General features: G+C 38.8%; 1 protein-coding gene across 5 annotated transcripts; it reads left to right on the top strand.

The window, feature by feature from the left end:
* Nucleotides 1–16,671: 16,671 nt before the first annotated feature.
* CLCN3 (chloride voltage-gated channel 3) lies at nucleotides 16,672–71,300 on the top strand. 5 transcript variants are annotated; one of them, XM_059817423.1, is made up of 13 exons: nucleotides 16,672–16,831; nucleotides 45,621–45,778; nucleotides 48,150–48,249; nucleotides 50,530–50,717; nucleotides 51,398–51,520; nucleotides 52,868–53,074; nucleotides 55,431–55,511; nucleotides 57,314–57,859; nucleotides 62,013–62,199; nucleotides 63,566–63,964; nucleotides 65,678–65,894; nucleotides 68,209–68,284; nucleotides 69,976–71,300. In XM_059817423.1, the coding sequence occupies exons 1-13, from the start codon at nucleotides 16,672–16,674 to the stop codon at nucleotides 70,132–70,134; spliced, it is 2,601 nt and encodes an 866-aa protein (XP_059673406.1). In that variant the 3' UTR covers nucleotides 70,135–71,300. The 5 variants fall into 5 exon arrangements, with proteins under 5 accessions (XP_059673406.1, XP_059673407.1, XP_059673409.1 ...); XM_059817424.1 differs by lacking the exon at nucleotides 68,209–68,284 and having other exon boundaries at nucleotides 69,976–70,118; XM_059817425.1 differs by lacking the exons at nucleotides 16,672–16,831; nucleotides 68,209–68,284 and adding an exon at nucleotides 32,060–32,141 and having other exon boundaries at nucleotides 69,976–70,118.
* The last annotated feature ends 789 nt before the right edge of the window (nucleotides 71,301–72,089 follow it).

Here is a 72,089-nt window from a genome sequence, read left to right as displayed (position 1 = left end):
CAAATATAAAGGATCAATAATTAGCCTGTGGGCAAGAAGGTACAGTTCAGTCAAAGAGGGTATATAATTTTGTACGAGTTAGATGGCTTATTTTTACCCGTAGCATGGGAAATAGCAGCCTTGAGAAAGGACATCGGCGCTGACAGGGCGTTAGCTTTTCAAGCCCCGGGCAAGAAGTAATTTTAACCATCACGGACACGCACGAAAGCGGCTTGTGCGCCGGGGCACAAGTCACACCCCGAGACAGCCCGACCTACCGCTGGGCGCGGAGAAAGTGAGACGACAAACCCGAATCGCACGGCCAGGCCACGACCAGGCGGACGGAAAGCGACACGGCGCAGTGCCCGCCGGCCCCAGCCCGGCGGCAGGGGAGGCCCCCAGGCCAGGCCTGGCCGCGCTCCTCAGCCGGGCCCCACCAGGCCCGCACAGCTAGGGCAAGACCGGCGCCAGGGCGAGAAGCGCGGCCGGGGGCCGTCCGCCCCAGGACGACTGAGACAGGCAACCCGCCGGCGGCTACTGCCGCCGGCCCCGCAGAAGAACGGCCTCGCGCCCCTCCCGCCTCCTCCCCACCCCGACGTACCTCCCCGCCGCTTCCACGGCCGCTCAACAGAACCTCACGCCCGCCGTGGGCCCGCCCCCTCAACCCTTACTGGCGGGCCCGCCCAGCGGCTCGGCTCCCATTGGGCGCCATGTGTCAAGGCGGGGCAGCAGGCTCGCCTGACCGCCCTTCCCGCGTTAGCGGTGCTTCACCCCAGTAACGCACGGGCGGCGGTCCGGCGGGTCGCGGTGGTTATTTGCGTGTAGGGGAAAAAATACGGAACGGCTATATATCTTCCACGAACCACCCGTGATCCACAAGACCGCGCAGCCTGGCACCGGCAGTACGTGCCCTCCCAGGGACTAGCCCGGGGAGGGATTTGTGGGGGGAAGCGCGCCCCAGCGGGGCTGTGCCCAAAACTTGCTCGGGGGGTTCAGGCTGCCCACGGCTGCCGGCTCCGAGGTGGTACCTGCGGTTCCGCTACTCCCCAGTCAAAAGTGCGCGTTAATGGCATATACGAGTAAAGGCTTGCGAGTCACGCCGCTCTTTTTCAGTCTTACCCCAATTGTCTCAATCCATCATGCTGTGCGCACTCTACAAAGCACCGCTCAGTCCTGTTAGCCTTTCATACAAACGAACTTGCGGATATTTTATAATTTTTCCTTGAAAAAAACCCCACCTAACCTGCCACAATATTTTTCTGGAACCTCCATTCTGTCGATGCGTTAAGTAAAGTCTTTACCGGCCTCGGTATCTCGGCAGGCGCTGAAATGCCTCGTGCCTCCCTCAGGGTGGGAGTACACAGGAGTCACCCGCTCAGCCCGAGAACTGCGTTTCACTTGCAGGTAAGCAGCATTTTAAGCTCTTCGGGCCCTACACTCAGAGCGCGCAGTGCCCGTGAAATTTAGACGCCTCTTGGTTTAGCCAGAAGCCAAACGATGCTGCGAGGTACCGAGCCACCTCCTTTACCTGGGAAACCCGTTATTCCCCGTTCTGAAGCACGGGGATTTCCTGCCTCCCCGTTGCCGCCCGCTTTGCGCAGCGGCGAGCTGTAACTGGGCCCGTAACCCGCCCTCACAGAAAGGGCCGCCTCTCGCGTCGCGAAGCTACTCCGGCGCCAAAGGGAGCCCGACACCCGAGCGCGGTCACGGCCGTCAGCACCACGGCGCAGCGGCGGGGCGCCTGCAGCCCCGCCAGCTCCCCTCACCGGGCAGGCGCCTAGCGGCCGCTCCCCTCAGGCGCCGCCGCGAAGCCACGCCCCTCCGCGCGGCGGGCATTGGGGGGGACCCGTGTCGGCAGCGGACCGCCGGAACCGGAAGCGGCGGCGGGGACGCTAACTCCGGCGGCCCGGCATGCGCCGAGCGGCCGCTGTGGCGCGCGTGCGTGGCAGGAAGCCCCGCCCCCAGGCCGAGGGGGCGGGGCTGACTGGCGGAGCGACCGTTGGGCCGGGGGCCGAGCCGGTGTCCGCGGCGTCTCCGCGACCCCGCCCCGCCGCCGCAGGAGGATGAGCCAGCGCCTCCCCGAGGAGCAGCAGGCGGCGCCACCCGGACAGGTAGGGGCGGGGCGGGGCTCGGCTGGCTTCCCTCCCTCCGTCCCCTCGGCGGAGGGCCACGGCACCGGACGGTCGCCGCGGCACCGCGACGTGACAGCAGGGGCCGCGGGCGGGCCGCGCGGTCCCGCCTGCTGGCGTCGGAGCGAGCGATGCCGAGGTGGCGGCTCCGGCCTGACTGCGGGGGGAGGAGAGGAGAAGGCAGCCCCCGCCTCACGGCCCGCCCGCGGAGCGGCTGCTGCGCCCTCCTCAGCGAGACCGCTTCGTCCTGCGGCCGGCAGGCGGGAAGGGGCAGGACTGGTGGTTCCTCACGGACCCCTCGACTTATCTGTCCTCCTCCCCCGAAACGGGGAGGGCCGGGGTGAGGGGGAGTGCCCTGCGTGTTTGCAGAGCGTGTAACCTCGTCACCTGATTTCGGTGTTCTTCTGTGGCTGCTCTCGTTCGCGTACGGAAGGCTGAGGGGCTCTGCAACTTGGGAGATCCAGAGCCTCCTCCCCACTGCTGGAAGTATTCTGTTTGAGTTGCTCACTTCATGTTGGCCCACGAGTTTGGTTAGGAAGGCTGCTGTTACACAAGCGAGGGAGATAATGGGATCTTCTTGGAGCCTCTTAATTAAATGAGTAGGGTGCAGGTCGGCGAGGTTAAAACCGAAAATTGACTGCATTCTTTCATATTATTTTCCCTACTTATTCAAAATCCTTCCCTTCCCTCTCTAAAAACGTGGCGCTGACTGTAAAACAAGTATGTATCAATTCTCGCCTAAAATGAACAGCAGCAAGCGTGACAGTGGAAAATCGTGTGCTGATAGTGAAATATGTTCAGTGTTGAGTAGCATATTTGCTGTGTCACACTTTACTGAACTAGGTAAAACAAGGTCTTAAAAGCAAATTAAAGAAGTTTCTGGTGCTAAACTGTGTTAGAGTAGACACTTACAAATGTTTTTTGAAAGATGTCCCAAAATGGTAATCGTTTGGATTTTAGGACTTGCACCTGCTTTTTGAAGTTGTTGGGCCTCTGAAATTTATGGTGCAGAATTTGTGAAAGAAATTAAGTTGATGATGATTTAAGCGTCAGATGAATTGGTACTTTTTGTTTTCAGATGTTTTTCTTCTTGGTGGACCTGTGAAGGATTTTATGTTCTGTATCCCTTGGCAACATAGATGCTTCTTTGCAAAAACAGCTATTTGCATGAAGGACGTGTTCGCGTGACAGATTTGGAAGAAGATAGTTATCAATGCTGTTTCTCTGTTTAAGGAAACTTCAATATGCTGTAATGTAAAATTAAAAAATCATTCGTGCATTACAAGAAACATACCTTTGTGAAGTTAAATAAGCCCCTAGAGAACTCATCAACTGTCGCTGTCATTTTTTCTAAGATAAAAGTCTTACACTGGCTAACTGCTTTAAATTTGAAGTTTTGTCTCTTTGGTTGGCAAGCGGATGTAAACTTGATGCTCAGTACTCTGAGTTATCAAAGTGGGAAGCAGTTCTGCTGTGGGAAAACTGCAGCTAGCTTGAAACAACATGACTTTGCATCTGTCTGCAACACCGGTGAAAATAAAAGGTGTATAGTGCCCAGAAAAACAGAGCTTGTTTCTTGTTTGCTGCTGTTTAGTATCGGTATGTCAGTCCTAAAAAATCTTTGCCTGACAGCAGTAGATGTCATGCACAATGCGTATTGCAATATTTCTGGAAATATATTTTCCTTGTTCTATGATTCCCAAGGCTGTCTTTGCCCAAATCTTTATGGCATCCTATCTGTGGGTGGTTTACAATACCACTGTTCCTCCTGTGGTGCATACTTACAAGTTAAAGTAATCGTGGGGTATATCTCTCCTCTCTTGCTTAATATTGACGTGTAGTAAGAACAAGCCTATCCAAATCCTCAACTGGGAAAGCCACTTGAAGCTGTTGGTTTTTGCTCTTCATGACTGCATTGCTCTAAGTCACTTTATTTTATGAGTTTGCCTGCATTTTTCTCTCGCGACTATGTTTGTACTTCCTCTTGTGCTCTCTTCCACAGCAAATGTTTGTCACAAACTGATGTTTCAGTAACCTGCAAGTGAGAACCCCCTGTGCGTTGGTTATTTGATGAACAGCTGGATCTAGCTACATAATATATGTTCTCCCATTCACTGAATATACACTTTGGCTTTTTGTTTCCCTCACTTTGCTTTGGGACTTTGGGAGCTCTGTGTGTGTCTGTCTTACCTTGGTATTTGAACAGCAGAGTTGCATTCTTTGAGTGTAAGCACGGAAGCTGGGACAACTGTTCCAAGTTCACAACCATTGCCGAAAGGCATTCTAGGAACATTCAGAATTTTTTTTCTTCCCCTTATTTAAGTGACTTCGTATGCCTGTGGATAGGTGTTACTCTGCAGATCAAGTTTTCGGGATAAAGTCTTATAATAATTTGGCAGTAAGGATATTTTTAATTTAGTCGTAATAAAAGAGTGGAATAGGAGCTCTACTGTTGAAGAGATTTGTGCCAGAAACGATAATGGCAGTTCAAGTTGTTTGAAGGGTTAATTTCCTAATTCTCAGACTCTTGTTGCGTGTTCCTAAACTTCTTGCTTTGGCATCTCCTTGGCAGCAGCAGTAACCCAGTAATCTCTGAAGGGCGTCAGCAGTGGCAGTGATCATGTGCATGAAATTGTTTATACGCCCTCCCTCCTCCTTTTCCCCAAACTAAGATTTGAACTTTATACCTGTGTGCCCCGAGAGCAACTTCCTAATTCTGTGCTTCCTGTGGCAGTCTTTGCCTTATGGCATAACCTGAACGTTCATGTCCTGTGTTGGCTGACTTCCTAAAGCTTGTTCATGTGTCAGGCCATCTTTTTACCTGTGCTCATGAATGAGGTATGTAGCTCTGGGCTCCACTACGTAGTACTTTGTGCTTGTTTATATGCCAGGCTTTGGAAACTGAAGATGCTTGGAATATTAGAAAGTTGACAATTACAAATTTTTATAGCTGTTTAACTTGAAACTTGTTTTTAATTTTGGAAGCATTTATAAAATCACATGAGAGAAGAATGTTTAGACAAAACAATGCTCGTTTAAATTCATTCTGATAACAGGGTTGTAAACAGACTGTAAAAATAATGTTTGCTGGGACATCTGCTCTGCTTTAAAAAGATGGAAACTGAAAAATCAACATAAAATGTTGAGATGGTGGTGACACTTAATGAGCTGATAATACCTGTCATTATCAGAGAGAAGAGAGTTGACAAAGTAGTTCCTGGGCTTCTTGCATAATAGAAAGGATTCTAGACAAAGCTGTTAAAATAGTTGTAATTCTGTTTACATCTGGAGTATCCTTATTTGTTTGTATTATGTATGAAGTAATCTTGAATATGTACTCCTAGAAAGGAATGAAAAGAAGAGAATTTATAACTTCATAGTGGGTATCAGTGGTTATTTTTAATGACTTGCAGAGAGTCTAGTCTGTTATTTCCCCTTGAACTTTCTAGACATTCACTGTTGCTGTTTGTTAAGCATTTTGCTTAGCCCTTCTAGTTACAGGAGTAGACTCTGCGCTTACTTTGGGGAGGGTAAGGAGGAATAGTAAATGAAAATGTGAATTAAGTTCAGTCCTAAAGCACAGACCCTTTGATAAAAATAACCTTTGCTGTTACTTTTTTTCTTATTTTTGGTATATTTTGATAAAATTCTCTGAAAAGCTAATAAAAGAGGAAGTACTCAAATGTGCATTTTGAGTGTTCATACTGCAATACAGTATAATGAAGAAACGTTTCCTAATTGAAACAGTAAAAATGTAACGTCACTTCAATAGTATGTTTAAATTACAGGTAGAACTATTGAGGTGACTTAGTATTTTGACATCCTGCCAGTTAAAATTCAAGTACTCCTTTTCCTGAAAGGTAAGTTTGTGTTTGAGTTCCTTCCACTCTTATCTGCAAATTAATGTTCTCTGCCAGATTTGTTGGGTTTTGGTGTGTTATCTGCAGTTCGTGATCTACTACCGCTTTTCCCCTGAGGTTTCTGTTATTCATTTGTCTCTTCTGTATCTGTTGGGGGAAAAAAAATGCAGTTCTCCATATGCTTCCAAACATGCTAATTTTCTGATTCTGAAAAGTGAATCTAGAGATTTCCAAAAGAAAGAAAACTGAAGATTTTTTTAATTATTATTTGACATTTTGCTGGTTGTCTTGCAGAAAACTTTTATTCTCATATGGAACACTGCAAGAGTGAGTAAACACTTAAAATTATTATCAGTCTTATAGACTTACCAGTTTTCTTCTGTTTTGTGCTGAGACATGAATGTTCTTTTAACTTTTGCAACAAAGCTTCTAAGACTGCAGAACACTTGAGGAGACCTAACAACCTGTGCACTGAGTATTCATATTATCACCACAGTCACAAAAATCTGAATGTTTACTCCTCTCTGAAAAATTTTAAAAAAACTTTTCGTTCTTTGGATAGGCAGAGGATGGATTGTTTTTAATAAATTGGATCTGTGAACCCAGTGAACTGATCTCTGTGGTTATGTAACACATTTAAGATAACTGACCTTCTTGTGTTAACTCTGTTAACTAGAAGCCTTTTAGTAAAGTATTACTGAATCTTTTTTCTGTAATTTTCAAAATTAAAAATCTCCCACAAAGCCACTTTTCTTTTTTTCTCATGAAGTATCCACCTTGATTCTTGCTTTCAACTCGATACCGCTATTTAACAGTAATAATTTCCCTGCAGACTCTCCTGCCAGAAACTTGTCTACCATTTGTACACCCTGACAAAGTACACATGATTTTAGAAGTGGTACTTGCCAACCAGCCAACTAAGTTTTACAGCTGGAGAGAAGAATATTCAAGTGAGGGGAACTTGCTGTACGTTTGGAACTGCTAACATACTTGATTTAGTGAATACTTCACTTTTGGTGGTGTTTGTGCATCTAGGGCTTCACTACCTTTCGGGTTTTTTTTTAAATCTCCTTTGGTTAGCATATATGGTTTTATTAAAAAGCAGAAACAAGCTGTTAACAATCTTACTTATTAACATCGGAGGTTCACAGGTCTCTCTTAACAGATTTGTTTATGTATTTCATCCTTTGAAGACGACCAGAATGGCAATCTTTAATGGTTGAGTATGCTATATTTACAAAAATAAGGTGGTTTCTGTAGTATAGTCAAGAGGGTCAGCTATGAGCCAGATCCAGGTGTTGATTGCAGATCACTTCAGTCCTTCCTCACCTTGCTGCCTTAACACTGCTGCTTGAGAGGATCCAGAGCAAGAAAAAGAGCAAGCCTATTGTCAAGGGCTTCTAGCCTTGAAGTTTGAATAGCTCTACGTAGTGCATCTGTCAATTTATCTGTTTGTTACACATGCCAAGAAGAGCCCCCAGCCTTCTTTGGTTTTTGGTGACCAAAGACTGGTCATTTCTAACCAGAGTACAGTGAATGGGTTCCTCATTAGCTGGTATTTTCTCCACTACTTTGAAATTTGAAAGTCAGCAGCAGGGAGAGTAAGTAAACAGGAACCATCAGGGGTCCCCACAAGGTTTCATAAGCAGGGGTCGTATGCCTGTGTTGTATTTTGGAGAGCTCTATAGGAGTTTTTTCTTGATCTCAGGGGCTTTAGTGTGCTTATAAAAAAGTTGGAATCTTTCAGATCATTCAGATACAAATGTATTGAACTTGAATGAAATTATCTGAAAGATACCCAACTCAGGTGTGACCCTGAACTTAGGAATCTGTCCACGTAGCTAAGGACTGTTTGGTGCATTTATCTGAAAAGATAAAGGAAAGTAGTATGAATAACAAGACTTCTGGTCATTCTGGTGGTGTGTAAAAGCTCTGCTCCATTGTTTGTGTAACCCTCAGATGACTGCAATACAAGTCCACCTTAAAAAGGAGCAAAATCCTTTAAAAACTGTAAAGAGAAGGTTGCGCACTGTTGCTGTGTCTTTTCATCAAACAGAAAATGAGCATCATGGCCAAAGACTCAACAGACAGAAGTTACATTGTCTACAATGGAACCTACAGTCATAGTTTCTGCCCTTCAGAAGAGGAGTATGGTTTTTACCTTTCAGTTGTCTTAAAAAATTTCAGTGTTATTCTCATCTGAATATGATCACAGAAGGAACACCAGAGATTTTTTTGCTAAGGGGACTCTCCATCGTTTCTTTCCTGGACAGAATATTTGCAGCTATAGGTACTGACCCATTAGTTGAAAAACTAATACTATATCTTACGTGTATTTTAGGCTTGCTCTGAAGTGGCAGCCATGGACACAGTTGTTTACCATGACTTGGCCAGGGATCAGTACTTGCTTGTGAAGCTTAAGCTATTGTGTTATGTTTGCTTTTATATTTAGTTCAGGTTCGTGCTAAGGGACAATGTTCTTAGCTTTTTTTTTCTTTTTAAATTGTTAACTAAAAAACCCTTGAAGACCTTGCCACTCGTGTAGCTGCTTATTACTGTTCCTGTATGGGAGACTACTTTTCAACTCTGAGAGCAGAGTTTTTGTAGCAATAAATGAGGTTAGTTTAGGAAGTTTAAATCTGAGTTTTCAGCTAATCCAGCCAGTTTTGGTTGAAAACAATTAAAAAGTATTCACATCAGTAACTTGGTGAATGTGAAAGAAGTAATCCCTTCCATCAAGCAAGCTAATTAATATCTTTGTGCCAGGTGGTATAAGTCTTCAACTGCCACAACTATGGGTAGCCATAGCCTTAGCGGTTAAGGCATCTTAGAGAGTGGAGATGAAGTAGTTTTGAATACTTCATACAAACTGAAGTCAATGCCCTTGATGTTTGGAATCATATGATTAGAAGCATGAGTTCAGTATTCATCCTGTAATTAGGCTGGCAGTTTTTAGGTTGTGGGGTTGTTTTTTTAAGCTGAGAAGATAACAAGTGCTATAAAAATGAGTATTTATTATTGATTCTGCTTTTGTGAAGATCAGCTATAGTGGTGATATTTTGTATTGGTATGTATCATAAAAGTGAAAAAAACTTTTCAGGCTGTTATGTTATATTAAGCTTTTATAACTAATAGTGGTAAGATTCAGTAGAATCTAGAAAGTAGATATGAATACTGTTTTCTTGTTACAGTTTTAAAGCTAAGATTGTCTTCATGCTTTACAAGTATTATCTTTTCATGTAGTTTTTTCTGTGTTTCTGTTCCTGTCCATGCTTTCTTTCTTGTTTAAACAATATTTGAGAGTGTGTCTCTTTTCCTCCATGAACATTGATTTTATTTTGGAAGTAGCTGTGAATGGAACTAGACTAAGCTTTTTACCTACAGATATTTTTAGAAACTGACTTTTTATTTTCTATTCCAAGAGAACGTACTACAGAAACGCAAATCTTTTTTTTTTTTTTTTTTTTTTAACTCAGATAGCTTCAGTTAACTGGCAGTACTTCTTTGTGACTTTATTTTTCTAAATATGACCTAAAAATTGACCAAGATCTTTCTCACTAAATGACTGCGATAGGAGCAGTCCTGTTCCTGAGATCAGTTAAGTTAGTTTCAGGTGTGGGGTTTTTTTTGAATGCTACAGAGAATGGCCTTCTGTGTATTTATTTTTGTAAGGTTAGCATATCCATTCCCCAACTTTTAACAGTTTGGATTCTTGAGTATCCTTAAGAATTTTTGTGGTTTAAGCTGACTTGAGAAAGTTCAGGAAAGCTGCTATTCCGCTCATCTTCCCTTATGTATTTGATTTGAAGTGTAAGATTTTTTTGAGTCTTTTTATGAACAAATAGTCTGCTAGGAATCTAAAAATTACAGTGAGAAATTCCTCACAATTCATTCACCCATTTTCCAAACCTGAAGTTTGGGAGATAAACAGTGTTCTCATCTTGCTTAACTATCTTCATGTGACAGGCAAAATAAATAAACGGAGGCTAGATATGCTGGGTCTGCGATGAAAATGGGAATACAACTTTGATGCTGTGAGACTAAGGATGAAAGAGTGGCCACAACATGGCCTTTGTTTTAAAACTGTTGTAAAAGTCTCATAATTTCTGAGCTCAAAATGTCTTTCTGAAGGGCAGGCTTATATAAAAAATAAAGATGACGCTGCACTATTTTAGATTAGCATAATATGGGAGGTTTGGAATTAAGCATTCAAAGCTGTTCTTGACTGCTTCCATCTTTTGGGCAGTTGTTCTGACATATACCCCCATATATGGGATGTATGTTAAAATTTTAGTTTAAGTGTAGGTGTGGGGAATGTTTCTGCCATATTATTTACCTGTTATTAAAGTGTATAGTAGTTGGATACTTTTTTTGGTAAGATGATGTATATAGAATTCCTGAGTATTTTATAACGAATAATCACTTTTGAAGGTTCTTACCAGTTAAAACCTTGAAAATCCTATAATTTTTCGAAATTTTTCAACAAATTACTCTTCTATTGCTATCACTGCATTTCCTGTACTGTAGAACACATTCTTAAGTGTAAAGATTGTATTCTTAATTTTAATTTCATCTGCTTTTGATTGATGTCTGCAGAGCCTTTCTTACTAGGTGCTGTCCTTGTGTAGGGTTTGCAGGCAGGTATGTGTGAGTTAGGGGACAGATGACTGCCTTGTAGCTCTTAGCTGTTAGTACTGAACAGAAAAATTGAATATTACAGTGATTTTTGGGTTTATCAAGATTCTTCTCAATTTGGGAAAGAGCTCTTCCGTTAACAAGATCAATCATTGTAGTTTTCTGTTGGATTGGTTTTTGTCTTGTTTTTTTTTTTTTCTTTCAACTATTTAAAGCAGATTTGTAATCTGGAAGAGTACTTCTAAGTTTTAACTCCACCCCTCTCCCAGGGAAATAACAAACTTAACATGCCTTTGTTTCCTGCCACCCCTTTGAGATATAGAAAAGTGGTTTTATTTGTTTTTATGGGACAACAGAGCACATAGCAGAGATTTACAGATTACTTAGATCGCCTGACAACAAATGTCCTGTAAATCAGACTTCTTACTATCCTCCTCTGTCTTCTCCAGAGATACTTCTCTGCGCTAGAAGTGGTTCCCTCAGCTGACTCGCTTCTCTGCTTGACCTTTTATCTGTAGAGCTTGAAAGATAAGCAGGATGCCTGGCGTTTGAGAGCAGAAAAGTGCCTGAGGTACTAGACTGTGCAGAAAACTGCTATAGTCTTATATACTTTTTCTACTATTAATGTAGCTGTTTCTGTGCTGTTGTCATTTACTAATGTAGTTCCTGCCTGCACTGTATTTAATTAGATCTTTCACAATTTGATATACCTGTATGCTTACTACTTTCTTCCCTCTCCCTAGTCATAACAGGTAAGACATCCTGCTTTATCTGCCTGTTCTTTGGTTTTGTTTGGGTTTTCTGTTGTTTTGTTTTGTTGTTGTTGTTTAATTTTTTTAGTGTCAGAGGCTTCTCTGTTAACCTGCTTTGTAGAAGAATTTTGATGGATGAGGACATCCTGGAAATACCTTAGTAATGGAAGCATGACGAGTTAGTTGCACCTTTTTTGCTTTACAGTCTTTTTTCATAGAGTGAGTTGAGTCAAATGCCTTCCCTGTTCCAAGAGCTCCCTGAATATCGCTTACACTTTCTTTTTTTATCCTTACAGTGCATTACTTCACTATTTTTATTTTTTTCCCAAAGATAATCTGAAACATTTTTGAGTCTGCTTTCCAAGGTATCTGGACTAGACTCTGGATCAAAACTATGACGCTTCATAGAGATCAGTTAAATGTAATATATTTAATGTTCTCATTAATCCTTTGTAATGTCTTTTGTAGTCTAGGTTGAAAAAAAGGTTTATTACTTAAATATTTACTGTAACTAATGGTTGTCGGGAATCTGGTGTAGGATTTTTTGTTTGCTTTTTCAGGACATTGGGTTTGGCTAGCATTCAGCCAGTACCTTTTTTCCCTGTTTGCAATTTCTCTTGAGTAACTTCCGTCTTTCCCCACTTGCCTTTTAGTGCCCATTTGGATAGGGCAGGGACTCTGTGGAATGAATCTGACATTATAAAATGGCAAGTTGGCTGGTTAGTTCTCTTGTCACAACTCCATAAGCATTTGCGCAGGCTCTCTTGTATGAATGCCCTCTTCCAGTATCCACAAAGGGTAATCTGCACCAGGCTGGTTTAGTCACAATACTGGTTCTCTTCTGGCTGTTGTAGCCATAGAAAAAACATTTTCCTGGCATTTCCTTTTCTTTATTATTGCTGTTCCCAGCAATCTGTTTCCAAGGAGGGGTCTACTCTCTGTGACCACATCACTCAGTTTCCTTCACTCAATCGAGGCAGATCTTTTATCTGCTAACAGTATTTTAAGGTCACATGAGCATACGCTTTTAAGTTGTCTTGACCGTTTAACACAGCTCAAGATAGTGCAGACCTACCTTTGTATCCTAGTTTGTTAAACAAACCTTTTTCTTAAAGGCACACAAGGAAATTTGTTGTATGTTGACATAAGCTGTCCTCCCCCCCCATTAATTGCAGGTAGTGGTGGACAAATTAATAACTGAGATGCTCTCAAGAAGTAAAATTTTAGTCCTATGTGAAACTTATTGAACAGTTAACATTCTCATGGTCTTACGTTTCCTGCATTCCCACCATTGTTGCATGGCTACTATAAGGCAGTATCTGTAACATAGTGTCAGATACAAAGCAGTTGGGGTAGTTGACTCTTTGGGAACACGGAGAATTAATGCACAGTCCTTAAGAATCTTGGTTAGGGTCCTCAAAATGAATGGTTTTGGTGTTACGGCTTTTGCTTGGTTGTTGGAGAGGTCTGTCAAAAGCAATACTTCTGCAGCAGGAGACATGTTGTGTTTCAAAACAATAAGAGAAGGCCTGTAGTATCATGCCTATCATGTAACTGTAGGCATGTATGTGCCAGAGGAGTTGGCATGTGGAATCACGTTTGTGCAGAGATGATGCAGGGGTTCTTTGCAGTATGCTTGGGCTGGCTCTGGAGAGTCTGTTGGTTTTGTTTGTCAGTTACTGTCTGATCGATGAAACTTTCCCTTCCATTGTAGATGAGGCTGAAAGCATTTTCTCAGTTATTGGAAGATTTAATATCTGTAATCCACTGTTCTGACATTTCTCTAAAGTGATTAAAAAGATATCCAAAGGGAAAGTTATTTCTTTTATTCTGAATAGCAGGTTTGTAGTAAGATATAATCGAAGCTGTCAAATTTAATATAAAGAAAATGATCTCTTTTTTTTTAAAAAAGAGACATTTACAATGTTCCACCTTTATACTATAATAAATATTTCTGCTGAGACTATTACAGGAAAATGTCTTTATCAGATGAAAAATCTGCATGTGGCTTCCAAACTTGGTACAATAATTGAAAGACTAAGCAGGCTTTAGCCATGCCCTCAGTATGTGTAAAACGTAACAACAAAGTGTTAATAACAGAATTCACTACTCAGGCCTCCTTAATTTGCATCTATTAACACTATAGAATCAATTTCCTCTAAGCTCAAGTAATTGCTTATGCTGGTTATGTTTCTGCCTGTGGTTTACAAGAGAAATACACTCGGTTTTGCACACTAACAGTAAGGATCTTGAAGAGTTCTTGGAGCAGTTTGAATTTTGAGTTTGGAGGCCTGGGCTTTACACAGAATTAGTAGTACTTTGGGGGTCTAGCTTTCTACCTCTTTGTTGTTTTGATGCATTTACAAACAACTCTTTGTGATTGCTAACTGAACAGTGGTCTTTCTCTTGCTTCTTAATTGTTTTCTCCTTTGTAATAAAGATTGCTATATAAGTGAAAGAAAAAAAACTATTAAAAAAGCAAGATATACAACAGGAAGAGAACACAATAGACTAAAACTTAGAGTGTGCTGGAGGGAGGGAGGGAGGGGTTTGTGTCTTACGTTTTTCATCTTCTAGTGCTACTTTTACAGACAAGGCAGGAGAGTTTTCTGTCTTCTTGCAAACCCCATCAGAATGTAGGAAAAATCAGTTTAATGTAAAAGTAACAAAGATTTCACTCAAGCAGGAGGCCAATTGGCAGATGAGAGTCTAGAATATAATTTTTGGTGCATGGAGCAGGTGGAAGAAGGTGACGAACTATGCAGTGAGTGGAAACACTTCTAGGAAGTCCCAGCGTCTCATTTCAGCTGTGCTGTGTGGCTTCCATTTATGACAGTACCCAACTGGTACTGGCAGAGTAATATTAACAGGCCTTTCTGTGAGCATAATAATGAAACAGTCAGGCTGCTTGTGATCTGACTTTTTTGGGGGCATGTTCTTTGTAGGTACCATTTTATTGGGAATGCCAAAAATTACTGTGTGTGAAAAGTTAGTATCTGTTGAACAGTTTCAAGTACAGCTTTTGAATAAATTATAAATTGTGATCTGATGTATTTGGGGAAAAAATGGAGATGCTTCCATTGTTTCCAGATACAAGCAGCTGTATTTTCAAAGAGGATATGCTTCGTAATATGGCAGTGTGATTTCTTTTTTTTTGGCTGTCCATTAAGCAGCTTTTCTCAGTGGCTGTAAAATGGTAGAAGATCAAGAAGAATTTGCACATAAAGATGAATGGAAGAAATATATTTGAAGAGAGAGTATGTTTTAAATTGTAAACATTCTAAATAATTTTTATAAGGAAATGAGAATGAGTAAAGCCAAAGGGATCTGTCTTGCCCAATAGCAAATCTCTAAGGAAGAGTATAAAAAGAGAATAAGCATATACATTTCTCCAGAATGCTCTCCTAGCCGCCAGCATTTCCACCAGAGGTGTTGTCTTTAATAGCTTTTGATGGTTTTTTTTCTTCTGTGAATTTGTCACGCTGCTTTATGAACCATTTCATACTTCTGCAAAGTGGCACTTCTCTACATGCTGTGTGAAGAATCAGCCCTTTTTTCTCTGCTTGTCACCTCACCTTTCATTATGACATGTAGGGTCTACTGAAAAACAACGGATGCTCTTCACTTTCTTCATGCTGCTTGTGATTCTGCTGACATGTGTTGTGTCACCTTCTACATTACATCTTTTCCAGACTGAAGAGTCCTGATTCATTTTGTTGCCCTGTAGAAGGAAAGCTATTTTGTACTCCATCTTCATTGTGCTCTTTTGTAACCTGTTTCAGCTCCTCTATAATCCTTTTGGACTTTTGGCACTATGTAAAGTATTTAAGGTGTGGACAAGCTGTGGATTTATACAGTGGTTAAATGAAGTTCTCTCTCTTAACTGTTAATTCTTCTATCAGATTAATTTGGGGACTGCTAGTGCATACTGAGCTCTTTCTTGTCAGAGCCCATTGCTTTGTAAGGTAAGTTGGGGTTGGTTCTGCTGCCCCGTCACCCCGTGGTGTGATTCATATTCATCTGTACAGAATTTTACCTCATGTTATCACCTAGCTGCACAGTGCTGAGGGTTCAATCTACAGCTACCCAGCAAACCTTGTTGCTTTGTTTTTCACCCCTTCTTCTAGGTAACTTACTTAGAAGGCTGAGCTGTTTGCCAGTACAGGAAAGCCGTCTGTCTGACCTCCACTAGTGACTCGTGATACTGGCCAACCAGTTTGGCTATACTTCTTCACAAGGCTCAACAGCTGGGTAGAGGAGAGACATCTGAATTGGAAGTCATTACCTGTTTTTGTTGCTGCCAGCTAGCTGGGTGTTTACAGTGCATATAGCTTTGTAGCAGTTACAGTGAATGGTCACAGAATTTGTGGATAAGCAGAGGAAAAAGGGTATAAGGAAAAGATTTGGAGGTGGATTTGGGGGGCATCTCCTTTGCTTGGAGGGAATGAGAGGTTTGTTATTACTGAAAAAATGTATATTGGGCTATTGCATGTTAATAAGGAGTGATGAGCTTTGAGAAATGACAAATGCAGGACTTTCTTTGGGTAAAGAAGAGCATGGAATCAAGGTGTGATCACGTCTTGTCCTCCCTCCCACGCCAATCATGAAGTTATTTCTGTGGATTTAACTCTACAAGGCAAAGGAGGACTCAGCCTGAGTCTGTGAAAACATAATGTGTTAGTGTTATACTGAATGTGCAAAAGCATGTGTTGTTAACACCTCATTATATTTAAAAATAAAATAACAACCAAGCAAAAGGCATATAGGTGAGGGTTTTGAATGCTTTATGATTTTGAATTGTTTTCTGCTTTCATATTTTAGCTCTTCTGTGCAAAAGAATGTGAACAGTTTGTGTTCAGGGGACTACAACTTTAGCGTGCCATCTGTTTCACTCCAAGCAGATGTAGTACAAAGATACCATAACTAAAGAAACTAATTTTTTAACATTAACATTGGTTGGATTTTTCAACTAGCTCTGTGGTGCAATGCACATTTGTATGCATGGGGCATGCACATTCCAACCACCTGTACTGAAAGTGAAATACTTCCATGATGATAACAATGAACTAAGGAGAGGTCAAGGAAGGGGATGAGGAAGCATCATCCAGTTAAAAATTACTAAAGATTTGTGTAAAATGTTCTGTATTACTGCTACATTTTTTTGTGACTTACAGTATTGTGACCTTAATATTTTTTCCCCAAAGCATGAAATATACTTGTTTTGTTTTATTTGATACAAACTCCTCAGACTTTTGTGCATATTCAAATAGAAAATAAATAACTCATTTTTCTTTCTATAGGTTATAAAGCAGCTAAATGGAGTCTGAGCAGCTGTTTCATAGAGGCTACTATCGAAACAGTTACAACAGTATAACTAGTGCAAGCAGCGATGAGGAGCTTTTAGATGGAGCAGGTGTAATTATGGACTTTCAGACCTCTGAAGATGACAATCTCTTGGATGGTGATGCATCAGTTGGTAAGTTAATGTTAATTTCAGCTTAAAAATTTCTGTGGTTTGTATTTTTGTGGTTTTGTGGTTTTTTGGTTTGTTTTTTTCAATAAACAAAACCAACCCTTTTTCATAACTAATTAATGTTTCTCTTATCTGCCCTTCAGAGAGATGCTTTAAACCTGAAAGTGGCTGAATGTTTTTCTGTGTGCTTGCCTAACAGTTACATTTTATGGGATGACTTCTGATATGAGGCAGATATTAACTTACTTCTGGCAAATGACAAACTTGCTGTCAAGTAGGGGAAGGATGGCCACTCTGCAGCTACCTGGTCTTTCTTAGCTGCAGCAGGATTTTGGAAGTCTCACTGTCTTCAGTATTTCTTTGGAACAGAAATTAACAGTCTCTTTTAATCATTACTCCTAGAGATAAATCTGTTTCTGCGTGATTCCGCTTCCTATCTGTAAAAGAGAGGCAAAAAAAACTTAGAAGCAACAGAAAACACCGTATGAGTTCTTTTGACTAGGTGAAAAGTTGCAAAGAAAACTTGTTACTGTGAGCACTGATAAAAGTACTGAAGTAATACAAAGAAGAAAGAACTGGGAAGCTCCTTTTCTCTCTCTCTCTCTCTCTCCCCCCCCCCCCCTCCCTTTTTTTTTTTTCATTAACAAAGCAGTGGCATGAAAGCGTGAACGTTCTCTTAGCAAAGGTATAACAGGGGAACAGAAGGAGGGAAAAAGTAATTTCTGTTCAAGATAGTAAACTTGGTTAAATATATATGCTTGTCACTTCCTCTTATTTTGTTTAAAATCAAACTCAGCCCCTGCAGTTTTCTTTTTTAATCATCCTTTCTTCTCGCATTAACATTCAGTTGTCTTCCGTCCCTGCAAAGTCTCTTCCTTCATGCATTTTCCCTTTGCCACACTTAGCAATTGGATGTTGGCATTGTACTATATAGTTGTGTTGTGTAGCATCATTCTCATCTGTATTCCTTCTGTCTAATTAGATAATCTTGAATGTGCAGTTATTTAACTTGTATACCAATACAGGTCTCAAAAGCCAGGACACCTTCAACCTACATAAAAATTCCTTCTATCAGTTTACTTGGAGAACACCAGCATGATGAAGTCAAGCACTTGATAGTTAGGACATTATTAAGTGAACAACTGGCTTCCGTGTGTACTATTTTGTTCTGAATATCTGGCACTTTCAGACAAGCAAGGCATTCACAGTATTAACATAATATTTGCAACCTGTATTGAAAGTCTGAAGCTACTCTGGTTATTGTTTACATAAATGCTCTCCATCACTTCAGGCTTTAAGGAGAAATAAGTTTGCAGTAAAACAAACAGTATCAGAGCCAGTGTTCTGCCCCTTACTTGGTGTGAAATTAAATCCGTAAATTGAGTCCAAACAGATGAGGTGGTTGCCTTGTTTGCACTGTCAAAAGCAATGCTAATTGCTGCACATGCCAGCAGCCCCTATCTCATTGCAATGCTGAAGTATTAGAACGTGCATTAGAACATAAATATTAATGTTTTTGCTTTCCTGGAGTTGAATTTTTTGCTAATGGTGTATCTACTTGCCACGATTCTGGTCACTCAATAAGAAGCAGCAATAGTAATAAGCACTGTTATTTTATATAAGTGAATGGTGATTTATGTGTCTCTATGCATGGAAAATATTTACTTGTACAGTAAATCATAGTAAATATCTTAGCAATAGATCAGAATCTGGTGTAAATTTTCTTTTCAAGGTGGTAAGAACATACTTCCAAAGAAGTTTTAAATAAACTTACATGCAGGAGGTGAACATCTGTGTTTCCCATTCCTTAGGTCTCCAAATGTGTAAGGTGTTTTTTCTTGTGTGTTCAGCAAATCTCACTGACAAGACCAAAGAAGCACCTTCTTGCTGGACTGCGTGTGCCCTTCTTGTAGTCCTCGGTTACTCACTTAGCATCAACTGGTTGTTTTGTTTGTTTTATTTATTTAAATAATCTTATCCTTTAATCATCTCTTAATGTATTTTTGTTCTGTTGAGTCTGAGTACAGATGAACTCACCATACAGAATCTGTCCCAGCTCCTGAGGAAGGGCAGGACCGTCCTGGTAACTGGAGGATCCCATGCTTCTCAACAGTGCAGGCCCTCCAGAGCATGGTGTGAATGCAGAGGGATTAGGTCTAGCTCTGTGCTTTAGCTGGTGAACCCTGCCAAAATCAGGAGCCCTGTTTAAACATATAGTTTATGTTTTAAGTCTGTAGGGCTGGAAGAATTTGTGAGCCTGGTTTCTTAGCAACATGAACAAAATGGCAATAATGTATCTCTACTTAAAACGATTGTGGAAATCATGTAGTTAAATTGAAAGCTGCATAGCTGCAGAACGTGAGCTTGGAGTACAAATGAGCACAGATGCGTACTTATCCAATCTGGGTAAGCTGCCCTGGACAATAGAGTGTTCATCATAATTTTACAGTTCATGTAATAAACTACAGAATTACAGAGTCTAAAAAAATCAAAACCATGCAATGAGGAGAAAATGAAGGATTAAGAAATTACCTTTCTTTTTTTTTTTCTTCTTTGCTAATGAAAGTTGACTCATAAACTGCACATATATTATGCAGATAAAAAGCTAACAATGTGGAATTTCTGAAGTAATTGTAATCTTTCCTCCTCATTCAGAGGGCAGTAAGTTAATGGAAGAAGTCTGCTCATTTCAGTAGGCTTGGTAAGTACCTTGGCTGTCAGGACAGCAATTCTATAAAGCCTGCACAGTACTGCCATTCACATTACCAGACATACTTAAGCACTTAACTGAGGCTTACAAAGGCATTGAGGCTGTTATTGAATCATGAATATGCCTTCTGTTCAAAGCATGTGGAAATTGGATGATATTTGGAAAAAATACTAACGATATATACTACTAGTCTTATGTGGGAAAATCTTTTATATGGGACTAAACAAGTGAATGTTAACTGGAATTTGTCTTCAGAAAGTCTTATCACCTAAACCTTTAGGTATCTTTAATATTTAGTTGATAGAGATTTGCCTTTTCAGTGTCACCTCTGATTTGCATTTTAAAGGTTTTGGGTAGTTTATATGGGGGATTCACCATTATGTTAAAAACAATGCTGTACAACGATCTTGTTTCTCTTAACACCATCTGAAAGCATGTATGTTACTAATCCTTCACTGTGTCATCTGAGAAGAATACACAAATTGTGAATATGTAGTATTATATACTAAATACATAAATATGTATGTATAGTAATTATAATTATTTATAGTATGTCATATGTCTGTTACGTTCTCCAGTAGCTGTTTTCTTTGCATAAATTTCAGACTTTTAGTGGCAGCTTTATGGAGAACAAATAGGTATCGTGAAATTGTAAATTCTTTGAGCATAGTATATTTCAACATGCTAAATAATTAAATTGCTATGCATATGGAAGCTTGGATGGCATGCACCAAAGCCCTGCCTACAAGGGATACTGCCTGTCAGCTTTGGTCAAAACTTGCTTTTGTTGCTTACCAAAACTAATCTCTCACTAGTACTGAAGTTAGTATTTTTCTTTGTTGAACTGCTGTCTAATGAGAAGTATGGTGACATTATACTGATAACAGAAGTATCTGCCTCTTTGTAGGGAGGACATCTTACCAATGCTTGTATGTGCAATGTACTTTCATGTATGCAATCTGTGGAGATAATTTTCATCATGACTTATCTATGTTTTATTTTTGGACTGTTTGCCCTGCGTCTTGCTAGGTCAATTTAAACACATTATATTTATTATTGAGAAGCTATCAGTTCTTTAATAGTTAAGTCATATAAGTTAATATTTACTGGATTAAATTTTATAGGAGGACATCTATACTATTTAGTTTTTTAAAAATTGTTACACTAGGATTGTTCATTGTTTTCCATCACTTTAACAGGGGAAAAAAAGAATTCTTTCTAAACAGAAATGAAATCTCCAGAATTGAAATGTATAATCAGATTAATATTTTAACTGGGGAATATGAATGAGAAGATGAAATGTCTAATCTATTATTTTTCTCTCAGCATTGGTTTGCCTTGCCTGTCTCTAAAGTTTGAGAGAGAGACAATTCTTGGCTACTGGCTGGGCTTGAAAGGTGTAACACAAGTATCTTTAAAAGTTCAGACCTTTTCCTTTTATGACTTGGGGTTAGCCAACTAGCAAGGTGAAACTGAGAGGTCGCCATAATTTTACTCAGAATTGAGGGCTGTTTATATGATGTAAGAGAGGACTGCATCAGTTTTCACTGTTTTTTTAATTTAAGTATAGGGCAAGCTCAGCAGGAGGTGGATTTTTGTAATGTTGTCAGACTGCAAATTTTTCAAGGCACTGACTGAAATCAGATGATTAAACCTTACTTGCAGTAAAAATGGTTTGCAAACAAATGATCTCACTGGTGTTTACATCTCAAGGTACTTTGATCTGTCTGTGGGAGTCTGAGTCCTGAATGAGCTTGGCGTTCTTTTCAATAGCTATAGTGATTCCTGCTTCAGTTGAAGGAGCTTAGTTGCTTATCTTGTGACTTCAGTGTGGAGACAGTTTACAGTCTGGCATATGGTGTTAACATAAAATTGGCAATAGTTAACCTTAATATGACAACCCATAAACTGGTAATTCAAAAGCTGCAGCTACAGTCACTACTATCTCCTTGCAGTGATAGCAGTGCCACTAAAAAAAAAGAATTACACCATGACCTGTTGGCATAAACACTACAGCTCTCATAAACTGTCCTTACCCATGAGTTGGAGTCCTTTGCCTAAAGTGAGAGACCAAAACAATCCATTTTCAGCGCCCTAAATGCCGACATTAAAAATATGATATAGTGAACTAGTATTATGGCATTATTTGAGGAACAGAATGTAATTTTCAGCAAGTGCAGGTGGTTCTATATAATCAAGAAATTCGTACCACATCAGAGGTTAATTGTTCAAGCAAGATCTAGACATAGTTATCTTTTCAAACAACACATGAATGTCCTTTCACATGTATGCTTGTTTCTATTTAGCTATCACAGTTTATAAAGAAAAGAAAGAATACAAAGAAAAGAATAACTTATTTCCTGCATAAAGAACTTGAGTGCCTGTTATAGTCTTTATGCATGGAAATTGCATTAACAGATTCTTCCTGTTGTCCACAGCTGATATGAAGAAGGGTCTTCAAAGTAATTTTGCACCATTGGCATTGTTTGTATTTTCCATGCATGTGGTATAAAACTGACTTGACTGAACAGTCTTTATGACAGTTTGACATATCTCTTTCCTAAGTTACATACAACCTATCTTCCAAGTTAGCAGTATTTGCATTAAAGGGCTCATTGTTTTTAAAGAATATATTCGCTCTCAAATGATGCTATAGAAATTGAAGCATGAGATAACATGACTTGCTCTGATCACAAGGGCAAGCATGAGACACAGCTAATTTCTTCTGAATTGTTAAATTGTCAGTAGCTGGTTATCATTTACCTTTTTTCTCTTGGATTGTAGTTAGAGCTGCAGACATGCTGCCAGTGCTCCATAGTACTAATGCAGCTGAACACAGGATATCTGATAATATAGAACCATGTTTTCTTTTACTTTTTTTGTTAGTGACGCATGAAGTTTATTTTATCTGTCTATCTGGAACACAAGTTGTTATACATTATGTTTACTTGGATAACTGGGCTAATTAACAAAGTTCTTCCTTCAAGAATTTCAAAATTCCTGGCAGAAAACAAAAAAATTCACCAGAAGATTCTTAGGTTAAGGGGAAAAAATGTTTCATCTTAGTTATTGGATGTCATTATTGAATGAGTGAGTTGCAGGTGTTTGAAATATCTTTTGCATCTTACCTGTTTATTGTGATAGTGATTTTCCTGTACTCTTGATTTCTGGGGTTTTTTTAAATGTAATTATTGTCCAAAATGAAAATTCACTTGATACTGTGTTAGTTGAACAGCCTGTAATGGTGTTAGTCTGGGCCTTCAGACTGTAATTGGATTGGTGTGGCATTAGACTTTCTGAGGGACAGAAATTACAGCAGAATGTATGTAGAGTTTTACTAACCAATTAGTTTCTTATTCTCTTAAATGTTTAAAAACAAATATTGACCATTTCAATTTCTCACAAATGCTATGGTCAGTTCTTTGAAGACTTGTTTATAGGACAGGAGAATTGTTTTGTTTTTAGAACTTAACCCTACCAGACCCTTGAATGATCTCACCAGTCTTTCCTGCGAAGTTGTATTTACAAAATTTTCCTCTTCCAAAACACACAAGCATACACATTTCCAGACTGATGCTCTGGGAGAAGATGAATCATAATAGTATTAATTAATTCTTTCCATCTTTCTGATATTCTGTAATCTTGCTGGTTTCCTTCTGCAGCTCTGCTCAAGTGCTTAAAGCACACTGGCTTTCTTAACAGATGTTGCCGAGGCAGTTATTACTGACTTGACAGCTTGGTGTAGTGTTATCATAAGTAAGTCCTTCTCCCAGGCATGCTGTATGAATAGTGTCAGATGAAGGAATGAAAACGGAGGAAATGTCACGGCATATATGTAGCATACAATAAAATAATTAAGTCTAATATGACTGTCAAGTCTTTAGGTACTAAATAAATAATTTTCACTACAGCTTTAATAATATTTCATTTATTCATGTTACCTTTGATTTGTTCTGTCAAGTCAACCAAAGGAGACGGATACGATTTTAACCAAATTGATGTCAGGCTGCACACTTGCTTTCTACCTTTGAGAATATTCTAGTTTACCAGCTAATAAATACATTTTAAAGTGAAAGCTTTTCATCTGCTTGGATTAAACAGAAATCTTATTCTGAAAGAGGATATCATGATGTCCCTGAAACACAAGAACAGCCGTACTGGGTCAAACGACAAATCCACCTAGCTCAGCATCCTGTCTCTGACAGGGTTCAAAAGTCAGTGCTTAAGGAAGAGTAAGAACAGGGTGAGTACGTGATAGTTCATCTGAGTACTTGGACAGCAGTTTTGTATGGCTGAGGGCCTCTTCCCGCTGAGTGGTCATTTTTAGAGTTTTAGTACTTAGCAGTGGATTTTTCGTCCACTGACGTTTTCTTGAAGCAATTCTTTAGCACCCACACCATCCTTTTGGCAAGCTCTAACAGCTTAGCTACGTTATACGTGAAAACACCTTCTTTTCTGTATTTTGAACCTAAATCTGTGTATAAATACCGCTGAGAACAGCTATAAGTGCCAGAGTCTTGCCTAGGCTAACACCGGCCTATGCGTTAGCATGGACTTGACACATGGACTTCCTTGTCGCTCACCCTTGTACAGGATAAATGCTTAAGCTCTTTTTTTTTTGTGTGTGTGTTGAGAGTTGCAGCTGTGAAAAATCTTTCTGCTGGTACACAGGGTTTTTAGGGCGTGTTATTAGCTTATTGAAATGAAACTGCTGTTGATACAAAAAGGTTTGATATGAAGCTAGGACAGGGTGACCTGAAACTAGGATGACTTGATTGTCCTGCCAAATACACATACTTTGATATGGCCTATCGTGCATTGGCCATATGCGTGTAGAAACTAACAAGGATTAACACATGGATAGCATGGTGCTGTCACTGTGAAAGGTGGTAGTCCCTCTCCCACTTGTAAGAGGAAAGAGGAAAGAATCATGGATTAAAATCCCAAGTTTCCCACCAAAAAGAACTGCATCAGAGCAATGATTTAATTACAGCAAATTAGTGAACAGGTGTATTTATTAATCACCAGTGTGAGGTATCAAACTGTTGATAGCTTGTGTTTTGCTATACCTGTAGACAGTGTATACTCATTAACAAAAATTTCTTGTTGTCCTTGCCCTTGTTGTTTGCAGTGGTCTTGATCCTCTATAACGATAACCATATTAAGAGCTCTTTTATTACAACAGATGGTGAAAATTTTATTTCCAATGCTACTTATTTCTTTCCCTCCCCAGTTACTTCTTGTCCAGGTTAAGGACTTCTGGTTTGCTCACCTGGACCTTGCAGCTATCCCATGCTTTGGATCCTTTTTAGTGCCCCTTTCTGAACCTTTTCTAATATCTGTAACTTAAAGGAGGGATCAGAACGTCACACAGAATTTGGAAGATGACCATGTCATGGAAATAGAGTAGCAAGTCTTATTCTGACCACTACTAAGTATTGAGCTTGTAGTTCCATGGAATTCAAATATGCCTGGCATAGTATAGTATTATGTATTAACAACATATAAAATTGCTGTTGGCACTATGTTCACACAGCTTGTGTATGTATGGAGAAGATGTAATATTCTTGAAAATAGAAAGTAAGCTTAATATATATGGAATATCTAGGGAGGAATACATGTTGGTGCTATAATTGTATCCCCTGCTCATACTTTGAACAGTAAGTTGGAAATAGTGGCCAAAAATAAAAAACCCTAAAACAGAATAAGGACAATCTAGCAGGTAAAACCTATTTCCTTATATGCATTTAGGTAAGAGGAAAACCAGAATTACCTCAGTAGCAGAATTTTGGCTAGTCCTAGAAAAAGGAGAAGTAAACATTAGGAAAGCTGCTAAGTAAGCCAGGATTGCTTCCTACTAAGGATACCAAATCTTGTTGATGAGTTATAACTGCAGTTTTAGCAGATTGGAGCATGAGGAAAGGACACGTATGCAAAGGTGAAAATGCAGCAGGACTTCCTTTCTTAGTAGAAGCCTACCCTGTAAAGAAAAAGAACAGAAAAAAGATAGAAAGTAGTTAAGAGGCTCTTAGAGAATTAGAGAAAGCAATTTGTTTGCAGAAAATAGCCTGCTTTTCTTTCCAAGTCCTCCTTGCATGATTACTACAGTAGGAGTAGATATTTTTAATGTCAGTGTAAAGCTGACCAACGGGGGGGGGGGGGGGGGGGTGGGGGGTGGGGGTGGGGGGGTGTGTGGAGAAAAAAAAGAAAACAGAGAGGAAAAAAAAACCCCACCTCTCACAGCTGATAGCTATATGTAGTCTGTTCAAGTCAAGGATTTTCTTCTGGCATCTTTGGGTTATAGATCAAGAAGAGTGTGATGGACAACTCCAGAAAGAAGTAAAAAGAAAACTGAAGACAGTAGTCTTGCCTTCAGTGTTTTGGGCCAAGATGTCAAAGCAGTCTTTACAGACCAAACACTTGGGTTTTTTTCCAGTTTATTTTTGGTCTTAGGCATTAATGTTGCATCAGGATTTCATTATTTCCCCTTTTTTTCTGTCTATTTCCTTCTTCTCCTGCCCTACAGTTTTGCGTGGCAGTGGGGAGCATTTACTTGTAGTTCACTGATTTACAGTGAAGGTTCAGCTACCCTGGAGGGGAAGTCAGTCTCAGAATTGATTACACAACATGCTTGCGGCTATATGACCTGTTCTACTGCATTCTGTTTGCTGGTTGGGTTTGACTTCAATTACCATCTTCCCTGTCTGGACAGTGAGTAAAGAGCACCATTGGAAGTTATACAATACTGAAGCATAATTCCAGAACCTGTGGTTGGCCAGTGAAGAAGCAAGCTTATTAGGCTAAATCCTGGAATAAAGTGTTCTCTGCTGGGTGAAATGATTGTGAGCAAAATTAAGTAACTAATTTGTGGGAACCAAACGATTATGAAAAAAAGAAACTGTGATTAAGAAGTGATCCCCCCCCCCCCCCCCTAATAAAATGCAAATAGACAAAATCTTATTGTGTAATACTGCTAAGCACATTCATCTGGGGTTTTTTTGACTCCTGTTTTGTTTAAACCCCATCTGCCTTGAACTACTCAACAGCATACGTTATAAATTTGTTTTCTTCTGCTTTTACATTATATTTGGTCTAAATTTTTTCCTGTCATTGTCTGTCTGCCTTATTGAAGCTTTTGATGAGGTGGCAATGGAAACAGCGTAATGGAGTCTTCTGTATATAGCTTGACACAGAGCTGGGAGCCTTTTGCTAACACCACTGTGATCAAGCCCGGAGTTCTAGATAATGCTGGTGAATGAATGAAGTTTGGGACTCGTAATTTAAGATTTAAATTTTTTTTTTTTTTACTGTGTATTAATTTGAAGCTATGTATAAATGAACTTTTTTGTCTTTTTTTTTTTTTTTTTCTTTTATGTGATTGCATCTTTGAGTTATTTCATCCTGGACCATGTCTGGGTGCCAGAACTGGGAGAAGGGTGTTTGTCCTTCTTTTAGCATCTTTAGCATCTCATCTGTGACCCAGATGAGAAAGTTGTATGATTTTTACGCAGAACGAACAAAGTCGGGCTGCAAGATCAGTAAACTGAGACAAGTTAAGTAGAGGACAATTCAAGCTGGTAGAGGGATTAGTCCTGGGCTTAACTTGGCCACATGGATTGAGAAAAGAGTAAATGAAAGAAGAAATTGGAAAAAAGGCAGGAGAATAAAGCTGGAAAGAAAAGGAATGGAAGGAAGAGGAGTGGGACACAGTAGGTTTTGAGACATTTTGTGTGTCCTTTGGGCACCCTGTTGTAAATGGATGCTTTCATGCCCAGCCTTCAATTGAGGGTGCATACAAGTTAAATTCTTTTCAGAATAGTTGGAGATGGTAGCTGTTTTGAGGAGTGCTCTATTTTGTAGCATTTTTCAAGAGAACATTACCTTCTAGCTCTGCTGAAGGAGAAGCTTTAGTTTTGAATAATAATAGTAAAGAAAATGACAGTTAAGAGTCACCAAAATCTTTTGCAGCAGTCACACTAACATTTGTAATTATCAGACACATTTTTGGCATCTCTTGTTACTTTAATGAAATCATTTAGCATACCCAATCTTACATTTGGAATTTCATAAAAGACACAATTTTAATTTTCATTACCTGGTGCAATGAAATTACATATTCTGTCACCAAAATAAACCAAGTAATTGAGGGAATTGAGAGAGTATGTTTGGTTTATATGTAACAAGGTGCTTGGCTGTCTTCCTTAAACCTAGCTTACTTTTTAATATGAAATAGTGGAATAGTGCTTCAGAATTAAGGTCCTCCCTCCAGCCGTGGGTAAGCAGGCCATCATACCTCTGTGTTACTCCCTTTCTTTTCGTTGGCCTTGTTCTGTCACCTCAAAACACCTTTCCCTGGGTGTATCCGATTTGTCTAACCTCTGACTTGTTCTTAGATTTTTCAGGTGCTTTATCTTGAATGTGTTTCTTCTCTCCCTAAAAGGGAAAAGATAAGGTGTGGAGGGAGGATTAAGGCATCTTTCTTCATTCTCAGTATGCTTTAAAGGTGTGTCACCCATATACACTGTGATATTTCTAGAATAATGGACTTAAAGCCCTTTTCTGCAAAGATAGATGCATCTCAGTGATGGTTAACAACACTGTGTGCCTGTTGAGAACAATGGGAGCACTGAGATGTGTGAAGTTATTTGGGCATGGAGGATTTCTGGGATTGAGGCCTTAGTCTGTAATTACAGCAATGAAATCTCCTTCAAAGCAAGCTGCTGTACAAACCTGCTGTTTATATATGAGCTGTTCTCTGTACTAAATTGGACTTTTTAAAGGGTTCTCAGTCATTGAAAATAAGGCTATTGTAAAACTAATTTTAGGCCTTACAGGTGTTCATAATGTTATGTACTCCATAATACCCAAAATACCTAGTTAACTAGAGACACCATTTCATTAACTACAATTTTGGAATTTGCTGAACTTCACAACAGAAATAACTGTCATACTCTTTTGAATACCAACTGTGTGATAATTTTAAGTCAAACACTTTTTCAAACCAGATAGAAGAAGAATAATTTGGAAAGATGAAATTGTATAGACTTTTAGATAATAAAAAAAAGACTGGCTTAACTAGGTCAGGTTAGCATGCATAGTATCTTTCGCTCACTCGCTTTAAAATAAAACCCCACTTTTCATTGTGTTATAGGAAAGGGAATGCACACAGTGGTAGGGTTATGAACAATGAGAACACAAGCCGCTGGTAATTGAGAAGGGAAAATGACTGTTCTGCTTTTTAAGACTAGACAAAGGACTGTATTTGGCAGCCAGTCTATAAGCAGTGACCTTGGAAGAGCTGTTACAATTTAGTATTAGGTTGACTCTTGAAATTTTATGTAGCAAATATGAAGTTGTATCTGTTTTACACTGAAGACTTCTTGTCGTTATTTTCCCTGGTATCTAAAGTTTATCAGATATGCCCTCCAACTAGTTACACCCTTTATCTTTTCCAACTCGGACTGAATTTTAGAAATTTTGCATGTGCCTTAGTCCAGTGAAAAAGTTTAGGCCAACAAGTTAGCCATTTCTTTGCTGTGACTGATCTTTATTATCAGTTCTAAGACATTCCAAGCCTTTGGTAACCACATCAAACTTAAACTAGCAGTGATCTTCCAGACTGTGTTAATACAAGTCCTTTATATCCTTTATTTCATATTCTTTCAAATATGGAGTTGAATTTATAGTGTTGTCTTCTATAATTGACATAATAAATGCACTAACAGTTCATTCTGTAATAATTCTTTCTTCAGGTTACAAAAATTGTTGTCATATTTCTCCCTGCTGTGAATGACTTTTTATTTAGAGCCTTACAATAAGATTACAGACTCTTTCCAGGTGCTCTTGAGATAAGGAGTTGAGAATGCTCGGCACTTTCTGTTGTACTTCTCCTTAAATCAAAGTAATGTGGATAATTTAAAGTTCAGAGGTGCTTAGGTTTGTTTTTTCACAGGCAAAAATAAATGGTGAGAATGCATAATGGCTCTGGAAGTCATACCGCTTTTGGATGTTCAGGATCTTAAAGATTCAGTTGCTCTTGATGAAAAGGTGATTGTAGGAGGCCAGTCTTCAGGAAGCATTTCCTTGTATAGATGACAGCAAATGAAGATGTCTCTCTAACTCAGTAGAAGACACCAGTATTTTAGAACTGAGTATCTGTAGCTCAAGGGTTCCCTTTGTCTTGGAGAGAAGATAGTCTTTAAGGTTTTAAAATGTATTTTGCTATATGCTCATATGTTTTGCGTTTTTTTTTTTTCCCCTTCCTTCATTCTCACTTGTTTTTCCATCTATAGAGATACCAGCATTTTCTTAATGTTTGTATTGGAGCCATATTTTTAAGATTTAATATATTGGCACGTCTGTGAAGTAAATCCGGTATTTCTTTATGTCCTACTCTGCACTCAAAAAGATCATTTACAGTACACAGCTTGTAACATTGGCATTGGCTTATAAAAGAATTAACTTCCTTCAGAACATATGTGGAAAATTATTTAAGAAACTAATGCATTTGAAAACTAAAGTAGTTATGTCTGTCACACTTATAGAGGTGAAAAGGCATACATAATAAAATTAATTCCTTTCCTTGGGTCCTGTGTGAATGAAACTGAAGCTGGGCCTTGGTGCTGCAGGCATGCAGTATTCTCAACTTCGCCAAGTATGAATAGTCTCAGTAATTTCACTGGGACCCCTCAGTTACATAAATCATGTGTTTGTGTATATACATACACATATGTCTAAGATAAATTACAGCATTATACTGGGGCAGTACGTCTAATGACTTGCATATCCATTTTCATTTCAAGAGCATTTTTTTTTTCCTTTCATGTAGTATGACAAAAATGAATCTCTGCAACTTAAGTGATAGTGTAGTTAATGTATGACACATTTTACTGAAGCGGAACACTTAAAACAATGGAGAATAATAGATCAGGGAATAGTAACTTTCTATTACCTGCAGGAGGGGGAAAAAAAGGAAAAACAATATGCACATCTTGCATAAGTATTTCATTACAACTGAACTAACTATGGAAATCTCACGTAAAATAGTTTTTCTTATCTGTAATGGTAAGACAGGACCAGTACAAGATCATACAGTAAACGTAAATTAATATATGGATGCAATGTATAATAACCTCTGTTTCAAATGCAAACAGTTCTGTAGTCCATTTACGATTTCCTGTCTTTAGATACTGATTATTTGACGTGCTTGGGTTTTGCCAAAGCTGTAATAGTCACTGTTGGATGATGTATCACATGAACGCCTTGGTTAGCATTCATGGGGGCTGTTGCCTATTTGGAGTCTGTGACTTTTAAGGGACTTGGAGCATTTTGTCAATGTGTAGAGCACTGCAAGCTTAAGTAAGGACTTGTGTTTTATTGCATTTGCTTTCCCCCCACACCTCCAAGCTTTTTAATATGAGTATGGGTATTTTGTGGTTGTAACACCAGAATAATAATCACAAAAAAATTGGAGACACCAGACCATTTTGGTTAGATATGTAATTAAATTCTTCCTTTAATCTGTTTGATGCCATATGTTCAAATCTGGCATTCACTTCTGTAGAATTGGAAGTTCTACAACGTGAATGGGGGGGTGGAGGTGCAAGTTGGGTAAGCTAACCCTGGGGAGCAGAGCGCTTGGCTTTTAGCAGGTTACGTTGTTCGTCCTCGGTCGTAATCATTTTTGGTATTTGAAAAGATTAAATAAAACTACTGGGAGACAGGCTTCCCCCCCACCAGCGGTAGTACATGAATTTTGATCTTTTGTGTCCCTTCCGAAGTGAAAGGTGATGGTAGCTGTTTAAAAAGTCTCTGCTGGCGTGGCTCTGGAAGGGCGAAGGGAGTAAGCTCGAATATCTTCCCTCTCTTCAGTTTCATGCACCGAAATGCAAGTTTGCCTTTTTAACGGAGCTGGTACCCCGCCGCTCACTTGTTAAAAGGCTGGCAGTTTTGGCAGCTTCGGGTGTGCGAGTGAACTTCTTCCGTCGGTCACACGTTTGTCACCAGGACGATTCCCTTTGACACTTAAGCCGTAGGACGGGGCGGGGGCAGTGTTGGAGCGGGGCTGAAGCCCTCCCTGTGCACCCGCTCTGGTGTACCTCTCCCCAAAGCTGTAAACCGGCTCTTCTCCTCCTCTTCCCCTCGGCGGTGAGATACGCGGCTTCGTTTTCCTGTCTAGATGAAACAACCCGCAACCACGAGCGCTGCCGCGCCTGGCGGCAGCGTCCCTCGCGGCGCGCGGCGGGAGGCGCAGGGCGCAGGTAGCGGGGCCGCGCCCGGGGCCGCCCCGCGGGGCCGCGCCCGCCGCCCGCGCAGCCACTGGCAGCGGCTGCGGCCGCCCCGCGCTGACATCAGCGGCGGGGCAGAGCCCGGCTCCTGCGCCAAGGCGGCGGCGGCGGCGGCGGCAGCGGCGCGCAGGCCGGATCCTGGTCAAACATGGCAGCGTCCCCCGCGGCCGCCCTTCTGTAAGAAATGCCGCGGCCCTTCTGAGCCGGCAGACGGGCCTCGGGTTCGTCACCTCCATGGATGTCTCTTCTGATCCGTATCTGCCCTACGATGGGGGGGGAGGAGACGGCATTCCGCTCAGGGAGCTGCATAAACGAGGTATGCCGAATTTACGTCTGAGTTACTTGTTTGCATATCTGGATGTGTGAGACTGCTGTTCAGATTTGGAGCAGAGGCGTAAAGGCTTGTTAATTATCGCATTGCTTTGTTTTGCCAGCCCGATGCCTTTCATAGGGGGAGGATTCGGTTCTGGCTGGTTCCTGTGCTGTCAGTGGTTGTTTTCTCTGTGGGCAGATTAGTCCTGCTTCTCATCTCATCGGTTTGTGACTCCATCTTCGATATGTGGCAGCTTTGCCTCTCTTTCGCTCTCTCTCTTTTTTTTTTTTTTTATTAATAAAACCATCTCGTGCACAAAAAAGCCAAAATCGCGGTTGTGACTGACCGTGACCAAACTGGCAAGAGTTTATTCAGTAGGCTGTTTTCATGCCTGTCACTAACTTGAACAGGAACAGTGTTTGTCTAGCTTTGAAGTTTCCGGACGTGCTTTTAAGACTTGACTCTTTGTTGACATCTTTGATATGTGAAGGGAAAGCTATACAATTGTAATGTCAGTTAAGCTAATATTGATGAGCTTTTAAGAAACTGGAGCTTTGCGGTGGGTTCTTTACAGTGTTGCTTGAAAGGAAGGAGATTTAAAAAGAAAAGAGCGTTATCAGTGTTCAGGAAAAAAATCTGCTTTTGAGATTGCCTTTTGTTTCTTACTGCAAATTTAAAGCAGAATACATTCTATAAAGACTTGGGTTTGTACTGAGAGAAGATACAGTAGGTGTAAGTTAAGAGTTATGCCCTCAAATTCTGAGGATATAAGTCTTTTTTTTTTCTTGGTTGGATTTGATGGTTACACTTTGCTGTTTAAAAACAGTGATTGTGGTAAATTCTCCCTTGAGTTTTGTTTAAACTGGCTAATCTAAGATTAGAAAGTTATCAACATTTATGGCTGCTGGTGATGGCATTAGAGAGGAGGTAGGCTGAGAATAAAGATACGATTTAAGTAAGATGAATTTTTTTCCCCTCCATGTTAATTTATTGTTTCACCTTTCCTTGTAAACTCTTCTTTCTATAAATAAATAAATTAGGTAACACTTTTTAAGTTCATCTAGCATTTTTATCTGCATTTTGGTAGTTTACGTAAAAGGTTATTTGTTGTCTTTTTATGATTCTTAGAATGTTTTTCAGCATATGTTAAGAATATCAACAGGTTCTAATACAGCTTAGGGTATTTTAAGACAAGCAAATTCTTCTCTGCCCAGATCATTATAATATAGCAGGTGCGGGGTGGATCTCCAAGTTAGATTTTAGAATAACTTCTGAGAAATCAAGGATGGTGTTTTCTTAGAACATTTGCAAGGTGTGAATTGGAGATCTTATCCATGTATTTAAATACCTGAAGGGAAGGTGCAAAGAAGACAGAGCCAGGCTCTTTTCAGTGGTGCCCAGTGACAGGACCAGAGACAATGGGCAGAAACTGAAACACCGGAGGCTCCTACTGAACATCAGGAAACAGTTTTTTACTGTGAGGGTGACTGAGCACTGGCACAGGTTGCCCATAGAGGTTGTGAAATCTCCTTCCTCGGAGATATTAAAAAGCTGTCTGGACATTGTCCTGGGCAACCAGCTGTAGGTGGCCCTGCTTGTTGTTTAGATTTAAAAAAAAACCCAAAACAACAAAACCCCAACAATGTTACCATAATCTCTTGCAAATCTTAATTTGTCAGGTGCATATGACTCATAAGAAAATTGAGTCTCCAGACCAGTTTGTTCCATAGATTTAATCAAAATTTGTGGGTATTTCCTGCTGATTTACAATACCACAGTAATCTGTTATTGTCATCTAGGTATCAAAATAAGGCTTAAAATTATAACAGACAAAACCAGAAATTTAAAGTAAATTCTTGACATTTCTTTATTATCTGTGACTCTAGAAAAGGATACTACCAAGATTTTTTCCTCTCACGTAGATTTCGGAGCATTGTAATAACAAGCTAGGAGAAAATGGATAAAGATATTTTCAGAAAACAAGCTTAACTGTTAAAGCCTGTGGATTTTTTTCCCTTATTCACATACACAGCTCTTCTGTCCTGCAGAGTAATGTTCATGTCATGCAAAACTGCTTTGTAACATCAAAGCATTTGTTGCACTAATTGACTGCAGTGGCTCACCCAAAGTGGCTGTACCTCAGCAATGATGAAATGACTGCTTAAATCATTAGGGGTCTTTGAGGTTTAATTAACGGCCTTTACTAACGTTCAGTGAGATGAAATACAAAGTATTATAATACATTATTATTAAAAGCCTGACCCGTTGGTTTGCATTAAGAAGATTTTTTTTTCCATGCAAATATGCTGTGAAACATCAAATAGAAATATTTAAAAATATGTATTTATTAATTGTGCTTATCTTTTAATGTTGATTACTCATCATTATCTCTTTGAAAAAAAAATACAGTTATTATTGAATGCTTCTTATCAGGAGTTCCTTTAACTTACTCTGTCCTGAGACTTCTCTTTATGTGGTGCTAAATGCATCATTGCAGACCTCCTTATCGTCCCTGATATACTGAAATAAAACTGGAGGAACACAGTTCACTTCTACTCTCTTCTCTGGTCACTAAAAGAGTTAAAAGTACTACTTCTCCCCTCAGAAGGGGCTTTAAAGTCCTGATTTAGGATTGCATATAACATAAGTAAGTGACATGTACACTTTTTCATAAGAGTTTTTTATATAATAAACCATATGCTGGAATATATGTTGTGTAAACAAATTATTTGTGTTGCTCAGTTCTTTGCCCTTGGATTTATTTTTGCATCATTTTTGCTAGCTGGACACTTTTGAAACTTCTATATTATAAGTATCTTGCTTGTCTTCCAGCCATTCACCGGCATGCTCACACTCTTTGATTCCCCTCCCCCCTTTTTCTTCCTAAATGAGCATTCATTTTACCATTCTTTAAAAAGTTGAAATCTGAGCAATAGCAGTACATGTATATAGTGGCTAGACTACCAGTAGCAAAACTTGACCTTCAGCAAGCATGAGGGTTGTTAACTCCCTTTCATTTGTTACATATACGTAAGCACGTCTTAGATTTTAGATTTTGGAAGTCCTCAAGCAAAATTAATTAAATGCTGTACTACTAATAACCTGTGATTGAGTCAGTAGCCAGGAGATGTGAAAATTACATATATAAAGAGCACACCGAATTTACTAATGACTTAGTTTTAGTAAACCTCTTTTTTTTTTTTGAGAGACAAAATAACTCACAATTTAATTTACTGTGCACCAGTCACCACTGCATGTAGGTGCAACTCCTATTGTTTAGACACTACGATTAACAGTAACATGGAAACCTCTCTGCCCCCACACAGCTTCACCTGTTATCATCAGCTATGGGGCAAAGGATATTCAATAATATCCTAGGAAGAATTCGAGTCATGCATACTGAACCAGTTCAGATCCTCAAAGTGATGAAAGTTATACTTCTGTATTTTAGGCTGCATTTCTTCTTTATGGGCCTGTTATGTTTAAGAATTACTAGATAAATCAAAAGCCATTAGAGGCTGAAATTCTCAGCATGACCTTTGAAGTAAATGGGTGTAAAAGTTGTGTACACATGCTCAGAGCTAGAGTTTGACCCTGAAATTTTATTGGTAGCAGAGGGAGAGTAGTAAAATTAATTTTTAGACTAATTACAGGCTCATGAGAGAAAATGTGATCAAGATGTTTGCAGTTGCCTAACATTGAGTGCTTTGAGAAGAAGCGTTACTTAGAGAAACTCAACATGGTAACGGCACTGAATTTCTGCTGCACTTTGTTTTAATGTTCTTAGTATAAAAACGGGATAAGGATTTTTAATTATGAGTTTAGCATATTTGACTTTGGTGATAAACAGAAAGTACCATGAGATATAACTACAGTTCTTTGTAGGTAGTTATAGGTTATCCATCTGCATGTGCTGTACGACTGATAAGGTTCTCTATTAGGCATGTATTTCTCCATTTTGGAAATAATTTTGAGACCTACTATTATCTGAGATATTAGAAAGCTAATGAACAAACCAAGATTATGCCCTCCTTGGGCCTGAACGTGGCTTGGCTGGGATAATCATATTAGGAGAATTATTATTTTCATTGCGTCCTGTCTTTGCCCTCCAAACAACGTATCAGTAAGTAGCTCTTACGTACATGCAGCAGCAGTGCTTGGAAATCGAATTACCTAAATTTCTGTTGTTCTGACTCTTACTGCCTTGGCCATTGGTAGATGTTAGATTACTTCCCTTTTGTAATGTTTGCTTTATCTAACTTCATATATGTTTATACCTTTTATTTTTCTCACCTCCTTCCTGCACTATTCATCTTCTGTTTAAGTTGTAAATTTAGTGGTGTGGGAATGCCCACAAGTTTTCACTTGCATATCTGAAGTTCCTATTTGTTACAGACATAACTAAATAAATATAGTCTATTCTGCCTTTAAGACTACAAGAAAAGAAATCTGTAATAATAAAGCCATATTTTTCTGCTGATTCAGAGAATCATAGAATGGTTTGGGTTGGAAGGGACTTAAAGATCATCTAGTTCCAACCCCCCTGCCATGGACAGGGACACCTTCCACCAGACCAGGTTGCTCAAAGCCCTGTCCAACCTGGCCTTGAATACTTCCAGGGTTGGGGCATCCACAACTTCTCTGGGCAGCCTGTTCCAGTGCCTCACTGCTCTCATAGCGAAGAAGAAATGGAAGTGTTTCTTCCATCTAAAGTAAAAAGCCATGCTATTTATGTTCTTTTTTTTTTAATTATGATATACACATTGAGCAATACTTGACCTCCTCTTTGCTGTCTTCTCAGATTTCTGTGCATTTGCAGTGGATGCAAGTCTTCAAAAGTCTTGGTGTAACTCTGAGGTGTTACTATTCAGCTTTCATCTAACTCCTGCTTTTTTAAAGGTTATTGTTAAACCCAGATTTTTCTTTCTTTTTTTTTTTTGGGGGGGGGGGGGGCAGAAGAAATGGAGAGGAGGGGATTATCACTCAGTACTTTGGTAAAGCATTTTATTTTTCTTCCCTGTTCTTCAAATCTTGTTCCAAGTCTTTCTGTTTCCCACCTATTACATTTTTTCCAGCCGATTTTTTTTTCAGTTAGTGTATATATAGTTTTGTCATTTTTGTATGCATTTTGATTGTAATGCAGAGACCAATTTGTGCTTTTAAGCCTTTGATGCAGTTTAGAGAGCCAACTGAAGAGACAGGCTGAAAATTCATAGTTACACACAAAGGGGAATGTATTACTTGATTACAAAGACTTTAAAATCATCGATCATCAACAGTAGTGAATGATAGCACTCTGGCATGGCATGCTGTGCTTCTGATTCTGAAATCTAGAAATTACTTCTAGCCAGGAAAAGACAATAGTGCTTAATGACTCTTCTTGAGTGGTTACAGACAGATTTAAATAAACTGACGATTGTTTCTTGTCTGTCTTTTTTTTAATTAAAAGCCTCATATTTTGAGGTCTGAATATGGAGACAGAAAGAAGCTCAGGCACTAACAAGTATCTTGTGTATACAAATCTTCTTTGTTACAAGTGGAAATGATCCTTATGGTGTGCGTTGCATTCAGGGTGCTTCCCCGCCTCCTTTCCCCTTGCCACCTAATACCCAAGGACACACGGGTGAAGCAAAGCCTTGGATTAGTATCTGGCCTCCGGAAAGCTACAGCCCCTGCTGATTTTAGCACTCAGCAGGTTTGGATGGTCATGTCAGGGAGAGCTTATTCCAGCCTTCACTGTAAACTGATTAGCTTCATTTTCACTCACAGAGGTGCATTTTTTTTCTTCTTTCCCCTCCTTTCACACTGCTCAGAGTAGCACAAATGAAACACATTGCACTGCTGTCAGCCAGAAGGACAGCTGCTGAGGGCAGTACTGTGTCGTTGTGCACTCTGTAGAAAAAGGGATGTATGAGCAGACTAGTGTATTCTTGCTGTAAGAGTTAGAGTTAGAAATTACGTAGCTTGTAGAGAAATACCTTTGAGAAATTGGGTCCTATTACTGCTCTTCCACTGAATCCAATATTGACATATTGTTTTCAAATGTAGCCACCTTCAGGAGTTTTGAGCTCTGTGAAAATGGATATTACTGTATGGTGTCTGGATATTAATATTTATATAGAAGTTTAGAGTTGTTTTCAGCAGAAAGACGTAATTAAAATCTAACAAGACCCCAAGGGTGCATTTACATCTTTCAGCATAACTAGTCTGACAGTTTGTTGCTGTGGAAGTGGGTGAACTTGCTTGTCGTTCCCCATCTTTTCTCTCAGTTATTGCTCTTGCACTGGCTCTGTTTCTTGTCTGGCAGCACAGAAGTTTGATTCCACTGCTGTATAATGGCAGAATTTTTTTCTTGTTAGTTTTCTCTGCTTAGTTGGATTACCATGTTTGCTTGGTTTAGTGTGCAGTCGGATCCAAGGGTGACAGGGCTGATCCAAGGGTGAGAGTGGGAGTGTGTCACCAAGAGTGGAAGGGAGAAATAGGGGGAGCAAGATCTTCTATTTGGATGGCAGCAGTCTGTTAGATCAGCTCAGCCTTATTGTGTAATTATGCCCTGAGAGATGTGCCTCATTTCATAAAATGGAGTAAGCTGATACACGCGCAGTTTGAGACAGCGCAGTGTATTTTGTGGTGTGCATTCAGAAGATGTAGATCATATGCTGTATAGCATATAGAAGGGGTCTTAAACTTTATCATAAAATTATGGTCTCTTGTTAACTCTCTTAGCCATCCTCTTGAGCCTGTTCACATCTCAGTTCTGTACCTTATTCTCTATGGATGCTGTAGCTGTGTGGATTTGTTCTCTAGGTGATACTGGGTAGTTGTTCAGATAATCACATGGTGGAGAACCACATAAAAATCTACTGTGCACTATTTGATTACCCAGGATGCAGCATTTGTCTTAAATCTTGATGTTTTTCTTCTCATTATGAGAAAAGAAGGAACACTGCATACAAGGCAAGAGTCGGGAAGGATTGGTGAACAGTTATGCAGGAATCAGGAGCATCAAGTATGTTGCAAAACCTTTTTCTTGTATGAAACTGTATTTAGGTAACTGTGAAGCACTAGCTCCCGTATGTATTTAACTCAGGGTGTTTTAAGTGTACTTTCAGTGGGATTTTTAGATCATAGAGTGTGGAAACTAGAACCCACTGCCTCCCCAGAAGAGACAACACCAAGAAGAAGTGAGAACCCAGGTCCACTGGCTCTTCACTTCTCCATACCAGGAACAGGATAGCAGGTCACTGAAGAACTTTGTGATCTACTGGGTTCCTTCACTGGGGACTTCTTCTGAGAGATGTGTGAAGTAAAAAAATGCAACAGCGTATGAATGTCGCCAACTCACGTTTTGATTTGTTAGTGTTTTAAAGGTTTTATCTTGAAAATTTTTGAACTGTACCATAGTGAATAGTCAGTAATGGTCTGCTCGTGTTTTAAAGGTTTTAGTCCTTGCTGATGTGATCTTTTTCTTTTTAAATGAATTCGTTAAAAACTTACCAGGTATTTTTGTTTTAAAAAAAAGCGACTTTCATCAGCTGTGTGTTGCGCAGCGTTGCTTTCAAACCTGAAAGAAATCTACTGAGTTGCAAAAGGACAGGGGAGTATGGGATTACTACTAGAGGAGGTGAGGCAGCCTTTGAAAATGCTGTGCGTGGCACCTGAAAAATCCTGTGTGTAATCTACATAAATCAGCTTTTTGTCATGTTTATCACCGTTCCAACATCAATCAAGATTGAAGACTACTTGTATGAGGCGCATATATAGAGTACGAAAGAAGAGATATTCCTTGCCTCAGGGGGGACATAAGGCAAGGAAGAATCTGTAATGTGTAAAGCAACTTGTGTGAGCATAGCAAAATATTAGTTCTGTAATTTCTTTGTCCCTGCTTTACATCAGGAGGGACTAGCTAGACAAAGCAGGAGGTTGAATCAGTGTTGGGAGCTAACAGCCACTCAGTATAACCTCATGTTCAGAGGGAAATGAAGGAAAGCAATATGGTAAGGACTGCTTTTTCTATCAGGCATAGTGTCCCCTCAAGCGATTTTGAATTGTATTTTTTTCATTCTCATTAAAAAAACAAACAAACAAACAAAACCCCCACTTCTTCAGAGATGAGAGCTTTTTTTATGGTGTTGGAATCTACTTCTCTTATTCCAGTTTTGTCCCTGTAGCATTTTTGTTTGGTTTTGCTTTACCTCATTCTGGTCAGATGTCCCAAAGTACAGTGTTTTACTGTTAACCTTAATGCTTATTACAGGTTTTTTCTTTCAACACGATGCAGTATTCTTTATTAATTTTTTGTTGTTAGTTGTTTGTTTGGTCTTTTTTTAACAACTTCCCTTGAAGCAGTTCTTCAGCAGTATCAGAGCTGATGCAGAGAAAGAATTGTGCTGAAGGCTTGGAATTATATGCATAGAAGGATAAGAAAAGTCAGCTGCCTTCCTAGAAAGTAGTTCAGGCAAGACCTATAGTGACTGAATTACCTAAAAGAGACAATCTCCTTTCTCTAAAGAAGCATGTTGCTTGTATTGTCTAGAAGCTTACTGTCTGCAAGCTTTCAGTCTGTGATTGCAGCAGCTAGCTAGTTATGTGTTGAGAATACAGGATTGTTAAAGATGCTGTTGGAGAAGAGTGTGCTAATAAACGGATGCCAGCTATCTTAGTTTTGCAAAGTGTGGAAGGATTTTGTTGAATTTGCTTTGTAAGGATTCCTGTGAGTTGTATTGAGCCTCTGAGAGGATCAGTATATTACTATTTGCCTCCCTGTAGTAACATGGGTTGGTTTGGAATAACAGTAAAAATAAAAGTTCTGCCTGCCACTTTTACCAATTGCTCCTCAGTCTAATAAATCCTTAAGCAAACTCATACGTAACAAAAAGAAGGCTTTACTTCTTTACAGCTGCAGAATGGCTGGGGTGTGTACACACGGAAAATGGAGGTGTTCTCTTATCACAGCTAGGGGCTGTGCCTATATACCTTGTGCGCTAAGTGCTTGTTGTGGTTTTTAAGACTAAGGCTGCTTGTATCTTGATGAAAAGCACTTGCATTGAGTTATAGCCTGAGAAAGAGTCTTGAAACTTGAGGACTGGGGAAAAGGGGGAGGAAGGAAGGGAAAATGCTTTCTGAACATTGGGACTGTCCAGAAGGCTACATTTGCTGCACCCTCAGCAAGTTTGCAGACGACACCAAGTTGGGAGGGAGTGTTGATCTGCTTGAGGGTAGGAAGGCTCTGCAGAGGGATCTGGACAGGCTGGATCGATGGGCTGAGGCCAACCGGATGAAGTTCAATAAGGCCAAGTGCCGGGTTCTACACTTCGGCCACAACAACCCCAGGCAATGCTACAGGCTTGGGGACGAGTGGCTGGAAAGCTGCCCTGCAGAAAAGGACCTGGGGGTGTTGGTCGACAGCCGGCTGAAGATGAGCCAGCAGTGTGCCCAGGTGGCCAAGAAGGCCAACGACATCCTGGCCTGTATCAGAAATGGTGTGGCCAGCAGGAGCAGGGAGGTGATCGTGCCCCTGTACTCGGCTCTGGTGAGGCCGCACCTCGAATCCTGTGTTCAGTTTTGGGCCCCTCACTACAAGAAGGACATTGAGGTGCTGGAGTGTGTCCAGAGAAGGGCAACGAAGCTGGTGAGGGGTCTGGAGCACAAGTCTTATGAGGAGCGGCTGAGGGAGCTGGGGTTGTTCAGTCTGGAGAAGAGGAGGCTGAGGGGAGACCTCATCGCTCTCTACAACTACCTGAAAGGGGGTTGCAGAGAGGTGGGTGTTGGTCTCTTCTCCCAAGTGACTAGCGACAGGACAAGAGGAAATGGCCTCAAGTTGCGCCAGGGGAGGTTCAGGCTGGGTATTAGGAAAAATTTCTTTACTGAGAGAGTAGTGAAACATTGGAATAGGCTGCCCAGGGAGGTGGTAGAGTCGCCCTCCCTGGAGGTATTCAAGGAGCGTGTGGATGTGGCATTGTGGGATGTAGCTTGATGGGCATGGAGCTGTGTGGTATTGGGTGGGTTGGGTTTTGGTGTGTTGTGGTTTGTTGTTGTTGTGTGGTGTGGTTTTTTGTGTTTGGGTTTTTTTGGTTTTTTTGGTGGTTTTTTTTTTTTTTGGTTGGACTTGATGATCTTGCAGGTCTTTTCCAACCTTAGTGATTCTGTGATTCTGTGATTTGCTAAATGCTACAATTTATCAGTGTGATGGTGATTTCCTGCTTGGAGGTTAGAAAGTTGTGACGAAAAATCTATGTTATGCTAAGAATTTTAACAAAATCTATTGAGTTGAAATTTAAGAACGCTTCGATGAAACTGGCAATAAATGATGAGGATTTGCATGTGTTTATGCTGATGAGAATCATTATCGTCATAGCTGGAAGGAGCATCTTACCGTGTGAAATGCTAGAGAAGGAAGGGCAGAAAGGGAAGTGGAAGTTTGCAAAGTGTTGAGTATGGATAAAGGTATATTTCTTTAAATTCTCCTTTGGAATAGTTATATGCTACATAGTTCATAATACTAGCTGGAGAATGTCCTCTTCCACTGCTGTCAGACTTAATTATCTTAGTTACATAGCATTAGATTTGTACAGTTGTCCTCTTCATGGTCCTCTATAGGGCAGCCTTTCTACCTCACACTAACACAGGGTATCGTGGCTCCTTGTTTCTTACTTGGTAGAAGCTCATAGCTATTCAGCTGCATCAGGGGTTCATGGCAGCTCTGTATTCAACAAAACCACCTCTTCAGCTTCACACCTTGTTCTGTGTCTCCTCCCCATCATACAATAATAATTTATATTACAGTATTTAGTGTGCCAGCAAATGCTGCCGAAGTACGAACCTGACACAGTTTCGATGGGATTTTTATTGTATCCAGGCAATGACTATTCTTTGTAGTCTGCTCCAAGTTCTGCTTGGTGTCTGGTGCAGTGAGTATGGTGCCATCCCTGATGGTTTCCCTGGAGAGAAATCCAATTCAGCACCTTGTGATATGCACAAAACCATCTGTTACTGTTTGTGATACATTTATAACTCTCAACTCTCCTTTGCCTTGTGTGGCACAGGATTACACGCTCCTTATAGCATGATACTGCTTCATATATAGCAGGGCATAAAACCAACTTCCCGGGGCAAAGGCAAACTTTTGTCCTACCGTGATCACTTAGGTTCGGGAAACTGCATGATCACGTTGTAACTTTGTAGGAGATTAATAATTAAACTGTGGCTGAATTTAATTTATGTCCCCTTGCTTTGCGAAGGAGGTTAATTTAATGTAAAAATAACATTTTCATAATGTATTCCGTTATTCTTTTAATTTTGAGAGCTAAACTAATCATTACAGTGTGAATTTTGTTACTACCTCTTCCACAAGATTGACTTGCCCTTTCAGCTAGCCAGACGTGTATCATAGACCTGTTTCTAGTTATGAGAATTGGAAATGGCAAGATAATTGAATCCCTTATCCTAAAGCAAGGTTTTCACCATCACCTCTATTAGTAAATCTGATTTAATTTGTTGTTGTTAGCCTTTTATTAATGGAAGCATAGGTAGTGCTTCTTTACATCTGCCTTAAGAGAGACTAGCAGCAGCTTTGGGAAGAGATTTACAAGGCTTAGCTATGGTGAATAGATGAGGGAGACTTTAATATGGCATAGACTGGGATAAAAAACAGTATTAAGAAAGATGGCAGCCAGGCTAGCATGGGAGGGTGGTATTGGCATTGTTGAGGAGTTGTCTCCTGCATTTGCATTCTCTTCTTTTACTTTAATAGTTAAAAAAAAAGTAATCTTTTTATAAAATTTTATAGAATGTTAAGCTTTTCTATATGTAATGTGTGTATGTAATGAATAGATAGTAGTTTGTGTATCTTGAGAAGTTTAGATTGCATTTTGTCTTAATGGGATTTTTTGTGTTATTTTCTTGTGTGTTGTCTTTCACCACTAAGAAAATGTCCAAATAAACACTGCACTACACAGCAGGCATAAACTAGACCTCTCAAGCAATAGATGGCTGAGGCACACCTTTGGGTCTGAGTGTAATGCCAAGTGTCACACTGCTTCTGCTAGATCTCAGACTTCACAAATTTAAAAGGAAAAATCACATTTTACCTATGTATAAATCTACTTGTCAGTTGTTGTTGAGAGCTGGGGCTGGTAAACTCAGCATTTGTAGCATTTGGAGGTTTAGAGTACCTGTAAACAGGCCCTTTGAAGACTTTTTTTTTTTTTTTTCCAAAGTTGGAAACTTCTGCTGACAATGCCAAGAAGCTGAGCCTGCAATTAAAAAAACTCAAAAAAACAACCAACCAAACAAGAAAACCCAACTCAAAAAAACCCCACCTGCCTAACCATCCCAGTGTCAGTCTAGTGAAATGAGTTCTAGTGCCTGTCGGAACTGATAGAAGTCTTGGGCCTACAGCTTTAAGAACAGAGATTATTGTGGTATGCCATATGCTCTTGCCTGTATTATTTTGTTCTTAGTCAAACAAGTGAGAGTAATTACTCTTTAAATCATTGTCTATATTAACCTCATTATATATTTTCCTTTGATAGCAATTACTGTTGCAGAAGCAGTTTGTGTTGGGTGGGCAAATGGTGGCCATGCTATATTTAGGCAGCCACCCAGCAGAAAATTATATTTGGGGTCTGTAAATACACTGCAGGAACTCAAAAAAGCCAAGATATTACAGAACTGATGACATTTGAAAGCTTAAAAAAACCTTTCTTTATCACTTGTGAAGGGAGAAAAATTCTCAGTACTCTTCTTGCTCTTCTTATTCTGATCACTGAAAGAAATACTGTTGGGGATGTTGCTATGCAAGCTGCTTGTGAAGGAACTAGCTAGTGATGACAAATTAGCAGAAAACATTTTCTTTATACAGTATTTCCAACTTTTCATGACTGAGAGCTGTTCTGCGAGTTAACTGAAATAAATAAATAAATAAATAAAAAGTATTTGCTTGGCTTTCTGTACTTTTTAGCCGCACTGATAATTTGTTGATAATTTTAGGTTTGGTTTAGACATGTAGGAGAGATTGGTAATCAATGGTATGTATATTTAAAAAGAACTGGCAACTTATGGAACTGCTGTGAACTTTATACCTAATCATCTGATTTTGTTTTCTTACAGTCAGATTTTCCTCTAGTAGTTCATAAACTGAAATAAACTTCAAGTTAAATGTGTGTCGAAGCTGCTCATTTTTTCCACTTTGTTGTATTGAAGTTTCTCTGGCATCTGCACACAAAACAGAACAACAATTTGACTAGTACATTCATATTTAACCAGTGGAAGTACAAAGTCACTAAGGTGCAAATGTAACCTACAGATGAGCAACAGAAAAAAATAGTGACATGCAACCTTGAGAGACTTAAATGAAGTAAAATGTGCATATTATGGGAAGTGTCTTAATTGTTCAGAAATTTTATACGCCGTAGTGTTATGAACATTGGAATACTTTGTTTATTGCAGAATTAATTAATTCCTGTCTTTACTCTGCCACAGGAACTCATTATACAATGACAAATGGAGGAAGTATCAACAGTTCAACACATTTACTGGATCTTCTGGATGAACCAATTCCTGGAGTAGGAACATACGATGACTTCCATACCATTGACTGGGTTCGAGAGAAGTGTAAAGACAGAGAAAGGCATAGACGGGTACTTGAGATAAATAATGATACTTGGAAAGTATTTTTTGTTGGATGTTGGAATTAAGGTCTGATCTAGTAAGACATACAAGTATGTGCATACTTTAAGTTTGTAAGTAGTTACATCAGCTAGAACTACTTGAAAGCTATTAAAAAATTGATCAATTGCATTGATACCTGCAGTCCTGCAACACTATTATAACTCGGAAAGGAAACAGTAATTTAATAGAGTAGGAATAGTTCCCTGTTACCCAAATGACATTTTTACATTGCCTTTTTTGCATGCTAGTATATTTAAGGCTATTTTCCAGTGTAGATATATTTGTAATAGTACAATAGTGCTTATGGTGGTACTTGGGCAGAAAAGTGAGCTCTGATGTATATTGCTTTTATACTGACTCAAGTGTATCTGTGCTACTGCTAGTAGTGCTGCAGTTGTTTGGATTATGGAAAGTGAAAATTCTCATATTTAAAACACTTACATCAGTGTATATATGCTTAACAAAAAAGTAGTCCCAGTATGTATGGTAATGTCCTTTCCACTCTCGCATCACAGAACTTGCTTTTCTCCTCTTCTCTATTGATTTCTTCAGAAGATCTTCAAAGTTCAGGCCATTCATCTTTATCAGTGTGCTCTGCAATGAGTTCTTTCATGAAATGGACTCAAGTTGTATTAGTAACATGCTAGATACTGTCACTCATGTAATAGACTTATTTAATAGCATTTTAGGAGGAAATACGCTATTTAGAGCCTTACTGCCAAACTTTTAGGATGTTTACATTAATTAACTTTCAAAACAGAACAGATTTGGAGATGCGATTTTGCCTAAAATATTTTTAACTGATCAAAATGAGTAGTTAAAAATTAATTGTAATTGTATAGAGGGGTCAGGGGAGAGGTTCCTTCATGTACAACACTGTAGCTTTATTCTGCTTTCTTTGGAAACACTATTTTTAACTTTCTGGAAGCAAATGTAGGATGTATATGCTGATTTACTTCGACATGGTCAACAAAATAATTTTACACTAGTTTAAAAAACTAAACATCCACAATTGCACTATCTAGTGCATTTTTAAGGAAAAGAGATCCTTGGACAATGGATCTGAGAACACGTACCTTGTTTGAACACTTTTAATGAAAAGTAAGAAGGTGTTTTCCATGTAATACTTCATTTCATAATTTGATGTCTAAGCAGTAATTAACACAATGCCACCTTTACGCTGCAGATGCATAGGTTAGTGTCTAGTGGATATGCCATTGGATAGAATGCTGGGCCAGACCAAATCCTGGCAAGGCAGATCACACCTGGAAATAGGTTATCTAGTGTGAAGTCTCACAGCTGTCACTCATTTTAATGTCTAAGACCAGAAAAGTCAGACAAGACAGTTCACAGTTTATAGTCACAGAACTACTGTGAAATTTATAAATATGCCCTGAATGATAGGAGACTGTCTGGCCGTGTAATCAAAGATGTAGAAAGAAGAAGGAATGAGTGCTAGTTCATGGTTGTTTTGAAAGACATGCTACTGTAGAAACAACTTTTTTATTAAAAAAAAAAAAGTTTGAGAATCTCACAGTTCTAGAGGAAACTATGAAATATATTTGTTTGCTCTAGGGGTGGTATTTTTTTCTAGATTTCCTTGTTTAGCACTGTGCTTTCTTGGTTTGTTTGGGGGTTTTTTTCTGTTTGTTGCACATACTTTCTCCCTCCTTTTACAGGAAGTAAAAATCGTAATAGGATCCAATTACATAATGAAGGTTTAATCATAAAACAAGTTAGGCACAATTTTCAGCTAAATGCACAAAATAAACAAGGCTAAAATAAGAATTACTGTTTTTCCAGTACAATAACTTTAGATGTCATTAGTAATAGTTGTCTAGAAATATTATAGTCTAGTTATCCAGTTTCTGGTTTTGTTTTATTTTTGTGTGGTTTTTAGTCTAAGGCTAAAAGAAAGATGTTTATATTTGAAATAGAAATTTAGGAATTAGAATGGTATGGAATAGCTTATTAGTAGTACACTACAGTGTTGAGGTTCAACAAAAAATAATTTAAGATTTAGGAGAGAAATAATTTTACAATTACATGTTTTAGATGTGTATCATACAAAGTATTCATTTATCCTAATAATGCTTTTCCTGGGTTTTAGTTCTTTAAATTAAGCAAATTTACTTTCCTCTGTCAGTTGTTTGATGTCTGAATAACCAAGCTGATTTATCTATGTAAAGCACTAAATACAAGGAGAATGCTTGTAGTTTAAAGAGAGGGTATATTTGCCTGCAGCTTGCATCATGCAGTTCGTATGTCATACTTACTTTTTTTTCTGCTATTCACATTACAGAAACACATACAAGTATACATAACGATTTCTCTTTGCAGATTAACAGCAAGAAGAAAGAATCAGCATGGGAGATGACAAAAAGTTTGTATGATGCATGGTCAGGATGGCTAGTGGTCACACTAACTGGTTTGGCATCAGGTAAGTCAAAAACCAGAGGATTTCTTTCTTACACTTGTCAGCAAGTATAGTTACTGCGCTTTTCATTTGTGTGTTATCCACCAACCTGGATAAGAGCTGGTTCAGACTACTACCGTAATTCCGTGAGGGAAGGAAAACATTGGCTACCTTGATATACAGGCTTTAGCGTTTTGACAGGAGGGTTTACTAATCAAATGGAAAACATACTAATCAAATGGAAAGCTGAATTTAGTGAAAGTTTCTTAGATTTTATTGAACTTCCACCTACTATACTATCAGTGTTCTTTAACCCTGTGATTGAGGTTGGTGTTTTCCCTTTCTGTTAAATTGTGCTTTTTTCCTGTAGGGTTTCTTGTGAAAGTGCATTAATTGATTGTGCTAGATGGTTTTTCTGCTATGGGTTTGTTTTGGGTTTTTTTGCTAGAACCTTTACTGAACCCATTAGCTTATTGCATATGGAGCAAAAAGTAGCCCTTGTATATGTGTAGTTTTGGTAAACACACTTCCTTGTAAAGCATGTGTTTATACATGAGCAAAGTCTAGCTATATGTGTATGTCATACCTTTCTAGAGGTTGTTGCACAGAAAATATTAGCTTTAACAGCTAGAATTTGTTGGCTTCTACTTCAACTCTTATCTTTTCTTTTTAATGTATTTCAGGATGTGTTTTATAGCTAAAATCACCTGCTAGTTTGTGGCCCCGCTGTCACGCAGTGCTGCTTTCTATCAGCATAGTTTGGAGTGACCAAAATGTGCAGGAGTAAGAAGTCAGAAACTTTGTGCCCAGATTTTCCAAAAAAGTATCAAACAGAGATCTTAGATTAAATGCTAGGAAAATTGGATTAGTTGCAGGGTATGGCTATGCCTGTCAAAAAGGCAAGGTAACTGTATAATTACTACTTAGATATATACATAATCACTTTCAGAAATCACATATAAATTAGTAAATATGCAAAGTTTGTAGCATGTTTAAATACCTCTGAATGTACAAACTGGGAGTTTATGATTACTGGAAATTGCTTGTGATAATTTGGGTGGGAACGTACAGTGTTGTGTTTCCACCCCCTAAGCTGCTATGTGTCTTAAAATTGCTTTACTATGTTTCTGAGCAGCAAAGCGAGCAAATTCTGGCCGTGAACATTCCTAGGTTTTTCAGTTTCAGTTGTTTTCTGGTTTATGTGTCTAGTGAATCTTAAATGGTACAACCTTGATTTCAGTCATGGGGATCTCTTACGTTTATGTATTTTAATTAAGTTGGTTGAAATTTTGTTCTACAGAAATACTGCCTTTGACTTTCACTTTGGTTGGCCCAGGATGTCAAACTGAGGGTCTGTCAAGATTAGTAAATATAGATTAGTTAATCAGAGGTAATTCTCTACTGCCAACTTACACAAGTGAATTGTGGCTGTCTCTAGACAGCTATTTATAGTAGCGATTAATACCTTAAAAATAGTAAATTATAACTAATCAACAGTTGTACATGTTCACAAAAATATTGATTTTAGAAGTGGTTTTTCAGTATACTGCTACCATAAAAAACTATTTTGCTTTTGTAAAGTAAAGGGGGAGGTTAGTTATTTTTTTTAAATCTTCAAAGGAATTTCCTAAGTAATGCCTATTTTTTTGAGGACTCTTCAGCAAGTTTTCCACATGTAGTTACAACACAGAATCCCTCTTAAGCTTTGAGTTTGTGAACTGCCTAGTATCTATACTGTTTGTTACCTGCAGTAGGAATTTTACATGCTCACCAAGTTACAGAATTAAGTCATTTTGTATACGGATCATATGAATGTCATCAGGGTTTATTTCGTGTTTTATTTATGTTCTTCTAAAACTATTGGTGGCAAGGTAAGAATTATTTTCTCCAAATATGCTGTTCTGTACAAAACATGGTAGAATAGTTCGAGTTCTCTGAGGCATGGCAGTGTAGTTTTGTCAGAAGGTCTGTTGTATTTTTCATCACAGAAATGTATCAGTCCTCTTTTGATTCTTAACTCCTTAGTTTCAGTGGACTCTTGGAGAACTGTGGCATAGGAAAAAAAGCAAAAAGGAAAAAAAAAGATGCTTTTAACTTGGACAATATACAAGGTACTAGATTCTTCAGCAAGTACTAATCTTACCATATTGCAAATAGGATATATTCCTGAAAATCAAGAATATTTTAAATGTCTATTTCTTTAGGTTTCTGTAATTTCAATTAATACCAGCACATTTCTTCATTTTAGCTGTGTGTGTTATTCCTATTTACCAGAATATTAATACAAAACTGTTTCTACAACAGGGGCATTGGCAGGATTAATTGACATTGCTGCTGACTGGATGACTGACTTAAAGGAAGGCATTTGTCTTAGTGCTTTGTGGTTTAACCATGAACAGTGTTGTTGGGGTTCAAATGAGACCACATTTGAAGAGAGAGATAAATGTCCGCAGTGGAAAACATGGGCAGAACTAATAATTGGGCAAGCAGAAGTAAGTATATACTCATTCTTTGATGGTCTAGCTCAACAACTCGACTGAACATGGAAAGAAAATAATGGTCTTAAGGTTAGGGTACCAAACACAGATTTGGGTTCTACTATCTGCTCCATTTTTCAGCATTTGAATTGATTAATAGGTTATAGTGTAATAAATGTGCATTTCATGCACTGCAAGGGGGCTTGGAGTGTTGCAGGTGTAAGGAAGTTATGAGAGTATAGAGCTGTTAATAATATGACAGTTGCTATTCTTGATCATAGCTGTACATAAAAAAAAAAAATTAAATTTGTGGTGTTCTCTGACAACTAAGAATAGATTGGTTTTATTTTTTCTACCACAAAATTTTTTAAATAAAGAGGATTTACTCAGTAGATTTTTGCAGCTAATAGCTATTATAAAAAATACGTGTGCTATGTTTATTTTTTCTTTTTAAGGTTAAGTGTTAGAACACTTTCTACCTTGTATAACCCCATCTTTGCTGATGTGGAGGTGTCATGACTTTATGCTTTTCAAACAAAACTCTCTCTTGGCTTGGGAATAATTACTGTCCCTCAAAACGTGTGCATAAGTGTGTGCTTGCAGCAGGAGTACTTCTGGGTAATTTAAGTAGTGATTTTGCTCCTACATCAAATGTTATATTCTGACACGTTTTTGGTTTTTGTTTTTGCTTTTAGGGTCCAGGTTCATACATAATGAACTACATAATGTACATTTTCTGGGCTTTGAGCTTTGCCTTCTTAGCAGTTTCTCTGGTGAAGGTATTTGCACCCTATGCCTGTGGCTCAGGGATACCTGAGGTGAGGTCTAACTAATATATACATTATAGATGTTTCACATTAATGTGAAAATTCCTGCTGCCTTACAGGGTCAGGGGGAAGGCAAGAGGGAGCTCTCTGTGGCTTTAATGAAATACATTAATACAAGTATTCAAATTGAAATAATGTAATTGTGCTGATTGTTGCTGAGAAAAATACCCCAAATTTTAGAGCATTGCCTGAGTTTGTAGATTTTGCTGTGTGCTTCTGGCTGGAATACTTTCTAAGGAAGCATTTAGTTTAAGACAGTAGACTTCCAAAGAGCGATTTCCAAAGCTCCCTCCAATCCACACCTTCCCTACAGTGATAAGAGAGCAGTGGTTCATTGACAGAATGCGGGTCCTTTGATGCAGCAATTGATCTTCTGTTGTACTGGCTTTAATTGCCTTAACTAGCACAAACCACCAAACAGTCACAAAGAAAAATGTGTAATATCCTCAAAAACTCGTTCTTTTTACAACTGCTGTCTGCTATTATACACAGAATGGGAGGGAAGAACTCAAAGACAAAGTCTGGTCAGTCTCATTTCTCCATTCTGTAAATATTTCTTTATGTGTGTGTATTGTAGAAGCTGAAGGACAAATCCTGCCTCTGAATGAGCCTGGAGTAGTTCTGTGCCATTATTCCAGAAGAGATTTCATCCTAAATTGGTTTCCAAATTTAGCTAACCTTTACTTTCGAGACACAGCTGCCCAGTGTTGTGTGTACATCTTATTTATAGACATGTTGTCCTTTCCTACGATAACTATATAATTTCCTATATATGGGCATATTTTCCAGGCTAATAATATGACACTGTTAGGCAAAGTAATACCTTAAGCAAGTGGCACATCTTTTGTAGTGGAAAAAGGCTGATGTTTTCCATCAAGGAATCTACTGTTAAATTTTTATGTAGAGATGGTAAAACATAGGAGAAAACAGAGAGGGGTAAAATTGATGCAAATGTGATATTACTACATTAGATGACCTTGAGTATAGTTTTTGCAGGTTTATTTTTCCTTTGGGAGTTTTCTGACTTTCACTTGATAATGTACATCATAAACCAATGAATGCAGTCTTAGAAGATACTGCAGATTAATTTTCTACTGAATGTAATTGATAATGTTGTTGTACGTTATTGTCCAGTGTTCAAGAGTAAGTTGCAAATGGAAGGCCTATGGCAACCAGATGGACTTAGTGTACCAATCTGAACAATACATGTTTTAAAGTGTGCTAAAGTTAGTCATTTGAAAAGGTTGTTTTTGAAGTTATGCAGCTAAAATGATAAAAGTAATTGTTTTCTGAAGAAAGGAGAATTCAGTAATATATATTATTTTTTCTTTCTTCCAGATAAAAACTATTTTGAGTGGCTTCATCATCAGAGGTTACTTGGGGAAGTGGACTTTGATGATAAAAACCATTACTTTAGTCTTGGCTGTTGCATCAGGTTTGAGTTTAGGAAAAGAAGGTCCCTTGGTACATGTTGCCTGCTGCTGTGGGAATATTTTTTCCTACCTCTTTCCAAAATACAGCACAAATGAAGCTAAAAAAAGAGAGGTAAGTTCTTGCAAAAGTGTTTTTAGAATGTATTGAATATCCATGAATTTACACCTATGTTTAAAAGATGATATTTGTTCTCTTGGACAATGTTTAGGCTTGGATTATCAATGTTATTTATTGTGTTAAGAACAATGTATTATCCCTAGCATTCTCCAAGGTAAATTGTTTCCATATCAGACTAAGGTTGCATTTCTCCCACCTCAGAAATAATTTGATTTTACTTAAATTCTTTCTGTTCTTGGCTCTACATTTTGGTAATTGATGAGTGTCTTTAGTTGTGAGGACAGCAGAGGACTTTTCAATCCATGAACAAAGTATTCCTGGAAAAGGTTTATTGACAACGGTGTTTCAGCTCTATTTCAGTTTGTTGTTGTTAGCGAGAGTGTGGTGGGTTAGCCTTGGTGCCCACCAAGCCACTCTCTCACCCCTCCTCCTCAGCAAGACAGCAGGAGAAAATAAGATGAAAAGCTCATGGGTCAAGATAAGGACAGGGACATCACTCGCCAATTACCATCACAGGCAAAACAGACTAGACTTGAGAAAGATTACTTTATTGCCAATTAATAACGGAGTAGTATAGCGAGAAATAAAACTAAAAACACCTTGCCCCAACTTTCTCTTCTTCCCAGGCTCAACTTCACGCCTGACTCTTCTATCCCAAAGTAGCACAAGGGGATGGGGAATGGGGGCTGCAGTCAGTTTGTAACGCTTTGTCTGTGCAGCTCCTTCCTCCTCGTGCTCTTCCCCTGCTCCAGCGTGGGGTCCTACCCATGGGAGACAGTCCTTCACGAACTCCTTCAGCCTGGGTCCTTTCCACAGGGTGCAGTCCTTCAGGAACGGACTGCTCCAGCCTGGATCCCCCACAGGCTGCAGTTCCTGCCAGAAAACCTGCTTTTGCGTGGGCTCCTCTCCACAGGCCGTGGCTCCTGCCAGGAGCCTGCTCTGCCGTGGGCTCTCCACAGGCTGCAGCTTCCTTCCTTCAGGGCATATCCACGCTCCAGCGTGGTGTCCTCCACAGGTTGCAGGGTGGAGATCCACCCTGTCATGGTCCTCCATGGGCTGCAGGGGTAGAGCCTGCCTCACCATGGTCTTCTCCACGGGCTGCAGAGGAATCTCTGCTCCGGCACCTGGAGCACCTCCTCCCCCTCCTTCACTGACCTTGGTGTCTGCAGGGCTGTTTTTCTTACATTTTTCTCACTCCTTTCTGCCACAGCTGCTGTGCAGTGCTTTTTACCCTTTCTTAAGTATCTTATCAAGAGAGGCACCACCACCATCACTGATGGGCTCAGCTTTGGGCAGTGTTGGGTCCGTTTTGGATCCAGCTGGAACTGGCTCTATTGTGCGTGAGCGTAGCCTCTGATGTCTTCTCACAGAAGCTACCCCTGCAGCCCCCTGCTACCAAAACCTTGTCACGTAAACCCTATAGAGAGTGCCGTGCTAATGAAAGCAAGTATAGTCACAGAGAGTAGCAAAATTTAACAATCTTATTAATTCAATAAAATTTTCGTACTGTAAAATAAAAAAGGGTGTCATCCCAACTGTGCTTCAGTTCTCAGGCTGAACTTCTAGGAGGAGACTGCAAGTGGGAAATTCGGGTTCACTTCGTATTTTAAAACTGTGTATTCTTAAATTGTTTCTTACCTGTGGTTTAGCTGCTTATCTCAGAATAATGTAATAATTGTTTGAGTTTCTCTGTTTATTCTTCCACAGGTGTGTATGGGCTACTACCTCGGGGTCAGTGTTCTTGCAAGGGATTTGTCCAGTATTGTTACAATTAGCATGCACTTTAACCATCCTCGTATATTGAACATAATTCATCCATGATGCTGTAGGACCAGCTGCTGCTTCAGTTCCTCTTAATCTCTCCCTTAATCTCAGTTCACCTCAGATCTTTTTGCAGGTTTTTGCTTGAAGACTACTGAGCACAAATCTCCAGGACTGATATAAAAGCTATGTAGTCTGTCATTGATTTTTTTTCTCCCTTGAATTACATTTGTGATTGGTGGACTTCTCCGCCACGCACATCTAACACAGAGAAAGCTTACTACAATTTCTTGAAAATGAGATATCAGCAGCTTCATAGTGAAGCCCAGACTCCTTTGGGTGCTTCGCTGGGGAGGCTTTGAGCAGCATCCTTGGCATAGTCATGGCTAGTCCCTGGTCGGTGGCTGCTGTGGCCTCTGGCCACATTTTATAAGCATTCTGATACCCTGATGATGCTTTTCTGTTAGCAAGTCTGTGTGTTCTTGATAGAAACGTAGAAGAAACTGGTAACTGTAATGAGATTCCATTCTTCATGTTTAAAGCATATCACAGACTGCAAAAAAACCCCATCACCATTGTTCTTTTCCAGGTGTTGTCAGCTGCCTCAGCAGCAGGAGTATCTGTAGCCTTTGGTGCCCCAATTGGTGGAGTCCTTTTCAGTCTGGAGGAGGTATGTCAAGAGATGGCACTGAAGGATAGGTATTAAAAATAATTATTTTAGCATGAATAATGTTAGACTCCTTTAAGCTGCAGAGTCTGTCCTAAGAAGGAAATTATCTTTGGGCCCATATTTCAAAGTCAAGAGTCCTGTCACTGGCCAACTCCTAAAGATATTTTTTCTTTTCTTTGGATGGATGTCGGCTTTGCTTTATTCTCAGTTATATTTTTCTAGAGACGTGCTGAGTCAGTTAATAATTGCAGTTTAATACAGATAGACATACAGCAGTTTTTCACTCTAAGAGTCTATGCTAAAAAAAAATTTTAAAAAATTGGGCTTTTTTTTTAAATTCTGAAAGAGGCTTTAGAAACCTATTTGACAGTTTTGTGAAGCAAGTTTTTAAACATTACTTTTCTTAAAGTTTCAGACACTAAACACAATTAAATATGTTAATTATTAAAACAGCAAATATGCTATAAAACTGACCTCCAAGGCAACCAAACTCTCTTCTCCAAGAAATGTTTCATATTAAATTAGTTTTCATTAGTTGTTTTCAAAATACGTAAGAATGTTACTTAGATCATTAGCATTTTTTAAAAACCTAAAAATCTAAAAATCTGAATTGAAAAAAGGAAGCAAAATATTCTTTCTTGTATAATTTTGCTATATCATTAGGGGATTTTGAGGAATTCCTTTGTTGCCAAAAAAATTCCAAAAAAACTCAGAAGACAACTCTCTTGAAATTCAAATCAGGCTATGTGGTGCTTAAGTATGAAATTGCATGGTCTGTTTTGAGGAATGTTTGTTTTAATCATACTTCATAAAAATAGCACATCTGCCAGAAACCTTTCAATGTAGGTTGAATGGAAATGACACAGTATTAGCAGGAAATTTTAGAGAACAGCTAGTACATAGTCTGATTCTTATGAATGCTAAAAAGAGATACGTATAAACAGGGAAGCTTTTAAACATAAATTACTATGCATTATTTCCTGACAGTCTTAAAAAAGCAGTGGTTTCAATACTGCTTTACTATTCTATTTAAAACTGATTCTCCCCCTGTACTCCGCTCTCATGAGACCCCACCTGGAGTACAGCGTTCAGCTCTGGGGCCCCCAACATAAGAAGGACGTGGACCTGTTGGAATGAGTCCAGAGGAGGACCACGAAGATGATCAGAGGGCTGGAGTACCTCTGCTGTGAGGACAGGCTGAGAGAGTTGGGGTTGTTCAGTCTGGAGAAGAGAAGGCTCCGGGGAGACCTTACAGCAGCCTTCCAGTACCTGAAGGGGGTCTACAGGAAAGCTGGAGAGGGACTTCTTACAAGGGCATGTAGTGATAGGACAAGGGGTAATGACTTTAAGCTGAAAGAGGGTAGACTGAGATTAGATATTAGGAAGAAATTCTTCACCATGAGGGTGGTGAGGCACTGGAACAGGCTGCCCAGAGAAGTTGTGGATGCCCCATCCCTGGAATTGTTCAAGCCCAGGTTGGATGGGGCTTTGAGCAGCCTGGGCTAGTGGAAGGTGTCCCTGCCCATGGCAGGGGGTTGGAACTAAATGATCTTTAAGGTCTCTTGCAACCCCAACCATTTTGTGATTCTACAAATATGAATTGTTGTAGAGCTTTATAAAAACGTAGTATGTGCTGGAGCGCCAGTGCTCCAAGTGACAGAAATAATACTGGTAATGTAAGAGTACTTTTTTTTTTTTAGCATGTATCATGTGAGCAGCAGTGTTGTAACACAGTGCATAAAACAGTCTTTTCAGTATTTTTAATTGTATCTCTAATAGTTCTCATATATTGCCTTTTACAGGTCAGTTACTATTTCCCACTGAAAACTTTATGGAGATCATTTTTTGCTGCTTTAGTAGCTGCATTTGTTTTAAGGTCCATCAACCCTTTTGGTAATAGCCGCCTAGTTCTTTTTTATGTGGAATATCACACTCCTTGGTACCTTTTTGAACTGCTTCCTTTTATTCTTCTGGGAGTATTTGGTGGGCTCTGGGGAGCATTTTTCATCCGAGCAAACATCGCATGGTGTCGTCGACGCAAATCTACAAAATTTGGGAAGTATCCTGTCCTGGAGGTTATTATTGTTGCAGCAATAACAGCTGTCATTGCATTTCCTAATCCATATACAAGGCTAAACACCAGTGAGCTTATTAAAGAGCTCTTCACAGACTGTGGGCCATTAGAATCCTCCTCCCTCTGTGACTACAGAAACGATATGAATGCGAGCAAAATAGTAGATGATATTCCTGACCGTCCAGCAGGCACTGGAGTCTATTCAGCTATATGGCAGTTGTGTTTAGCACTCATATTTAAAATAATCATGACAGTCTTCACCTTTGGTATCAAGGTAAGTGTGAATGCAGTGGCTGCGTCATCTGCTGTGATTGTTTAATTACTGCCTTTCTCATTTTCCATCTCTCAAAGCTAGCAGCTTTGGGGGTTGGGGTTTTTTTTGTTTGTTTTTTTCATGTGTAGTTCTTTTAAAAAAAGGGTCTTTTTCTGCTGATTAGTAAGCAATTCTTGTAGAAAACAGTATTAAGTTTAATTAAATTCAAACTAACGTTTTTTCAGCTGAATAGAAACACGTGCTTAATTTAATAGGGAACAGTAACTGCGTGGGTGGATGGTTGTTTGTATGGACCTGATTCAGCAATAAGGATGATTCTAAAATTTCTAAGAGCTGAGTTCAGCTGAGTTCAAACATAACCACTCAGGTTGCCTAGTCCTGTTACGTGGAAGAAGAAAAGACTGTACCTCTTGAACAACTTGTAGGGTTTTTTTTAATCTGCTTTCTGCATTTATCACATAAATGTAATTACTGCAGACTGTCAAAGGGAGCCAATGATGATTTCTTTCCTGAAATTTCCAGTATTGCATATCATGACTAGAAAGTGGGCTTTGTTCATGTGACTGTAATGGAAATGTCTTCTCCATTACAAAGCAGCATAATTAATTAATTAATAATTATTTAAATAATTATAATTAATAACAATCACTTGTCTTTCCTGGTCATTTCATAAATCTGTTTTGGAGCTCTCTTCAGCTTCTCTGCAACCTGTGGCTGTTTTCTGAATGAGATAGAACTGTCATGCTGTCACCATTTTCTGTCTTGTCAGGCTCCCTTCATAGTTTTTTGCAACTGTATCATTATCAAACGTGTCTTAACACAAACATATTGTAGAATGTTCACTAAGCAGGATTTGTGTTTAAACAGGCTTTAACTTTAATGTTGCTGTTCTATGTAACTGCATGCATAAGAAAACACTTCTTTACCGTGAGAGTGGTTGAACACTGGAATAGGTCGTCCAAAGAACTTGTGGAGTCTCCAGCCTTGGAGATAACTCAAAACCTGACTGAATGCAGTCCTGGGCAACCTGCTGTAGTTGACTGTGCTTGAGCAGAGGTGTTGCACTACACAATCTGGAGTGGTTACGTGCAACCTCAACTATTCTGTCATTCTGGAATTGATAGAACAATATCGTGCTGTGTTTCTCACATATTGATATTTTAGAAGATGTTGCAGTCTGTTATTTGAAGTTATTTTCTGTATATTGGTTGATGGGTAAGAGAAATGCATTGTGTGTATTTCAAATGCTAGTGTTCCACAGGTCAAAATTTCAGACATTATTCTATAAGATGACCACTCCAATCTTGTGTTCACTTACTGCATTTCACTTATATCTAGGGCTAGGCCTTACTAAGCATTATAACATTTCTTGCCATTCATGTGTTTGTGTGCATCTGGCTCTTTCTCATGGGATTGTCACCATAGGATCACACATTGTGTATTAGAATTCACTAGATTAGAGAAGCGTAGAGCTTACATTTCATGTGGTTTTGGTTCATTTCCTCATAACTTCAGCATCTGCAATTTGGTGGAAATATTTTTGTGAAGTTGTAAGGATGTATTTATCACTTTGCCAATAGGCAAGGAGTCATGCTGTTGTCATTGATGGGACTGTGCTACATATATTTCTCTGAGGCTTTAAAGCATATGGCTGGTTAGAATGTCGGCCAGTATCTGGAGATCTGGAGAAGGGGATGTCACTTTAATGTTATATTTATTTGCATTTTAAGCTTTATTTCTAGGAAAGGAGGAGAAAATTCAAAATTAAGCAAAAAAAAAAAAAAAAGACAACTTTGTCATTTAAATCATTATTAAGGATCCTCTGGGCTCTCCAGGTCTGTTCCTGGAGCTGTAGCCATGTGCAAGCTGTGCACAGGAACTGTTTTCCTGTAAGGTAAGCAAAGCAACTTAGCTGCTGCCTGTGGGGCATGGTGATTCCTGCTGCCCTTACTGCCATGAACAAAGATCACCAGGAAGCTGATTTGGCAGTGGTTTGTGGGGTGTTAGTTTTGTTGGTTGGTTGGTTGGTTTTGTTTCTTTCCTTTCAGGCTTTTGTACATATACTGTACTGCTTATTATCAGTAGACTCGTTACTGTGTCTAAATGCTGATGATCAACAGTTGGGGTGGGATTACAGCTTTGCCTCAGAACCTGGCTGGTGTGCAACTAACTGCACTATCAAAGAAGTGGAAAGTTGCACCCATATCCTGATTTCCTTGCTTGTTTCAAAGATGATATACCTACCACAGAATAAATCTTTTCCTCTGTAGTTTAACTTGAGTTTGGCTGGCATGCACTGGAGAAGAAAGCTAAAACAAGGTAGAACCTAACTAATTTTCCTTGTTCCTTCTCAGTGAAGGTTCCTCTCCACTTTGTGACTTGTGATTCAGAGGCTTATGCAAACAAATGCAGCTGTAAAGTCATAATTACAATTAGACTTGTAACCATTATCCACATGTGATGGAAAGAAGAGAAGGAGCTAGATGCCTGAAAAAGTTATGTTAACAAAGGACCAGAAGCAATTTGGATGTAATTTCCATGTTGAGACTGAATTTCTGTGGCATACTGCTGTAGCAGATTAGAATCTGAGGCAGTTTCAAAGATTTATTCAATTACTTTTAGATCTGAAATGTTATTTTTTCAGGGTGCTCTTGAACTGTTCACTAAGAAAGAATTTCACTCAGGAAAAAATTTTGATTTTAACAGTTAGAAAGTGGTTTAGATGCATGATTAATTGTGGGAAATAACAGTAGTGGTATAAATGCACAATTTGGATAGTACATTAAATGATAGCATTGAATAGTTACCTCTATCAACACTGAAATATTAGGTAATTCAGGCTGGGAATGAAGGATTATTAAACTTTTTCCCCAAAACCTGTGCTGCTGGCCTTGAAACACAAAGTTTGCTATGTTTGTTTGTCCTTGGTTTGTCTGTTAGAAATCATCTTTGCAACCATAAATATTAGCCATAGTAATAATAATAATGATCATAATGATGCAAATAGATTCTGGAATACAGTTCTGCACCAGCCGTTGCATTACATGGCAAAATCTATAGTTTGGAAATGCACAGTATTGAAATTTCACAGCTGCACAGTGGAAAAAAATTATTAAATTACACCAGGAGTGCAATTTTTTAATGACGTTATTATGACAAGATGGGTGTAGGTGCATTTAGACAAAAAGTAAAAATTCTACTACTTATTTGTAGTCAGATCTGTACCTCAGTCACGGTAGAAAATATTTTGATACTGACAACTGCTATGAGGAGAAGCAGCGGGCATTTCCAGTTTAATGAGACATCTAGACACCAGTAAGTTTTTCGAAAAGATGATTAACTTCCTAAGGAGGAGAAAAGACACACAACAGCAGTTTCTGAGATGAATCCTTACTCCTTATGAAGCTGATGATAAAAGCAAGACTTGCAGTAGTATTTTAATAAGCCATGTTCGTATGACAGGGTTATGTGGTCTTTTCAGGTTTTAGTTAATAACAGAAAAACAGTTTAAATAACTAAAATTACAGTAGGAACTTTTCTTTACAGTAATGTCTTTCTTACTTTTTGCAATGGGATTTGTCCTGCCTTTTTCTCTGGTTAGTGTATTTAGCATTCTATATACACAACTTTGTATGGGAAACTGCAATACAGTGAGCAAAGCTTCTTTTAAAGATCACCTGTTTAGCTGGCCATCTAATTTATAGCAGTGTTAGGAAGCAGTCTGGGAAGGCAGTCCTATATGCAAAGCTTGTTTAGTATGCGAATGTTGACTCAGAGGAACATGAAGTAATAAGGGAGATGGGAAATACTAAGGAAGATTTTTCAGTACTAGTAGTGCAGCTCAGATTGGACACATACATGGTAAAAATTGTGCTGTTCGCACCGAGAGTCTAGTTTGTGGTCCTGTATTGGTGATAGATTTGCTCTTAAATACAGTAAAATATAACCAAACATGCTCATAAAATGGATTCAGCTAACCAGGTTGATCAAAGGTATCAATAGCATTGTGTTAAGTTTTACTAACCTTGCAATGTTAAAAACATGACAACGTGAGCACTTGCATCTCTTTTGGCAAAAAAAAATAATTGTTGTAAAACTATGCATGAGGTATGTTCCCATCAGTGTCACAACAGTTCTTCTGGTTTTGTTGCAGGTTCCATCTGGGTTGTTCATACCTAGTATGGCAATTGGAGCAATAGCAGGAAGGATTGTAGGAATTGCAGTGGAGCAGCTGGCTTACTACCATCATGACTGGTTCATTTTCAAGGAGTGGTGTGAAGTTGGAGCTGACTGTATTACACCTGGTCTTTATGCCATGGTTGGTGCTGCTGCGTGCTTAGGTAACTAAAATATAACAAAGTAAATAAGTATCTGATTTCTTGTATGCTGCCAAAATAATGATTAAAAATTAAGGGAGGTATAAATGTGTGCGGTTTTGGAACACCTTTTTATATGGACTTCTCTCTCTTCAGAATAATTCATTCTCATCTCTATACGAGACTGCCAGATCCTTGTCATTTGAGGAATAACATGTGACATTTAAATTGATGAGAAATAAAAGAATTTAAATAGTAGTGTTTGCTTTATGTTTTTGGTATCAAGAGGTGTCATTACTACATCAGTCAGAAAAATCAGTTTGTTGAAATGTATGAAGTAGAGGATTTGCAGAGTCAAGTACTGTTGAAATTATTGCAATGAGGTGACGTGATCAGCTGCCGTATCTACATGAATTGCAAAATGTGTTCTTGAAACTCATAATCCAAACAAAACTTTCAGAAGTGTCTGGTGATTTGAGGAGTCCAGCTTGAGATACTTTTAACAAGTCTGATTTACAAACTGTCGAAAATCAGCTTCATGGAAGGAAGCTTAAGTTGGGTACCTAAATTAGGAGAGATTTTTTGAAGGTCTTGTCTTGTCCTAGCTTACAACTTCATTGCCTTAGAAATTAAACTTAAAAGCTATTAGTACAGATTCTGCAAAAAAGTAGACCTTTTCCTTAAGGAAAAGTGCATTTGAGTGACCAGATAAACTAGTGGTACAAATTTAGGTTTCGGAGAGGTTGTTTTGTCTTTTAATAGATCAATCTGAATCACTTCGGAATTCATTGAAAGAAAGATGGTATTCTTTTATTGAATGAAGATATGACATCAGAAACCTTGGCAGAAAAAACATCTTGAATACCAACAAAAGAGAAATATAATCCCTGTCTTCTCCCATTGTCCAAAAAAGATATTTCATCAACTCAGAATTCTCTTTAGCTTTTATGATTCAGCAACGGCATTAAATTCCTAATCCTTTGGACAACATAGCTGTTGAATTGCTACCTGTGACTTCCTTGTATTAGTTCCATTCTTTTTCCAAATTCTTATCTTGCTTGATTTCCTTGCATTTCTGAGTATTTTTAACCTAGGTGTGGTATGGAGAAATACATAGTTTTATTCTTAGTTTACATGAAAGAACTGCACATGTTTTTCAAATCCCTTTTATTCTCTGACTTTCTAGGAATTTTCCCTAAAGCTTACTTTTACTTCTAAAAGTTCTGTGTTCATTTTTCTTGTCTGCTTCTGTTTGTATTATACAGAATGATGTTTGTCAGATGACCCTTAACAGCAATGTTATGTTTGTAGTTGTCAACAGGAAGGCAGGAAATTCTAAATTCATTGTTATCTGATACTAGAATGTTACAGGCTACCATTTTTCTTGCAGGTGGTGTGACAAGGATGACTGTGTCCCTGGTAGTTATTGTCTTTGAGCTAACAGGAGGGCTGGAATATATTGTGCCCCTAATGGCTGCAGTCATGACCAGTAAGTGGGTAGGAGATGCCTTTGGTAGGGAAGGCATCTATGAGGCACACATCCGCCTGAATGGATATCCTTTCTTGGATGCAAAGGAAGAATTTACTCACACAACACTGGCTGCTGATGTTATGAGACCTCGAAGAAGTGACCCACCTTTAGCAGTTCTGACGCAGGATAATATGACAGTCGAAGACATAGAAAACCTGATCAATGAAACCAGCTATAATGGTTTTCCTGTTATTATGTCAAAAGAATCGCAGAGACTAGTGGGCTTTGCTCTAAGAAGAGATTTAACTATTGCAATAGGTAATTATCTTCCAGTATTGCATGATTATATATGCCAATTTAAATTATCTTATAGCTTAAAACAGAACTTACTCGGTGTGTTTCTAGACTTATTTCAGGTTCAGATACCTTGTACAGGCTGTCTGTTCCTTTATTGAAGTATATGATTATCTTCAATAGCAGACTCTGAAATGGAGAAAATGTTAATCTCTTTGTCATAAAAACAAGAGTTGTTATGCTGTAGTAGGCCAAAACGTCATCTAGTCCGATATTTTTGTTTGTTTTGAGGCTTTTTCTAGTATCTCTTTTCCTCAAGTGACGCTACATTAACATTCTTCCTCAAAATTGGGTAATTCTCAGTTTAGAACAGCAGGATTATGTGAGAATTGCTGTCCAAATCACTTCTTAATTTAAACATATATCGTACCTCTCTCTGACAGTACATTATTTACTGTTGTTATAACAACTAAGATTGTATTATGGAGAGATAAATTAAGTATTTTAGGTTTCTGTTTTTCAATTTGTTTGTGTAATGGGAAACTTGGCCCTGGGCACATGAGCATGCAAGCCCTGTTTAGGCCCTCTTTCTGTGGGTGAGTATAGAACTTTTGTGATACTTGTGACAATGCTTTGTGCGCTGGCAAGAAAAATTCTGTGGTTTTTGAGAATACTATCATATCCAAAGGAAAAAATCATTATTATGTAAGAAAATGTTACAAACGGTAACATTTGGTGCATGAAATCAGTGACGGAAGTTGCATCTTAAACTACTTTTTTTTTTTTAATTCGCAAGATTGTACACTGACAGGTATTTCTTTAAAAAAGACACTTGAGAAAGAGACACAAAAGTCTCCTGAAACTTTTTTAAAAAATGCTTCATGAACACAACACTGTTTACTTCAGTAAAACCTTTGCCTGTGGTCTTAATACTGTGTATACTATGGTATTACACTATGTAGGATACATAGGAATGTCCAAAACTTGGAAATTATTATAGACATCATACTGTTTTAAGTTTGCATTTACTTAAGAGTAAATGGGGGAATAGCAGAACATTCTTCTAATAATACACTTTCACAGGTAACACTCATTTCAGCTGCTGAGATTGCACAGTGCAAGTTGCTTAGTCTTGGATTTTGGCTGCCTTAAGAGAGTCATTGTGTGAAATAAGTTCAGGGTACAGGGAGGGATGCTGATGTCACCAAGGTGATGAAGATACAAAGAGGATCCAGTTCACACACAGTTAAGTAAATTCATTATAAACAAGAAGACAGCATTTTCAGAGTGATCAGAAATTAGTTCTTTGGTTTCAGACCAACAATAATTACAGCCATTGGAGTCATGACGGGGGAGCTGTCAACTGAGATTGGCATTCCCCTTGACAGTTTTTTCAGCAGCTGTCTCTGTGCTTCCTGTATGGTAATTTTTAAGTCTTTCCACCTCTTTATGGTAAATAAAAGTTATTTATTGGAGTGAGAAAGGTAGTAGCTGAAGAATGGCTAAAGCTGTATGGTAGATGGCTTTTGTGATTTCTGCACAAACACTTCTTAAGGATAAAGCAGTGGCTATGGAAACACGTCAAAATAGCATATATCAGAATATCAGCATCTAGAGAATAACATCTCAGTCTGGTAATGTTGATTGATAATGTCTGTTTGCACTAACTTACCTTACTCCAAGAATGTAAATTCTTTCTCCTCTGATGTTCCCCCTCCCCCACCTTTTTTCTTAAAGAAAGTGCTAGAAAGAAGCAGGAAGGGATTGTTGGCAGTTCCAGGGTCTGTTTTGCCCAGCATACCCCATCGCTTCCAGCAGAAAGCCCTCGACCTTTGAAGCTTAGAAGCATACTTGATATGAGCCCTTTCACCGTGACAGACCACACACCAATGGAAATAGTGGTGGATATATTCCGGAAGCTGGGTCTGAGGCAGTGCCTTGTAACACACAATGGGTGAGTAAAGTAGCAGCAGTGCTGTTTGTTTTGTTAGAAACAGTAATTTTCACTTCCAGGATCAGAGTGTTTGAACCAGGATGTATTCCAGGATCATGGTATTTGAACCCCTAAGTTTGGTACTGCAACTGAGGACCCTAATTATTCATTAAGAAGGTGCTGTGCTGTGGCACCTCTCTTAAGTTCTTATTCTTCTCTTGTATTCCAAGTGAGCAGCAGGTGATTTCAGTCATTTTAAGATGTTCTTTTAAAAATTAGCTCTCATTCAGCAAGTTTTGTGTGTGCAACTTGCATGTGCAGGAGACACAACTTGTCTCGCAAAAATTTAGTCTTTTGCGGTGCACAGTCTAAGGCCTGTATTTCTTCATTCTTATATACGTTCTGGCAATGGGCAATGTATCAGCTATTCAACATCACAAATATCTGGGTTCATAAAAAGTAAGGGAGAAAATGATCCAGGCAATATCTCCTCTTCCGGAGTTTCATGATGGCGATTACCACCAAGCTCTTGTTTTTGGAATGCTAACAACTAAATAACTGCTACTAGTTCTGGAACTTCAATCTGCAACCCTTGTTTCTACACTTCAAAATATTTAAAGAAAGTAATTTTAAGATTTAGAATGTTTGTAAATGCGACTATAGGGAGTCATCATGTAATTACCCACTAAATAAATCAGCCCTAGGCATGGAAACATAAATGTTCATTATAATTGCCTCTTACCTAAACTACTCCTTTTTTTACATGATCTTTTTCCGTATAGCTGTTCCTTTAACATTCTGCTTTCCTGTATCTCGCGTTAAACACTTGACACACAACATTGCAGCTGCTACCATAGCATCTTTCTTTCTCTTTAGCATGTCTTTTAAGGCACCTGGGGAGTGAAACATTGTCTGCTAATCCATGTTATTTAGGATCAATGTCCATTGGACAAACCCCAAGAAACCTGAAATATGGGTGGGACTTGCTTTGTTTTGCTGTCTGCAAAAGGACTGCTGCTCTGACTGGCAAATACTTAAGTATCGTATTGGTTTCCAAGTTTATTTTTTCAAATGTATTTTAAAAGAAATTTATTTTAAATGTGCTACTTTTTTTTCTTCAATGCATCCCTGTATTGAACAGTGAGTAGACGTTTTCAGAAGCATAAATTACTTTAAAAACCTTTTTCTGATGGGGAAAGGACATCGTGATCTGACACTTAGAAGTCAGTGCAGGCATGCAATTATTCTTGTTTTGGGGACAGAAATTTGAATTGATAAAACTTCAATGAAGAATATTTACTATGATGATTTTTTTTCTTAGTTTCTGTTGTGGTTGAGTGCTGAAACATTGACATTGATGTCAAAATCGACTTAAAGCTTAATCGTGCAAAGCTATGTCAAACTGTACTATAATTTTTTAACTATTTTCTGATAAAGTAGCAGCAAGTATGGATGGCTTTAATAATTCACTGTTTTCAGACATTCATATTTGTTGTCCTACTTCAGTTTACAAATTTGTGATATTCTGTGAGCACACCGTCCATTACAACAAGATCAGATAGTAAATACTAGTACTTTTGGTATTTAGCCATGGCATATAGCCATGTGGACATCAAGGACTAATCTATATTTCAGCAAATTTCCTGCAAATTGAATATATCTGCATAAAGACACACATCAACTCACTGGTTGCAATCCAGATTTGAATAGAAACTGCAGAAATTGGTGCTGAGGACAAACATAGAGATATATAAAGACTGAGCCTCGCTCTTCCTAATTTGTACCAGAATATCCATTTCAGGGAGTTGCTCTTGATTTATACTGTCATGAATGAGATATTTGTCAGTTTTTAGGGTCACCAGATAACCCTGCTCTATAGTGCAGCTTCAAACCTCAATTGCTATGACTTTACATAGTTATTACTTTGTTCATCTACTGTGGCTTGTTAAAACGTGAATAATGATCTGTATGTGTGAGGAGAAATAACTATTAAAAAAAGGAAATGAAGTAGATTCTAGTTTCAGCGCCTCTAAAACCTGAAGAGACATGAAGGGATGAAGTGTGCTTCCCTGACGTGTACTTGATATGAGAAACATACTGCTCTGGGGTGATTGCAGATCCAATTGTGTTCAGCATTTTGGGAGAAAAATTAAAAAGGCAATGTCTGGGAAAGGGTGCTGACGTTGAAATCATTTTTCATTTAATTATCTCATTAGCTTTCCTGCAACCATTTTTTTTTTTTTTTAAGTTTTTCTCTAATCCTTTTTCATTATGATTAGAACTTTTTTTTATTTGATTTCACACACAGTTATTAGCATAACATGATCTGTTTCAGGATTGTCTTGGGGATCATCACAAAGAAGAACATATTAGAGCATCTCGAGCAACTAAAGCAACACGTCGAACCCTTGGTGATTAGATATATCAGATCTCATAATTAGACACATTAGAAGTCAGGAAGCATGAAACTTGTGAACTGTTCAGGGCTTTTAAGACATCGGCTGAACAATGAAATAATCTTATGCTAAAAATTTGTATTAAACCCTAAAAAAATATGTGCAAAATCCTTTTGTAGAAATTAAGCTGTTAATATGGACATACTGTTAGTCACAACATTAAAGGAAAGTAAACAATAAACTTTCTGATATTTTTGTTCCTGAGATCACATAGATCCATCTAGTTGATCTGCTGATTTCCCCAGGTGGGAAAGCACGCAGCTAGGAATACTTTTCCCCCTCCTAATGCAAATGAAGTTTTTCATATATGCCAATTTCTTTTTCTGATATTGACAGCTTTAAATAGCTGTTAAATAATAAAGTAAGCATCATGTCTTTTGAGAAGCAAAGCCAAGCATGTTTTTAGTGTATCGCAGCATTAGATCGTCCCTGTAATCCCCCTTTATCAAGATGATTTTTTACAAGTACTCTTATTTTAGTCCTGTGATTTTATGTAAAGTCCTGTGATTCTGCTGCTGTTACCTACAGCAATTAATGTACTCCTTTATGAAATGTTCAGTGATATCCTAAGCCACTAAGTGGCATGCTAGTAAGTTGACTATTGACTTCAGAATCTAGATACTGTTGTTTTAACCATGATGTTGTGAACTAACCTTAGATAGAAGGTAGACTTTGTCTTAATTTGGACATGGGTTACTAGTTACATCTCTGCTAAACCTACCCACCAAGTTTAGCTGCTTATGTACAAAACATGCTAATTTTGTTCTCATTTTATGCTAATATTTCACAAGTATTTCATGCGTCCTTTAATAAGACAAAACGAAATGTACTAACCAGAATAACAAGGGCAGCAGCTCATTCATTCTGCTCTTTGCTTCTCCTGTGATATTATCCTTTTGACAGTCTCACCCTTCTTGATACTTTGCAGAATTACAATTTTAAAAGCCATGAAGACCCTGTCATAAGAGCACAGTATCTAAATTGGAAAATGAAAATTTTCTTTTATTGTTCACAATTTATTTTCTAAAGCTGTGAACTTGAAAAACTAGTTAACTGTTGTTTATTTGACAAAAGTTTCATGGCCAATACAGTGTGCTCCTATGAATACGTTCAGCCTGAGCCAGTGCGTCAGACTGGAAGTATCCTTGCGATTTAAAAATGGAGGGAAGGGGAGTTTGATTTGCTGTCAGGATTTTGGGCCATCAAGCGGTATGTCACTTCTGATGGCTAGGTTGGAACATGCCTCCCTTATGAAATGGGATCAATATCACTTCTTTTTCATACCTCTTTTTTCTTTGTCCCTCTTTGTTACTTTTTTGTTGGCATACGCTAATCGAAATTTCGTTTTTGTAGAAAGAAAAAGTTAAATAAAAATTGTCATGGGCTCTACTTGTATTACTTGTATTTCATTAAAATGGACTACAGCTGTCAGAGACCATCTGATATGGTGTCTCAGCATTGCTGTCTTTTAACAAACCGGTGGTTCCTCAATATTTTGATTAATAAAATGTTTTTGTTTAAATAAGACAATTGGGCTGTTTACTTTTGCTCTATTCCTGTCAACAAAAAGGACTTGGCTACAGATTTGTTCTGCTTTATTATTTTCCTGCTTGGATTAATATTGATCTTCCATTTATCCTTTTCAGGCGCCTCCTTGGCATTATAACAAAAAAAGATATCCTCCGTCATATGGCCCAGACGGCAAACCAAGACCCCGCCTCAATAATGTTCAACTGAAACCCATAGCTGAGGAGAGAGAGGAAACGGAAGAGGAGGTTCATTTGTTGAATAGCACAACACTTTAGTGTGGGGGATACTTCTAAAATCAGAGACGAGAGCTGGGTTTTTGCATAACAGTGCTGCTGGAAATCAGGAGTTGGTCTGGGGGAGTATGTGGCGAGGAGGAAGGCTGCTGGGAGCGTGGGAAGGGAGAGCTGCTGTGCTGCACTGGATGCGTCCCGAGACGTCAGGTCTGCCATGATAGTGCAGTGGGTGAGCTGTGCGAGGTGGCGCAATTCTCCAGCCCCAGCCTGGTACTTCAGCATTGGAGAGATGTGTTATTAGTCCCTGTTTCTGGAGGGATCATTCTGAATTGAGCCATCGTGCGGAGACTGAAAGGTCTTGCCCTTTTTACCATTGAAAACTGTTGTGTTAACTCATGACATGTATAATTATTACACATCACCTTTGTACATTCCAGAAGAGCTTTATTTCTCTCTCTCCTGAGCCGTAACAAAGCCTCTCTAAAATTGGCGTGCCCTTTTGAAGCAGTTGTTTCTCATATTGAGATGTACTGTGAGTTACTGAGGTTTTATCACAAGAAGGGAGGTTTTTCTTGTGCCATTAAACGTGTAAGTTTGTACATCATGAAATGCTTGGGGCAGTACAGATCCACTGCGACAAAAACAGATTGAACAGGTGATACCTTGCAAGAACCATGCGAGACTTCTTTCAACCCATGTGCTGTTGTAGTATGAGAAAATTTAAAACCAGATGAAACTAGTGTTTCAAAGAAAAATACTGTTTTTGCTGCAGAAAATATCAATAATGTGACCTGGTCTTATGCAATTTTTGTATTATTGAAAACACTATGATATATACCAATGTTGTGCAGTATAAGGAAAAATACTGCTATTCTACTAGTTAAGAGCTGGAACAATTCTGTATATGTGTATCTGGTAAAAATTGCATGCTATAACACTGGAGATCTTTTCCCCCCCCCTGTAAAATTTGAGAACGGTCCTTTTTATTTTTTCTTCTCCACAAAAGACGTTCCACTGCTGACATGGTAGGAAGAAATGTAACTCATAACTTGCACTAAATGTATATTATTTTTCTTGAAGTTTTACCATTCTTTATTTATATTTGTATGGATTAAAAATATATTAAATATTAATCAGTTAATATCTCACATAACTAACTACCTTTTTAATGTGATTTTATAGAATAATTCATAATCCTCTGCAAGTAACAGAGGATTAGCAAATGTTTACAACTAGATGAAGGGTTTAAACATGGTTTCTTTATGATCCAACATGCATATAAGATCATTTTCAAATGTAACTTTCACTGCCGTTACCTTGAGATTTCCTTTTTCCTTTACTAGCAGATAACTGGAACAGTAATATTAAAATTTTATTTAAAAAAACTGCAGGGTTTTAAAAATAATAGGAAGAAAGCAACTATAATTATTAGATTGCTTTTGACTTTTTTTTTTCTTTTTCCAACCATAATAGAGGTGTAAATGATATGTAGCCACAGATGATGAGCAGCAGGGCAGAATAGAATCCAGTACTTGAAACTTTGGCGGGAGTTTAAAATTCAGCAGCAACACACACACTAGCAGGTGAACTCACAGATCCCTAACTTCCTTACTTTTTTCTTTCCAGTCACTAGATTAATTTGTTTCATATTCATTTTATCAAGCCACCACCACCACAAACACATGCAGAGGAGAAAAGGCAATATGCTATAAGCCTAAAGTTGGTAGGAAAAAAATTAAGAAATCTGGCTGAAAAAAATAATGCTTTATAATACGGGGTTCAATAAAGTTTCCTTTGAAAAATTATGCCCACAAGACTGCAAAAATATAAATGGTAAAAGTCTAAAATAATAATCTGAGGTATCTCTAAGGCATTCATCACAGTTACCTCAAATGTCTTTATTTGCGAAGTACTCAGTATGATTTTATCTTAGGTACAGTAACATACTGAAACGCAATTCTGGTACTTTTGGCAAGCTCCAAAATAATGCCTGTGCT

This window comes from Gavia stellata, chromosome 5 (genome assembly GCF_030936135.1).
Source record: "Gavia stellata isolate bGavSte3 chromosome 5, bGavSte3.hap2, whole genome shotgun sequence".
Lineage (NCBI taxonomy): Eukaryota > Metazoa > Chordata > Aves > Gaviiformes > Gaviidae > Gavia > Gavia stellata.
This window is presented reverse-complemented; position numbering and strand designations above follow the sequence as displayed.

Excerpts from the sequence above, each read along its gene's own strand:
- CLCN3 (XM_059817423.1), top strand. The coding sequence starts at position 16,672 with ATGGAGTCTGAGCAGCTGTTTCATAGAGGCTACTATCGAAACAGTTAC. Across the intron at positions 48,250-50,529 it reads ACTAACTGGTTTGGCATCAG|GGGCATTGGCAGGATTAATT; the intron begins GTAAGTCAAAAA and ends TTTCTACAACAG. Across the intron at positions 55,512-57,313 it reads TCCTTTTCAGTCTGGAGGAG|GTCAGTTACTATTTCCCACT; the intron begins GTATGTCAAGAG and ends TGCCTTTTACAG.